This window comes from Microtus pennsylvanicus, chromosome 4 (genome assembly GCF_037038515.1).
Source record: "Microtus pennsylvanicus isolate mMicPen1 chromosome 4, mMicPen1.hap1, whole genome shotgun sequence".
NCBI lineage: Eukaryota > Metazoa > Chordata > Mammalia > Rodentia > Cricetidae > Microtus > Microtus pennsylvanicus.
This window is the reverse complement of record NC_134582.1, coordinates 84,835,234-84,904,549: the sequence shown is the minus strand read 5'-3', so window position 1 is coordinate 84,904,549 and position 69,316 is coordinate 84,835,234. Positions and strand designations below refer to the sequence as shown.

The 69,316-nt window shown below is 47.9% G+C and overlaps 1 protein-coding gene across 2 annotated transcripts; it reads right to left on the bottom strand.

Annotated features, from left to right (window-relative positions):
- Positions 1–20,149: 20,149 nt before the first annotated feature.
- Positions 20,150–67,528, bottom strand: Bicd2 (BICD cargo adaptor 2). Of its 2 annotated transcripts, XM_075969710.1 has the most exons (8): positions 67,180–67,528; positions 37,205–37,417; positions 30,975–31,127; positions 28,205–28,666; positions 26,552–27,574; positions 25,540–25,691; positions 23,557–23,767; positions 20,150–21,864 (listed from the first exon to the last, which is right to left on the bottom strand). In XM_075969710.1, the coding sequence occupies exons 1-8, from the start codon at positions 67,417–67,419 to the stop codon at positions 21,859–21,861; spliced, it is 2,460 nt and encodes an 819-aa protein (XP_075825825.1). In that variant the 5' UTR covers positions 67,420–67,528; the 3' UTR covers positions 20,150–21,858. The 2 variants fall into 2 exon arrangements, with proteins under 2 accessions (XP_075825825.1, XP_075825824.1); XM_075969709.1 differs by lacking the exon at positions 20,150–21,864 and having other exon boundaries at positions 23,318–23,767.
- Between the last annotated feature and the right edge of the window lie 1,788 nt (positions 67,529–69,316).

Sequence of the window (69,316 nt, the reverse complement as noted above, 5' to 3'; positions counted from 1 at the left end):
TTTCTTGGTTTCCCAGGGTATCATGTACGTATTTACTCATTTCTTCAAATTTTTGGTTATACTTATCCATTTCTATAAGGGCATTTTTCACATGTTGTTTAAGGGACTCTACTGCTTTCATAAAATCAATTTTTTCCACTTCTTCTGTGTTAGGGTGTTGGAGACCTTCTGTTGTAGGATCATTGGGTTCTGGTGTTTTCATGTTGTTTTTCAGATTATTGGGTGAATTGTTTCCTTGGCGCCTGCCCATCTCCTCCTATTGATGCTATCTAAGGGGTCTGTTAAAACTGGTTCAGGTTTCCCTGCTGGCCAGGGGCTCCTCTTACAAAATGCCCTTGCTCTGTTTCCTGGTTCCTGCCGGGGGGCCAAGATCCCTCTCACACCTCAGAAGGGTCTTCAGGAATAGGACCCGGCTCCTCCTTTGCCAGGGACCTCCCCAACCAAAAGCCTACCTCTTTGGTTTAATTGTAGTGGGATGATCTATCCTCGGTGTTGCGTGCGGTCCCTGCAGCCTGCTTCTGCTGCTGGGACGGTTCCTGCCGCCAGTAGCCTGTGTCCTCTGCTGCCGCTCCGGTCCCAGCTGGTCCCAGCCAGTCCCAGTCGGTCCCTGCCGGCTGCGCTGGGCATCCTCCGGCTGCCTTCCGCCGCCCAGTGTTCCCCAGCTCAAGTTTAAAAAGGCCAAGAACCTAACGAGACATTTCATCAATGGCTAGCTTAAGATGAAAGGGCGGTCATCAAATACCAGTAGAGAATTACAAGTCATAGCAAAAGCAGGACACCACGGCACATCTCTGAGAAGAGAAAAACAGAATTCCCACCACCACCACCACCATGGCTGCTGGGAATGCCAGAACATGATCTCATTAAACATAAGTCACAGAGTAGTTTCTTACAAATGTAAACAAATGTCAGCCTGCCATATGGTTAACGACTGAACTTCTGGGGGTTTATAAAAATGAGCTGAAACTCCACATCCTCAGCTGGGCGTGGTGGCACACACCTTTAGTCCCAGCACTCAGGAGGCAGAGGCAAGTGGATCTCTGTGAGTTTGAGGCTAGTCTGGTCTACAGAGTGAGTTCCAGGACAGCCAGGGCTATTAAACAGAGAAACCATGCCTTGAAAAACCAAAACCAAAACAAAATAAAACAAAAACAAAGCCGGGCAGTGGTGGCTCATGCCTTTAATCACAGCACTCGGGAGGCAGAGGCAGATAGATCTCTGTGAGTTCAAGACCAGCCTGGTCTACAAGAGCTAGTTCCAGGACAGGCTCCAAAGCTACAGAGAAACCCTGTCTCGAAAAACAAAACAAAAAAAACCAACCCCCAAAAAAACTTAAAAAAAAAACAAAAAAAACCAAACAAACACTGGAGTATAGATATTAGTATCACTTTTGTCCATAACTGCCCAAATATGAAGGCCAGAGTGTCCTTCAGTAGGGTATCTCAGTATCCATACAGAGAACTGTTAGCTAGTGTGAAAAGAATTGAACGTCCCAAGATATGAGATTCAAAGGAATCGGGTCCAGAAACCAGCCCCATAAGACAGCACATTGTGATTCCAGCTCTACCACCTGGAAAAGGTAAAATTCCAAGGGCAGTACAGAGATCAGTGAGTGCCAAGGATTGTGACCAGCAAGAAGGGTGGAGGGCGGGCTGCATGACACTGTAGTGGCCGACACGCATCACTATGCATTTTCCAAACCTGTAGAATACACCACACAGGAATAAGCCCTTCTGAAAGCTGTAGACTCGAGCACTAAGGAAGTGTCACTGTGCAGCCAGCCACCGTGGGAAAATTTGACCTGAGCATGTGGCCTCCAACACCTGGGACTTGGAGGCGTGAAGATCAGAAGTTCAAGATTATCCTCTGATATGCATCAATTTGGGGGACAACCTGGGCTACATGAGACCCTATCTCAACAAACAAATAATACAAGCACAGTATAGTTTATTGGGGGGTTTAGAAAACTTATTTTCTTCTTCTATTAATTAAATTTGTTTCCTGGCATTCTCATACAGGTATACAAGGCATTCTGATTGCTTTTGTCTCTCTAATGTCTATCCCTCCCGCCACTGACAACTCCCTCTCCTTCCTCCAAATTCTTTGCCCACATCCACATCTGTTTCTTCTGTGACTAGTTTAACCAGGGTTGTTTCTGTGAGGTGTTCAGAACTATCTACTGAAGCCTGGTAGAGTCACCAGTGGTATGCGACTTAAAACAAAGACTCCCTGCTCCTGGACTCCTCCCGTAGTAGCTAATAGTTCTGCAGGGCCACACGAACCCATCCCCAACCCATGTCTGACAGTCTGGGAACTGTGACAGTTAGTTTCGTCAACTTGATGCCATCTAAAGGAATAATCTAAAGAGGGATTGTCTAGACCAGGTTGGCCTGTAGGCATGTTGGCGGGTATTGTCTTGACTCTTAATTGGTGTGGGAAGGCCCAGCCTATTGTGGGCCACACCATTTTCCAGGGTTGGGCCCGGACTGTGAAAGAGTGGAGGAAGCTAATGGAGCAAAATTACGCGTGCATTTATTCTCTCTGCTCATGACTATGATACAGTATGACTAGCCTTCCTGACTTCCCCTCAGTGAGACTATCCCTGCAATTGAGTACACTAATTCATTTCTCCCCCTAAGCTGTTTTTCACAAGGGTATTTTGTCAATTGGAAAGTACAGTAGATAAAATTTTCAGTACTTCCTGTTTACACTCAATGCAAACCTTAAGCCTTTCCCTGTCTCTCTGTCTGTGCCCCCACTCCCGAGCGTGCATTCACGCATGCATGTGTGTATGCGTGCATTCTTGCATGCATGTGTGTGTAGTTCCCTGTACAGATAGCTGTGGAGGCCAGGGACAGGCATCAAGTACCATCCTCTACGGTTCTCCACCTTTTATGAAGACGAAGTCTTTCACCGAACTTCTTCCACTTCACCATTGGGCTAGATGAGAGCCCGAGACAGGAGAATCCCCAGAAGCTCCAGGGCCAGCTAGCCTAGAGTACACAGACGCCAACACGAAACGCTGTCTCAAACCAGAAGGAAAGAAAACACACCCAGGTGCTCCTCTGACCTCCTCACACATGCCATGACATCATATGCCTACACTCACACACGAACATGCAAGTACACACATGCACACATATCACACACACACACCGTTAAAATAAATGTTAATCAATAGAAGAAATGGAAGATTACAATGATGCCACCAAACACAACACACAGCAGTTAAAACACATGCATTTGGTACTTACACATGAAGAATCGTAGAACGTAAGGCTGGCAGCAACAAAGAGAAAACACTAGAGAACATTTCCATACTTGTTGATCTTACTCATACTGGCTAACCCTGCAGGTGATCACCATGTCAAGTCTGTGGACATACAGCCAGAAAGAACTTGGGGCCGCATGGGACCACTGATAAATCCTGAATTCACAATGGGGGTACGGGCTTCTAATGTTTTACTTCTCAAATATTAAAATTAGTAAGATCTGGGGGTGTCACTTAGTGGTAGGGAGCTTAAAAAAAGCCCTGGGTTCCACTCCAATGCCACAAACAATAACTACAAATGAACGAGGGGATGGGCGGATGGATGGATGGATGAATGGATGGATGGACGGACGGACAGACTACACTCACTCACTCTGGGGCATGAATGCCATACACATGCACCGCTGTTGTTCAGAAGATGGAAGGGATGAGCTCATGGGTGCATGGTAGAAGATGGACTGATGGATGGATGGATAGAAAGACGGACAGACAGATGGATGGATGGAGGGAGGGAGGGATGGAACGAATTGTTCTTGCTCACTCTGGGGCATGAATGACTGTACACATGCATTGCTGATGTTCAGAGGATGGAAGGGTGGGGCTCATGGGTGGATAGTAGACGATGGACTGATGGATGGACGGACGGATGGATGGAAGGAATGAACTACACTCGCTCACTCTGGGGCATGAATGACTGTACACATGCATTGCTGATGTTCAGAGGATGGGTGGACATGTCCACATGGTCCTTCAGTCCTGGCTAGAGCTGCTAATGGAACATTTGAAAGAGTGGTTCAACAAACAGAAAGTGACACCATGGCAGGAGGAATCCAGGAGGTAGGAGCACTATCTGGCAAGACCAGCAGGGAACAGGGAGGTCAGAGTCTACCAAGAATGGGACTCTGAAAGTCAGAAACAGCCACCTACGCACATGGGTGAGGAAGGGACCCAGCCTTTAGGACAATCAAGGGGAAGACCAGAAATTCCTTGAGTCATTGAGTTATGCAAGCGCTGTAGGCGGGGTGTGTGTGTGTGTGTGTGTGTGTGTGTGTGTGTGTGTGTGTGACAAAGAGCAGGAGTATGCTGTAGGGCAGGCCTGGCCAGCAGCTGCCACACCCCTCTACACCTCAGAGAAACTGCAGGCCTGTGTGAGAGTGGCTGCATACGCAGAGGAATGGCGGAATGGCCGAATGGCGGCACCACACCCCCCAGGCTGCCTAGAGGTAGTTTCCAGACACTGAAAAAAGACGGCAAGTACCCAGAGGCAGGAGGGACAAGCAGGAGCCATTTTAAAGCAAAGGACATAGGGCTATGGGATGCTCTGAGGCCAGAACTAAAGGGACAAGAAGGCAAAGCTACCCAGAGACCAGAATTAAACCAACAGCACCGCCCCCAGCCACATCTGGCTCCAGAAAAACCTCCTTCTGCAGGAGCAAGAGGAGAAACTAAGTCCCTCAGTATGCAAGGCACAGGTGCAGCAGCAGAGAGAGAAGGAGATGGCCACATGCAGGGGACTTCATGAGGATGTCTGGGATCTGGTGAGGCCCCATTCCCGGGAAAAGATGTCCCTTCGCACTGTCCCACTAAACAACTCAGGGCAGACACCGTCCTCAGCCTCTCCCAACATGCAGCGCCAGCAAAGCCACTTACAATGAATGACCACTGATGACTCAGTGGCTTCGTGTCGGCCGGCAGTCAGCAGTCCGCAGCCCCAAACTAATTAGGAGACAGTTAACCCAGTCTGGCCTGGTGACGCATGCCTGCAATCTCAACTCTGGAAGGTGGAGGCAGGCCAGTCTCAGCTAAATATTGAATTCAAGGCACTCTAGACTACAGGACACCCTGCCTCAACAACAAACAGAAGTATCAGCTCACCCTAGGGTGCGACGTAGTTCTGGCGTTTGGTGACTGAAGACCTGATTATGTATCTCTCTGACAAGAAAAAACAAAAGAGCCCAAACAGTTCACAATGGATATTAGTTATGTCTCATCTTCCTGTGACCAAATACCGGACAGAAGGCAAGTTGGGGAGGAAAGGCTGATTTCGCTCACAGTCTGAGGCCTGCACTCCAGCATGGGAGCAGGTGCTTGAGGCCAGACTGCATTTGTAGTCAGGAAGCAGAGAGAATGGCTAGTGCTTGGCACCCCTCTGTTTGGTTCAGTCCTGGGCCCTATCTCATCAAATGGTGCAACCCAGTCGGTGTGTCTCCCCACTTCAGTTAACGTAATCCAGATCACCCGTCACGGGCATGCCGGAGTCCAAATCCTGTCAGGGTGACCAGCGACATAAACCATCACCTGCTGATGACTAAGAAAATAAGTTCTCTCATACGCTGCTACTTTGGTTCACATTGAGACAGGATCCTGCCGAGTAGCCCTGGCCAGCCTGGAACTTTCAGCAATCCTCCTGCCTCTGCTTCCCACTTGCTGGGATTACAGTCATGGACCATCACACCCGGCTCCCTGGACACTGGAAAGACCTAGCTCATTGGGGGCAATCTTTCTGGGAGATGACATGGCAATATTGAAGCAGGACGTGTGAAGGGGCTTGGGAAGTAGTTCAATAGTGGGGCTCTTGCCGTCCTGCTTACTATGACCAAGGCATTGGGTCTGATCCCTACTACCATAAAAATGAACAAACAAAGCAAGTCAGTAAATGCCTTCTCATAGAACTTATCCTGGACATACCTTTGCATCAAGATAAACCCTACTCCATCCCTAGGCCAGATCTCAACAACCCTGACATTTGGGCTGGAGAATTCTGTTGTGGTTTTTGTAGGATGCTGTGAGGGTTATTTTAATGTGTCACCTTGACTAGGCCATTGGGTGCCTATGAGGCCGTTCTGGAGGAGCTAATGTTTAAACTGTGAGCGACTTGCATTATCTGTCCAGGCTGCTGCATTAAACACTACAGATTGGGGAGGGGAGCGGCTTATAAATGAAATTGACTTCTCATAATTCTGGAGGCTGAAGTCTAAGACAGAAGACCTGGTGGGCAGGGCTCCTCAGACACAGTACCTACTGTGTGCCCACGCATGGTCCAGAAGGTGAGTAGGATCCCTCAAGTTCTTCTTAAGGGCACTGTTCCCATTCAGGAGGCTCCCCGCCCATGACCTGATCACTTCTCCAAAGTTCCTATCTCCTAATACCATCATCTGGGGTGGGGAGGGGCGGGGATCAGGATTTGAACGCATACATACACTTAGGAGGTACAAACAGTTCACACTGTCACACCCCATAAAGCAGTAGAGGGCCTCCGGCTTGGGCTGCAGGCCCAAACAGAAACAAGGCCTGAGCAGAGGTTAACACAGCCTCCTGAGCCTCTCTGCCCCAGGGCTCGAACTGAGCAGACTCCCACTGAGCAGAGCCTTTGGACTGGACACACCTTCAGCTGCAGCCCTGCTCCGACCTGTCAGCCCCAACAGCTGTACAACCTACTTCCTGACATGAAGACTCTGATTTCATATATGGAGAAAAGGGAACACATGTAGACGCAGACAGTGAGGGCCAGTGAGTGTCCCAGACGTTCACCCGTAGATGCCAGCAGCCACCTCCGGGCCAGTTGCGACAATTAAAATTGTATACACCTTTCCAGTGGAGAAGATTCGGTTCTCTGAGGTACATAGCAAAGAGCAGATGCACACCGGCCAGAGCAGGAGGTCAAGGAGCGATGATGGGAATGAGGGCTGGAAGAACAGAGGCCCTAAGAAGGCGTCAAGAGAAAGGCCTTTGGGGAGGGAGGAGCAAATGTAAAGGTTTGGGGTAGGGGCAATCGTGCTGTCTGCGCTAAAACAACAGATAGAATGACGAAGGAAAGAGTAAGTGACCTGATCTTTAAGAACAAAACTGACAATCACCATTTGATTTCAACTGTCACAAACCTTAGCAATCAAACAGCATGGATTTGATATATAAGGTCAAATGGTTGTTTGGATTTTGCTGTTGTTCGTTTGTTTCTGAGATGGGGTCCCAAGCTGACCTTAAGCTCAGTACGTAGTCAAGGATGACCTTGAACTTTGAGGTTACCAGTGGAATGCCACAGTCTGGCTTAATCTTTAGACTTATTTAATTTTATGTGTAAGAGTGTTTTACCGGCCTGTATGGATGTACAGCGCCTACATGTCTGGGCAGTGGAGGCCAGAAGAGGGCACTGGGTCCCTGGGACTGGAATTAGACAGTTGTGAATCACCAGTTCCGGAGGGTGCTGAGAACTCAGCCTAGATTCTGCAAGAGCCACAGATGCTCATCACCACTGAGCCATCTTTCCAAGTCCCCCTTTTCCAGTGTCCTACTCTGGCCTTTATGGGCACCTGCATGCATGCATGCACATGTAGATAAGCAAACAAACACACAAACATAAATATTCAGTGGAAGCTGAGCAAGTGGCACACACCTTTAATCTCAGCACTCAGGAGGCAGAGGCAGATGGATCTCTGTATATTTGAGGACAGCCTGGTCTACACAGCAAGTACCAGACCAGTCAATGCTACATCATGAAATCTTGTTTTAAAAAGCCAAAAATACGTTGAGCAGTGGTGGCACCCTTTAATCCCAGAACTCCGGAGGCAGAGGCAGGTGGGTCACTGTGAGTTCGAGGCCAGCCTGCTCTATAGAGTGAATTCCAGGACAGTCAGGTCTACACAGAGAAACCCTGTCTTGAAAAACAAAACAAAACATAATAAATAAGGCAGAAAGAGATTGAAAGATATCCAGTGTCTACCCCTGGCTTCCACGTTCATAAGCACACGACTGCATGTACACAGACACACACTCAAACACAGACATACGCACACATGCACACACTTCCCCTGCATCAGCCCCTTGGTGCTGGGACAGCTTTGTCCTGTTACAGCCATCCCTCTTTCTCTGGCTTTTCTTCAGAGGGTGTAAAGCCAGCTAACAGCCTCTGCAGCTCCTCCTTCCTGGGAAACAAGCTCACTGCCTTTCTTTCTTAGGCTTCTGAAAACCCCAGTGGGGACAAATCAAAGTAGCTGGTGTGGTTGTCTAGCACCATTGGCCCTGTGTCAGACAACACTGCTCCACCATGTTGATCGGCTTTGAGCTGGTAGTATAAGGTGGCAGAGGAAACTATTGGCTGCCTGGCAGTTGGAAGGAGACAAGAGACAGAATCCCAACTCTAGCACTTCAAAGAGATACCCTCAATGGCCTAACTCCCTCCCACTAGGTCCTATATATTTTGTTTGAGACAAGGTTCATGTAGCCAAACTAAACTCAAATTCACTATGTAGTTGAGGACGACCCTGAATTTCTGATTCTCTTGCCACCACCCCCAAGTGCTGAGACATGGTGAGATTACCACCATGTCCAGTGACTTTGTGCTGGGGACTGAACCCAAAGCTCCATGCATGCTAGGCAAGCGAGTCACATGTCTTGGTCCCTGGTCCCACCTTTTAAAGGTTTAATCTCCCAATAAAGGCTACCAAGTTTTTAACATGGGCTTCGAAATGACAAAGCTCAGACTCTTCAAGTGAGGCTTATTCCATCCCCTTCTGCATCCCAAGGCATGCAAGGCAGACCCGGCCAGTCACAGTTCACTCTAGTCACAGTTCACGAGACACAGAATGGCTATGCAACTTTAGGCCTAGACCCTCGTATCGCCATTACCTCTCAATTACTTGTCCTTTTTTTTTCTATTCCTTGTCTTTGAATTATCACGAGTGTCCCTCACAAGGAGGATGCTTCTGTAATGGGCTGAGTCGTCAGGATTCTTCTTGCTGCTTCCTGTGACTTGGAACAGTCCACGTGCTGACACCTGCAGGACTGGTGTCACCACAATAACCATTGGGGACACATCACATGACTCAGAATCCTCTCACGAGACCACAGTTCACAAAGGCTCCACACCTTGGAGACTTTGGGGGAACATACATCAAACCATAGCAGCCATAATTGAACAAGCCCCTCTCGATGCCTAGGCCTTTCTTCTGATGGAGGAAGGTCATTGGCTAATAAAGGAACTGCCTTGGCCCATGTTATTGGTTAGGACATAGGTAGGTGGATAAACAGAACAGAATGCTGGGAGGAAGAGGAAGTGAGGTCAGACCCGACAGCTCTCCTCTCGGGAGCAGACGCCTCAGGAGAGACGCCATGCCCCACTCCCAGGCAGACACACGCGATGAAGCTCCGACCTAGAATCTTCCTGGTAAGACCGGTGCTCACAGATTATTAGAGATGGGTTGATTGGGATATCAGAATTAGCCAGTAAGGGCTAGAGCTAAGGGCCAAGCAGTGTTTAAATGAATACAGTTTGTGTGTAATTATTTCGGGGCATAAGCTAGCCGAGCAGGCAGCTGGGGTGTTGGGGACGCAGCCCCGCCGCTCCTTATTACTACAAATGACGCCCAGACGTGTGGCTAACTGAGTCCACTGAAAGCCTGAGAAAGCTTGGGAAAGAGTAAAGCATGTTTTCTTGATTGTGACAATTTCTCTGGTCTACTCTGCTTGCCAGAGGCAAGCAAGCGCCTCATCTAAGAGAAGCTTCCTGACTCAGCTTTAGCTGCAAAGCCTGCAGCTCATTAAGAGGTCCTGCCACGAAACACTTAAACAGTGTTGACGAAAAGCTGAACACATGCTTTTCGGTTTTCAGCCGTAGCAGGAAAAAAGCTGCGCCGTTTAAAAATGCCGGCTTTCTGGGCCATCCTGCCAGGGCAAACTCTGACTGTTTGAGGCAGGAGGGCCGGCTACTGAGAGAGGATTTGAGTGTTGTCTGTTGTAGCTTGCTGGCTGGCAGGGACCTTGAAACGCCATAGAGTTGTGGCATGTTTAAACATGGCTACAGCCTGTATATCCGCCATGAGGCTGGAAAGCTAAGGAATGGGCTACATCTAGCCGTCAAAGCCACGCCTTTAGTCCTACTGATATTGCTTGGTAATTAAAGACTCATGTGGTCAGAAAAAGAGAGATATACAGTAAAAAGAGAACGTCAAAGACAAAGAAAAATTTTAAATGATTTACAGTGTTAAAATATATGCAGACTAAAAGTTGAAATTCTTAAAGTAAACCTCTGTAACTTCAAGGTGTGGTAGCACACGCCTTTAATCCCAGTGCCTAAAAGGCAGAGACAAACAGATCTCTGTGAGTTCAAGGTGTAGTAGCAAACACCTTTAATCCCAATGCCTGGGAGGCAGAGACAGGCGGATCTCTGAGAGTTCAAAGACAGACTGGCCTACAGAGTTATTCCAGGTCAAAGATATACGCTCAAAAAGCAAAAAGTTAACCTAGGAATGTCACAGCTTAGATTCTTAAGCGTCTAGTGATTTAAAAGCGCAAATCAAAAGTGCTCCTGGATAGTAAAAAATTGCAGATTCACAATAGGACAGATTCAGACCACTAAATGAGTCACACTGTTGGATGAATGTACGTAGGCTTGGGAGAGAGAAGAAAAAGAATATAGAGAATAAAGTTAATGGTTTAAAAAAAAAGGTAAAGTCTTTAAAGAGACAGAGTACAGATAGTTAAGAGATTAAAAGAAATAAAGAAAAATAAGCCACGTAAAATGGAAAATTCACAGAAAGTCTGGATTATGTACATTGTGTTTTCTTTAAAATTTTTGACTGTGAAGGAGCTAAGTACAGAGAGACATTTCATTATATGGGCTGCCAAGTGGAACCAGAACGGATATCATGAGGGTATGACTTCAGAATTTGGGTCTAAGGATAATGATGCTTTGGAGAGAGTCTTCTTTTGTTTTCACAGAGGACCAGACCCTTTGGATTTCTTCTATCCCGATTTGGTATGATAGACTACGACCTCCCGAAAGGTTCCTGTGAACGCCCTCAGAAAATTGCTTCGCTCAACTGCCAACTGAGATGAAACTAGCACACAGGTTATACCATGAAAGACCTAATTAACGACGCCCCCATTCAGCAGGAAGCAGTTTGGAGAGAAAAAAACTGCGCCCATGTTCCCAAATATTGTTTATAAATGTCCTTTTACATTTAAAGGGGGAAATGATATAGGTATGAATAATTTGCATTGATAGAGATATAAGGTCAATTTTGTTATATGTATAAGTGTTTCTGATTTTGATTAAGGTATTGTGATTGTGTAGTTCATTTAAATATGTACTGCATAATTAAGAAATATAGGTTGTTAATGGATAATCATCGATAATAGTAAAGCTTGTAGTCATGTTAGTTAGATTTTCTAGATATATAGAGATATATTTTAGATAGACATTCTTCATGTCTTTCAAAGATTACAGAATAGGACATTTAATGTTTTAATATCTGAGGACTTTTCATGACAATGAGACACTCTGCTCCTGGCAGCACCAATCTACTTCAAGAGGAAGATGGGCATCGAAGAGACACCTTATGGAGTTTGATAGCCATTTGGGCAAGAAACTGCTCTTGCCTGGACTATTGCATAAACTGGACACAGAGAACCCGCAGAGAGAGGACTACTGAATTTGCCTAAGGTGAGATGATCTTTTGGGGTTCCTGATTCATGAAAGAGTCTGCGAGACATTCTGAAGGACACAACAGATAGTGACTGAACTGACTTTGAATTTTCCTGCTTTATGGAAATGTCTGCTGGATACCATGGGCCTGAAGGCTGAAGATGGATGCCCCAACGGTACAGAGGAACTTTGGGTGACTGTCCAGGCAGCAAGATGTCTCTGTCATTTCTTGAGTTTTAAAAGCTGCTCTTTTCTTGTTTGCTTAGGTAGTATTGTATCTTTCTGGAGTCTTTGATGGAGTTAAGAATAGTTAGTTATAGTTATAATTTTCCTTAGTTATGATAAAGATTATTGTAGCTTTTACTTGATAACTGTTCTGTTATATGTAATTTTGCTATGTTAAAGTTAAAGCCTTTTTTTTGTTGTTGTTTAAACCGAAAAAGGGGAAATGATGGAGGAAGGTCATTGGCTAATAAAGGAACTGCCTTGGCCCATGTTATTGGTTAGGACATAGGTAGGTGGAGTAAACAGAACAGAATGCCGGGAGGAAGAGGAAGTGAGGTCAGACCCGACAGCTCTCCTCTCGGGAGCAGACGCCTCAGGAGAGACGCCATGCCCCGCTCCCAGGCAGACACACGCGATGAAGCTCCGACCTAGAATCTTCCTGGTAAGACCGGTGCTCACAGATTATTAGAGATGGGTTGATTGGGATATCAGAATTAGCCAGTAAGGGCTAGAGCTAAGGACCAAGCAGTGTTTAAATGAATACAGTTTGTGTGTAATTATTTCGGGGCATAAGCTAGCCGAGCAGGCGGCTGGGGTATTGGGGACGCAGCTCCGCCGCTCCTTATTACTACAAGCTCAGACTCGTCACAATGCATCATCAGAGAAGCCAGTTTTCAGTGGTCTAAACCAGAAGCACTATAACAGGAATAGAGGAAACCCGGGGTCTCCCCTTAATGTAAAGCCAGCACTGAGTCAAGCTGTGGAAACCAGTCAGCACCCCAGGTCAAAATAAGACCAAGGAGGAAGCCGGATCCTGGGGCTCCTGAGAGAAATGACCATGACCTGGACTGTGAGAAGCAGTGGGCTGCAGCATGGGAGGAAAATGCCCACCCTGACACTCCTTCTCAAAGCCACTGCTGTGGAGGGTCCAATCTGAGGGCCAGGGAGGAGCATCAGCCTGCAGCCAGAGCTGGAGGAGACCTCCATCCTCTCTCCAGCCTCTCAGGCTCCAACTAGCAAGCTTTAGAATGCAGTAACAGGTCTTGAAACCCAATTGGTACAGTGTTTTCTGGGGTCATTTTAGACCTTGAGCATTTCATACAGACACACCACAGCATGCTTCCATGTCCATCAGCTAGCTAATAAGCAAGTGGGTTTTTCTTTTGTGGTTATTATCACCAATGATGGTATAACCATCCATGTCTAAGTCTTTGAGTAGACTCTCTATTGATCCGGGGTAGAATTCTAAGGGTAAGCTAAGCATGGGGATGCACATCTACAATCTCATTATGCAGAATACAGAGGCAGGTGGATGACCATAAGTTCCAGGTCAGCCTGAGCTGTAAATAGAAGATTGTATCTCAAAAAAGAAAAAAGAAAGAAAAGGGCTGGGCGGTGGTGGTACATGCCTTTAATTTACATGCCTTTAAACTCAGGAGGCAGAAGCAGGCAGATCTCTGTGAGTTCAAGGCCAGCCTGGTATACTAGAGCTAGTTCCAGGACAGGTTCCAAAGCTACAGCAAAACCCTGTCTCAAAAACAAAACAAAGAGAGAGAGAGAGAGAGAGAGAGAGAGAGAGAGAGAGAGAGAAAGCCTAGCTAGCCACAACGGCCTGTGCCTAAAATCTCAACACTGGGGAGGATCAGGAGTTCAAGGTCACCTTGGCTACACAGAGTTAGATACCATCAGGAGCTACTTTAGAACCTGTTTCAAAACAAAAAAATTCTAGGCACAGAAATCTGTGTCTTTTTATTGTGTATACTGTGTGTATGCATGACAAATGTATATGGTAGATGGGTGTGTGTGCCACACTGTACCTGGGGGGGGTCCAAAGACAACTTTGTGTATTTATGTGTGTTGTATATATATGTGGATAGTAATGGTACGTGGTGCATGTATGTGGTGTGTATGTGTGTGGTATGGTAATGAACTGTTTGGCTTCGCTAATGAGATGTAGGTGCTTATTAGCCATTCACTCACGCTTTGTTCTCATTTGCATTTCCTTTCTGAAATATCTATTTGAGCATTTCACCCAACTTGAGAGACCTTGATCAACCAAATGGACGAAGTTCAGACAGATGATCTATAAAAATGGAACTTTGACCCCATCCATAATGACCTATACAGGAAGACAAGTCCCTTATCTATATAAACCAGGCAAGGAGGGCAGCCTGCGTGGGCAGACTTGCAGGAAGTCAGATGCTATCTCTAGGGACTCCTGGGAAGCTAAATATTAACTTCTGGAACAATTGGTCCCAAACACCAGGAACCTGATCAATAACTGACAGAGCGTTTGTTCTGCTTCCAACTGAGAACCAACCAAAAGCCAAATATGCTCTCCTCTCTGGTCCTGGAGCTGGCCCCTGCTGGTCAGCCTCCCCAGCAGCCCTCAGAAATGCATCTTCCTCACCTGAAGCTTCCTCCTCTCCTTTTACCTTTGAGTCTTGGTTAAATGCACAGCCCGCTGCACCAGGAGTAGGCTCTGAGCCACATACCTTGGCGGTCTTCGTCCATTTGAACACCTACCATCTTACTGCATCGCTATAAGAGTACTTGGGGGTGGGGCACAAATGCTACGAAGCCCAATGACCTAAGTTGAGTTCCCAGGACCCACACAGGAGAGAACCCCACAATGCACACCGCCCACCCACACACGTTTAGAAGGGAGGAGTGCTTTGGGCTCAGGAGTGCGGCTCAGTAGGTAGAAGGCTTGCAGTACGGAGCCCTGGGTTCAGTCCCCAGCACTACATAAAACAGTGAGATGAAGTATGCCTGTATCCCAGGACTCAGAAGGTGGAGCAGGAGGAGCGGATTCCAGTTCCAGAACACCCCGGGCTACATGAGACTGTCTCGAAAAAGCAAAATAAAGACAGAAATGGTGCTATATATATTGGAATACTACTCATCTATTCAATTATCAGATATACAAAATAATATTTTTTTTAGCAATTGCTTTGTCTTCTCAGTAGTTTCCTTAAAAAAAACTTTTTAAAAATTTTAAATTTACACCAGGCAGTGGTGGTGCACGCCTTTAATCCCAGCACTCAGGAGGCAGAGGCAGGTGGATCTTTGCTGTACAATCCGTGAGCTATAATAATCTAACAGGCCACTGCTATTATTATTTTGGGCACTCTTCAATCCATCGAGAAAGGATTTTCTTTCCCAAACCTTCGTTTAAGGCTGTTGAGGTGGCTGGCAAACCTGGTGGTCTGAGTTTGCTTCTTGAAACAGGAGTTATCCTATGACGTCACAAGCGCCCAGTAACGCGTGCTCTCACACACAAAATAGATGTAAAAAAATCAAGTAAAAGGCAACCTTTTCCTCCTACAGTGCTTCCCTTTCTTTGAAGATTCAAGTTTTAGAGTTATGCCATTTTTATTTTATTTTAAATAACATTTTTGTGGTACTGGGGGCTCAACCCAAGGCCTTCCACACAACAGGTAAACATTCTGCCACTGAGCACTTTATCCCCAACACCAACCCCAAAATTAAAAACCGCATCAAGAAAATCAGTTGATAGAGCCGGAGGGATGGCTCAGTGGTTAAGAGTGCTTGCTCATTACTCTTGTAGAGAACCCAGGTTTGGTTTGCAGCAAGACGGCCATAACTTCAGATCCAGGTGATCCAATATCCTCTCTAGACTCCGACCTGCACACAAGTACACACACACACACACATACACACACACACACACACACACTAAAATAATCAAAAAATAATTAAAAAAATATTTTTAAAGGAGCTGGAGATGGGTCAGTGGTTGACAGCACCAATAGCTCTTGCAGAGGACCCAGGTTCATTTCCCAACAGCGACATGGCAGCTCACAACTGACTATAACTCCAGTTCCAGGGGATCTGATGCCCTCTTCTGGCCTCTGTGGGAACTACATGCATGATTACAGCAGACAAAATGCCCATACAGTTTAAAAAAAAAAGCTATATATATTAAAGAAAAAAATTGATTTAATAGAAGCTTAACTTGTATTGCCCTTGTAACATCTCTTCTTGTGAGAGACTGGGAGACTGTATTCTAGGAATGGGTCCATTTCATCCATTACAGAACTTGCGGGCAGACTGTAGTATTCTCTTGTCCTTTGGATGTCCATGGGAACAGTAATGCCGTCTCCTCTTTCATTTCTAACACCACCACTGTGTATTTTCTTTTTTCTTTCTTTTTTTTTTTTTTTTTTGGTTTTTCAAGACAGGGTTTCTCTGTGGTTTTTGGAGCCTGTCCTGGAACTAGCTCTTGTAGACCAGGCTGGTCTCGAACTCAGAGATCCGCCTGCCTCTGCCTCCCGAGTGCTGGGATTAAAGGCGTGTGCCACCACCGCCCGGCTACTGTGTATTTTCTTACCTGCCTGCCCTTAATTAACTTGATTAGATGCTTCCTTCCTCCCTTTAAAAAGTATTTTCAAAGAACCAGCTCTTTTGGTCATTTTCTGTCCCGGTTTCCTATTTCCTATCCCACTGACCTTTGGCTATTTTTCCCCTTCACGGCTTGCTTTAGCTAAATAACACAAAATGTGTTAAAATGTATTTTCAACTTCATTTAGTTCAATACAGTTTTACATTCTGTGGAGACTTGTTTTGCTCTTGTGCTCTGCGGAAGGGCTGTTTCATCTCCAAATATGGCTGGGCACTTCCCAGCTTTCTTCTGTTAATTATCTCTAGTTTAACTCCTTGTGGACTGAAAACACACACCATATAATTCTCTTCTCACAATCTGAGGTGTACCTTGGGGCCAGGATTGCCTATCTTCGGTGTACATTCCATGTTTCTTCAGAAAATTCAATTTTCTGATGTCAACTACCTCAGGCTGACTGGGGGCGTGGAGCTAAACTACATACATCTGCACTGACTTTCTGCTGAACTCCTGGGCTGTGCTGCATGCGTGTGTGCATGCATGCAGTGGGTCAGATCCAGAGTCCTTGTGCATGCTAGGCAAGTGCTCTGCCTCTAAGCTGCATTCCCCAGCTCCTGAGTTTTCCGAGACAAGGACCTGACATTGGCCTGAAACTCACTGTGTAGCCCGGGGGCCTACAACTCATAATCCTCCTGCCTCTGCCCCCTCTGTGCTGGGATTGCAGATGTGGTCCATGACTGATGCCTGGATCTGGCCATTTCCTGCCGAAGGCTCTCTGTGCCATACGGGATTCATCTATTTTCCCTTGAAAGTTCTAAGAGTTTTTTCAAGTGTTTTTGGTGTTCTATTGTTAAGTAGACAATATGCCAAGGATTGTTATGTCTTCTTGTAGGACTGAAACCACTTTTTGATTTTTGACAGAGTCTCCACTTCAGGCTGATCTTGACTTGCTGAGGGTGTTTTTCCATTAGTGAGAGTTCCACTTTCATGACCTATACCTCCCATTTGCCGTCTCCTACTACCAACACACTGGAAATTAGTACCAACATAGATATTGTAGGGGGATAAGAATGTTTGGACTCTGGCATTCCACTGAACTCAAGTTTATGAGTATCTTACATGCAAAGTCTACTCACTCCACGTTAGGAACCTCCAAACAGTTAGGATATTCCAGTAACAACTCAGAAATCTACAGCCATTAGGTCAGTTCTGCCTCATTCATTCAGCAAACTGTTCTGCGGTTGTGAATCAAACAGGCTGTTTGTTTGCTTTTGTTTTTTCAAGGCAGGGTTTCTCTGTTTAACAGCTCTAGCTATCCTGGAACTCCCTTTGTAGAACAGGCTGGTCTCAAACTCACAGAGATCCACCTGTCTCTGCCTTCCAATTGCTGGGATTTAAAGGAGTGCATCACCACAACCCAGCTCTCAAACAGGTTCTTGCCCCCACAATTATATCTGGGAGGTGAGGCAAGAAAAGATACCTCCCATGATTCCAAATGAAAGGAATGGGGTATGGGCATCACGAGTGGCAGGAACCAGGAAAGTGTGAAACCCAATGGGACTAACAGTAACAGATCCTAACGTTTCAGATCATCTTGGGATGAGCACTCTGCCCTCGAAGCCACAGAGGTGACAGTAGCATCTTCAGGAAGCACTGGGGTTTGGCACAGTGTCCTCACCTTCACAGGAGCACCGTGCCCAAGCCAGCAGTGCAGATTTTCACGGGAATCAGTCAATAGCATCTTTATCAGGCAAGTCCTGGGGCAGCTCCACTCCTGTGGATCGAAGGATGACCTACCCTAGCGCAGTCCTCTTCCTGAGCCTCATGGCTCACAGCAGCATCCCCACAGCTGACCCGTTCTTTCTGAACCATCTCTTCTTCAGTACTGCATTTATCATAAGTAGTCCCAAGGGACCGGCACCACGAATACTTTGATTAAAACAGCAGTGGCCAAATACCCAACTTGATCACCAACTCGGCCAAATACCCAACTTGGTCACCAACTCAGCCAAATCCTCTGCCAGTTCCTGCCAGTGCAGCCCTATTTTTAGTTTCTTTTAAGGTTTATTTTAATCTTACTTGCATATATGTGTGGGTACCTGCAGAGACAAGAAGGGGTGGTCAGGTACCGTGGTACTGGAGTTACTGGCAATTGTGAACCAAACTCGGGCCCTCTGAAAGAGTAATAAGTGCTCTTAACTGCAGAGTTATTTCTCCAGCCCCCTTTCTCTGGGGGCTAATAATACGTTTCTCATTTCCACCTGAGGCTTCTGCATACCGAACTGTCTTTCCAACTTTTGGTGCAGTTGTCTCATATGGGTCTTAAAAACTGTTTTTTGTCCAGTACCTCACCTTTCATCTTGTTGTTGGGATGGAACGACGATTTTTAAGCCCCTTCTGTACCAGACTGCTGGAATATTTCTATTACCAATTCAATTTCTTCTCAGATATCTACTGATCATTTCTTAAAGAGGCAAGCTAAAGCGTGTCAACCTTTTTTAAACTTCTTGCCCTTTCCCCTCTTTTTTCAAAGGATTTTTAGGTCTGTTGATTTTTCCCTTTTAAAATCATACTTATTTATGTGTGTGCACATGAATGCATGCATTCAAATCTCAATGCACCCGTGGAGCCAGACGGCAGCCTGAGTTGGTTCTCTCCTTCTGCAACCTGAACCTAGGTCTTCTGGTGTGTCAGCAAGCACCTTTTACCCATGAAGCCATCTTGCTGGCCTGACTGATTTGTATCATTCTAATCTTTTTCTAAATTGTGTATGTGTGTGTATGTGTGCATGCTTGCATACATGCTCATGGAGACCAGAAGGCCTTGAATTCCTGGAGCTGTATTAAGCTGTTATAAGCTTCTTGATGTAGGTGCTGGGAACTGAACTAGGGTCAAGCACACTATGCCCTCCTAACTTCTAAGCAGTTCTTTCCTTCTTGGTTACCTAGAGGGCTGAAGAATGGAGGCTTCCGAGGGGCAGGGAAATGCTCGCAGTCGGAAGCTTCTGGAGTAGACCCTGAGTAGGTGAGACTGCCAGAAGTGGAGATGACCAGAGAGCACCATGGTATGGTATCTACTGTCCAAGGAGTTAAGACACTGTTCCATGTTCTCACTCCAACACACTTGTTGTATCTCTGTACACGCTCCTACAGCTAAATACAGTATTATATTGACAAATGAATCCCCCTTGTCCCTAGATCTATTTATTCCCAGGTTTCAAGCAAGACTTTAAGCCAGCACAGGTTTCCATGCCTCTGACCCACTGCTTCCTCAACAGGAAATGCAGGTTGCTCATGGGCATGAGTCCTGTAACAGAGCAGTGAGTTCCGGCCACCTTGCTGCTGGTCTTCATACTGACTGATGTGGGCAACCCTGGAGGCACATCCTGTATCCGGAGAATGGAGCCCAGCTTGTTTCTGGCCCCCACCCCCAGTGCCCTCCAACAGGACGGCGGTATGAGGTCCCAGACTCACTGGACACACTGGAAGCAGTCACCTGGCGCAGGAGTAAAAGCAATCACAGAGGGCAAACATGTGCTTCATTTTTTTTATTATTATTCTTTATTGGTCCTACCAATGTGACTCTTTACCCAGGCCCACTTTTCCTATGTGCGCTGGCTGTGGAGACGTTCCTGCCACACAACTGCTAGTTTCTCCCTCCTATGCCTTTTCCTCACTTAGCCTCATTTTCTCAGAAACTGAAGGCATCTGCTTATTATTATTTGCTTTGGGTCTGTGTAAAGGTTCCTTGGCAGGAGAACATGCATATGACTTTTAAAATAAAGACCAACATTCTGACACTAAGGTAACACACAGAAAAAATACAGTACTTAGACATCATTGCAAATAAATACCCCATACAGATGATGTTATCTCAAATGTAACAATATTTGTATGAATCAACACTGTAACAGAAGGCAAAGAGTCCCAACAACTAGGAATAAGAAATGCTCATTCCAGGAAACAGAATTCTTCAATTCCTAACAATTTATATTATTATAATTTGTCCCTTTTTTTGGAGGCCAGAGGACAATTTCTCTTCCTCCACTAGTACCAATTTGACCACACCCTGAATCTCACTTAGCAAGCAGTTTGCTAAGGAGTTTAGCGACTTCTGTTTCCTGAAATTAACAGTGATTAGTTACACCAAGCAAGAGAAGCTAGAATGTCTTGTTTTCACATTTGCAAAGAATACTATGGCTAACCCTCTTCCCTACTCACAGGCCGACTGCGCCGGCTCTCCTGACGCCCTCAGCCCTTCACAAACGTGATGTTTGCACAGCTTGCTTAGCTTGTCCCATGAAGTCCATTTGGTTCCCAAAGCACACTCCAGGTTTTCTGTTTGTTTTGTTTCTAAGCCCCTGAATTTGCATGTGAAGAATTACTGACTAACAGAATTTTGCACAATCACTGTTCTCTTTCCCTCAATGCAGATGCCCAGGTACGAAGTAAGCCAGATACCCCCTCCTACCTGTTGGTCCACACTGGCCTTCAGCATTCCCAACTAGCTCTCCGCTGCCCATTGTAGAGAACTTCCTTGGCTGGGACACCTCCCGTAACTGATGAAGGCACTACTGGCAATGGTTACTAACAAAAAGGTGTTGAAATAGAACACCCTAAAAATCGACAACTGTAGAATTTTCTAAGTGTACCACAATTTGGCACAACAACCAGAATAACAAAACAATTCCAATTTGGAATTTCACTGGTGCAGTTGTATAAAATTCTGTTAGTCAGTCATGCTTCACAATGTCCTAAAACCCAGAAAATTCCGGAATTTGTAGGTAATACTACTCATTCAATAATTTATGCTTTCAAGTGCCTATTACTGTTTTAACCAGAGCAAAGGTCAAGTTTTCTTCTTGTTACGTTGAACTATTCCTAAGAATAATAATAATACAATATGAAAAACCCCAGAATTGGAATACCCTGGATTTCTTAATGAACATGGCATTTAAAATCTGTAACTTCAAACATGAACCACAATGCCGTGTCCTCTACAGGCTGTTGAACCACAGCGTGGATACACTAGCCAGCTCCTTGCCGGGTCGAAGCCTCACCTGCAGTCCAGCTACACATACTATGGAGCACAGCTCTGCCTCGTGTCGACACCAGATCAACACGCCTGAGCTAGGACGGACAGCCACAGGACCACGGCATCGGAGACCATCTCTACGCAAGGAATTAAGGAAGCAAATATAATATCAAAATATCAAAAGTGCACAGGTTGATCGGATAAAAAAGGAGCATGTGTAATAAGGAGCCCCCCATGGCAGGCTGTCCAGCAGGCCCCTAGAGAGCCTGACCGTGGTTGTGGAAGCAGGTTCTTCGGCCGTACACAGGCCTTTCCAAGCAGCAGCTCACAGCATTCTCAACAGTAAAGCTTTTTTTTTTTTTCCCTTAAAACTCCCATTAAAAACTTGGGGAATGCTATTTGAAAAGAATTACAGTGGCATATCCAAACATCTCTAAGTGGACTTTAGGCTGCCCTTCCTTCCTCTGCATAGGCCATGGGAGGGGAGAGGGGAGGGGGCTGCAGTGTGACAGGGCCGGTGGCCACATCCTCCCAGCAGCTACTCTACAGCTGAAAACAGGAGAAAATAAGACAGCATTAGAAACCAGTCACTTGCCACTTCCATAGCACTTAACGCTAAAGCTCTTGTTCTGGGAGTAAGCGAGCAAATTAGTCGGCAGGAGGCCTGCGTGTGTGTTAGGGGATGGGGCTCCAAGTGCCTGCAAAGCCCCAGACGATGGAAGGAAAGCTGTGTCCTGGCCCAAAGAAAAAGAAAGGCAGAAGGTGGGTGGGCATGCGGGCAGCCATTCCCAGGACGGACATGCAAGGGACACATGTGGCCTATTCTACCCTCAGTGCATGACTGTGTGGTGTCTAGAATCTGAAGGAGACTGGAACAACCTAGGCACCACACAGAGAAAAGAAAGAGAAAGCTGTTTGAGAGACCACAGGGTCCCATGCTGGGGACCAATGTTGTGTTCCACAGGTGAAATGCTGTGTCCCAAACTGTGAAAGACACCTGTCCACAGGGTGACAGGCTAGCAGCTGTCACAGAGATGGAAGTCTGGGAGAGAAATACTGAGCAGAGTCCTGCTTCACAGCACACTAAAGCAAACGCTTGATGCCACAGTTCTGCACTGACAGAGCCTCTGGAAAAGGAGCCCCAAATTGCACTGAGAACCACATGACTCTTACCAGCCGGTCCTGAGCACAGCTCCGGGCCCACAGGAAGTCCTTCCAGCACACAGCTGGGCTCTGCTGTGCCAGTGCAACCTGGCAGAGCTCACCAGCATTTCTCCAAACACTGCTTCTTTGGGTCTGACAACTTCCAGGAAAAGACCCGAGCATGGGCTATGGGTCTCCAGGTACCAAAGAACAGGCTGCACCAAGGACCAGGGTCTTGCCAGGCACTTGGAACACTTTTTCATTAAAAAAAGAAAACCTAGGACCTCAGGCCCTGCCAATTTGTCACCTCACAGGGCAGAGCAGCATGCGGATCTCAGAGATGAGACCCTAAGCAGCCAAGCTCTGTCCTCCTGGGCGATGATTATTTGTGTCTGAACTGTGAGGGTCTCATGCAGCCTCTGGGGTCAGTTCCCCCTGGGACTGGAGGAAGTTCTGCACTTCTGTCCTGAATATGGTTCGCAGTGAGATGCTGCAGGAAACACAGGGAACTCTTTCCATGAGACCACGCTGGCCACAGAGAGCTGCCCCGGGCTGCTCCTACCACAGAGGCTCGAGTCTCATAGAACTGCTCTCAAGCTCTGACATTAGAAACATGCGAGGAACATGCAAGTTTCAACTCGGGTTCTGCCCATGTGCCCAGGGAAGGATTCTACCTCGGGTTCTCCTAACGGTGCCTGGGGACCCTGGAAAACACTTCACCTCACTGTTCTACCAAAGGTGAGCAGCTCCACCCAGACCTCTGATACCACCACCCCAAAAGACAGCAACTGATACAGGATACCCTTGAGGGGGCTGCGGGCGAGAAGCAAAACAAAGCTCAAAGTGTCCTGGTGACAGATGTGTCCCAGTGCTGCCGCTCGCCTAGAATGCTGCCCTCCGTGCGTTAGTCACGTTAAGACCGGCCTAGCACTGCTGTCCCACTGCAACTGGGTTAGTTGAGGTGAAGCAGACGTTAGCGGTGTGCAGCGCCCCACAGCCCTAATCACAGTAAATGCTGTGCTTCTCGTTGCAGAACACCTGGTTGGCCAGCCCGGCGCCCTCCGCCCTCTCGCTGGCACAGGCACAGGTGTGACTTACGCTCGGGGTGGCTGGCTTGGCCTTGGGGGTGGCCTTGCTGCGGCCCCTGCGGGTCTGCTCGTGGTCCAGCTCCAGCAGCTCCAGCCGCTGGGTGAGTGCCAGTTTCTGCTGGATGGCCATGCGCAGCAGAGAGTTCAGGGTCTTCTTCTCATCTTCTGCGGCCGCCAGCTGCCGCTGCATCTCATCCAGCTGTGTGATGTACTCATCACATCTGTGGAAACAGCACAGCTGAAAGGCTCAGACAAGGAAAGGCAGGTCCCAAGGACCCCACTCCAGAGTGACTCTCAGATGGAGCTTGAGCCAGGGCTAGGGAGGCTTGTTTGGGTTTCTTTTAGCAAAGGCTCCTTCAGAATAAGGCCATGACCCAAACAGAGTAGCCCTTAACCCTACCCCCAGTTCTGTGTCACTGCGTTTGTTTCTTTTGTATGTGTGTTTGGGGAGTGGGCAGAAGGAGTGCAGTGTACTGGCTAGTTTTTATGCCAACCTGACACCAGCTATAGTTATCTGGGAAGAGGGAACCTCAACTGAGAAAATGCCTTCATCATAATGGCCTGTGTGCAAGCCTGTGATGCACTTTCTTAATTAGTGATTGATGTGGGAAGGCCAAGTTCACCATGGGTGGTGCCATCCCTGGGCTGGTGGTCCTAGGAGCTTTAAGAAAGCAGGCTGAGCATGTCAATAAGAGCTCTCCTCCACGGCCTCTGCCTCGAGTTCCTGCTCTAACTTCCCCAGGTGATCAACTACAGACTATGAGATAAAATAAGCACTTTCCTCCCTGCTGTTTTATTACAGCAATAGAAACCCTCTCTAAACCAGGCATGGAGAACACACCTTTAATCTCAACACTTGAGGAGACAGAGGCAGACAGTTCTGTGAGTTCAAGGACAGCCTGGTTTACATAGTGAGTTCTAGGCCATCCAGGGCTACATAGTGAGACCCTGTCTCAAAAATAAATAAATAAATAAATTTAAAAAAAATAAAAAAAATTCTAAGGCCCAGTGGAGAAAACTTCCAGAGAAATCCTGGAACTCTTCTTGTCTTTGCTGCCCTGGCAGGGGCCTGCCGGGAGGGATGCTAAGACACTGGGAGCACCCAGGTAGAGGAAAGGTGCAGAACCCTGGCCCATCCTGTCATCCCAACTTAGACCAGCTGGTGGCAGCACCTGACTCTGAAGGGTGATAGGCAAAGAGGCCTTCCAGCCCTAAGACTGTTCTTTCCCTGCTAGGAAGCCTAGACAACCCTTAAGGGGTTCCCAGGCCACAGAGATCCCTCATGGGAGAGGAAGGAAAGCTGCACACCTACCAAGCCTAAAGCTCCCTTGGCCCTCCCCTGATAGAAAGGCGGGAAGTGGATGGCAAACAGCTGAGTTGAAACCCCTGACAGTCCTGTCCTAGGAAGAGGAGCTAACAAACTGGTCTGGGCCTTCGTCACCACTGGAACAAAGTTGGAACCAAGAGTGCTATCCCCTATCTCCAAAGCTCACTCCTCTAGGCCCTTTGCTTCTAAGTCTCCTACGCTCAAAGCAACACAAATTGAGCATTCAGGTTCATTAACTGTGAAATCTGAGCCAAGTTTCTGGGGGCCAGAGGAACAGGGAAACAGATGCCTACCTCTGCTGAACGTCTACCTAAGTGGTATCTACCAGGCCTGGCCCAGACCTGGACACCTGTCTACATGACGCACAGAAGGCTGAGGTGCAGCCAGCCGAGGACCCTGGTGGTCACAGTCTTTCCATCTCTTTGCTTTCCCTTGTTACCAACTTGAGCCAGGCAAGGAGGGCAGCCCCGCATGTGTGATGGGCTGGGCCAGGGGCTGTAATTACCAAACGCTGAGCTGTATGTATGAGGTGCCTGATGGTGCTAGACCCGAACCAGCAGGCCTACAGGCTTCAGGAAGAAGACTGAAACCTGTGAGTAAGGGCACCAGGTAGCTCCAGCAGGGGAGAAGCTGCAGGAGAGAGAAGCCCACTAGTAGTGGAGTTACCTGGTGGCAAACATGGCACGCAGGGAGGAGAAGGTGGCTGCATCTTCCTTGAGGGCCTTGAGCTCGTTCCGTAGCTTCATCATGGTCTCGGTCACCATGGCCTTCTCATTCTCATACTTGCTCTTCAGGTTGGCGAGGGCCACCTCAGCTGTCTGGGGACAAAGAGGTATAAGGTGGTAGGTGGGGTGAAGCTGCTCAAGGGAAGTTCTGAGCTTACAATGGGAACCCTGGGTCCACGGTGGGGCTGCTGCCCGTGAAAAATTTTCTGCATGCAGAGAATTCTTATATGCAGTCTTGGGGACAAAATGATAGCCATGCTTACTGGGGGTCCTACCCTCTGATTCTAATTAGCAGGGAAGAATGATGAACCAAAGAGCCTGTCCTGGAGAAGTCACAAAGTCCTGCACCATGCCCCTTGGGGCTCGGGCCATCGCCTTGTTCCTTCAGCATCAGAAACTCTGTAAGGTGCTCAGGAGCAGCTCTGATTAGAGAGCCCTCTAATGCCAACAGTCACTCCACCTTGTCTGGGAGCTCTGAGGAAGGGGACAGCAGGAGACTAAACACAATGACACAGGCCTGTGAGCCCTGCAACAAGTGGAGGAGGCAGCCTCCCAGTGGGCTCTGGTGCTCCACCTGATGTGGGAGTCCTCCCTGTGTGCTGTGATTACCATTAATGAATAAAGAAACTGCCTTGGCCTGCTGATAGGGCAGAACTTAGGTAGGCAGGGAAAACTGGACTGAATGCTGGGAGAAGAAGGCAGAGTCAGAGGGACGCCATGGAGCTGCCACCAGAGTAAGACATGCCAAAACTTTACTGGTAAGCCACTGCCATGTGGCAATACATAGATTAATAGAGATGGATTAAATTAATATGTAAGAATTAGCCAATAAGAAGCTAGAGCTAATGGGCCAAGCAGTGTTTAATTAATACAGTTTCTGTGTGGTTATTTCAGTTCTGGGTGGCTGGGACTGAACAAGTGGCCTGCTACTACACCCACCCACTTTATCTCACCTGCTTGTTGGCCTTGAGCACTGTGCGAAGGGTGGTGATCTGCTCCCGTTTGGTACTCAGCAGTGACTTCAGCTTGAGGATCTCCTCCATGAGAGCCTCCTTGTCCTTGTCCATGGCAGGACCCAGTTCCTGTGAGGCAATTCGCTGCCGGGACAACTCAGTTGTACGGTCTACTGCTGCCTGTAGGTGCTTGATCTGGTCTCGGATGATGGCAATCAGATTGTAGATGTTCATAGGTTCCCGGCGGGGGTCACTCAATGGCGATGGCAGAGAAGAGCTGGGTGAGGGGCTGCTGTCTCCAGTCCCATCCGCTCGGCCCACCTCTGTGGCCAACAGCCCCTTGGGCAAAAGGACAGGCGAACGACGCCCGCGACCCTCAGGGCTGGTACGGCCAGCTTTGCCCTGGCCTTCGCGGTAGTAATCCAGCATGACACGGTTCGGCGTCTCGTTGTTGCACATACACACATGGTGGTAGAGGTTGGCCAGCTCCTCACTGAAGGTTACCAGCTCATCCTGAGCCACATTCAGGCTGCCCTGGGTTTCACCAGCCACATCGCTCACCTTCTTCAGCTCCTTCTCCAGATGGGCCAATAGCTCTCGGTCCTGATGGTTAGCCTTTTCTAGCAGAGAGACCTTCTCTGTGAGTGCCTGGCCCTCAGCCTCATAGCGGCCCTTCTCTTCAGCGTGTTGGGCCTCGCGAGCTTCGTGTGTACTGCGCAATGCCTTGAGCTGCTCCCGGAGTTCACCAGCCTCAGCCACAGCCACATGGTACTTGCAGGCCAGGATCTCAGGCCCATTGATGTCCACCTCATAGTAGTCACCATCTTCATGGCTATCACGGTCCTTCTCATTATCCAAGGAAGTCTGCCGCTCCTTGCCAGCCTGAAGGCGCCGCAGGGCACTAAGGTTCTCTGTGAGACGATTCACCTTCTCATGTTGCTCAGAGAGGGCCCCCCGAGCCTGCTCCAGCTGCTTCTGTGTGTCCTGCAGTGTTGCCAGTAGACCCACCTTCTCCCGCTCCATCTGCAAAGGGAGACATGGCAGTAAAGAGGGTCAACAGGCTTAAAGGACTCCAGGATGGCTCAGCCAGGTCTCAGGCTATGCCACATGGGCCATGGTCATGCCACTGCTGACAGCAGACTGGACAGAATTCACCACAAAGACCAAAAAAGTGATCGCTCATAAAGGTTCACTCTGTATGTGCTGGAGGGAAGCGGGGCTTCAAATGTGCAAGTCCAGGGCAAACTGGCAGGATCCCTAGTGTCCCAACTCTCCACCACTTTCCTTTCTTGTGTTGTGGGGAACACACTGTAAACTTTCAAATGTGCCAATGTATGGCTCTGCTGAGACTCTAGTTTGTGGCCTGTGGGTAGGAGTTACACGAGGAGCCATGTCACCCCACCCAGACATGATATGGGTAGCAAAGGGAGCAGCATGGGCACCATGGTAGTAAACTTTACACAATAATCAGGAACCTACTTCTCTGGGACAGAGTTTCATCTGTGGTAAAGATATACGATTTAAAGCCAGCATGAGTAAATTAAAGGCAGCCACATGTCACAAAAGCACTGCTTACACAGAACATGCAGTCCTGCCAGCACTGCAGAAGGCATGGGGACAGAGAAGGATGGACATGAGGCCCTGCCTATTCACCTGCACCAGCTGCTGCTTCAGCTTCTGGATCTCAGATATGTGGAGCTCACTGAGCAGGTCAGAAACGAGGCTTGGAGAGGGTGGAGCCAGGCCATCCTTCCTAGGTGTGGATGTCTTGTTGTCCAGCGAGGATTTGACCAAGCCACTATGCTCAAAGCCATTGACCAGGGCTTCAGCATCGTTGTTGGGCTCAGCAGTGACAGCATCATCACTGAACTTGAGGCCATCTAAGGAGACCTGCAGGTGGCTGGTGTAGAAGGAGTCATTGATGCTCATGTAGTGCGACAGCTCCTTGCGCAGGTTGTTCTTCTGCTCCCGCTCTGTCTTGAGCGTCTCCAGAGCCTCCTCCAACTGCCGTTCAGAGATCTCCTTAAGCCGGATGGCATCCTCCAGTTGGCTGTTGAGGTACTCGGTCTCCTCCTCCAGGCGCTTGATTTCATGCTTGAGGCCCTCAAATTCCACCTAGGGAATACAAATACTCCGGTGTCAAGGGATGTGGTGGCTCCACTCAGGTTGACAAATCAGGACAGTGCCAGAAGACCACCTCCCAACCACAAAGGACAAGGAGACCCACAGAATGAAATGCCACCCTGTAGGAGAGGGCAGTGGCCGCAGCCAAGGCCACTTCCCACATCAGGTGACACGGATGCCATTCTACTTCTGAAAATTAGTACTAGTGTGCACTGATTTAAAATTCCATAAAATTACTCAGTTAACACTAACAGCTAAGCAAATCTCTCTCTTTTAAATGTGTGTGCATCTGCATGGTGCATGATGTGTGTGTGTGGGTGCACATGCAACTGTGCAATGTGGAGATTCTCTCCTTCTATCTTTATGTGAGTTCTGGGAACTGGGCTCAGGTCATAAGGTTTGCATGGGAAACATGCTTACCCACTGAGCCACCTCACCAGCCCTAACCACATATTATTATTATTTATGTTTTTCAAGAAAGGGTTTCTCTGTAGTTTTCGAACCTGTCCTGGAACTAGCTCTTGAAGATCAGGCTGGCCTCAAACTCACAGAGATCCACCTGCCTCTGCCTCCCAAGTGCTGGGATTAAAGGTGTGCCACCACCGCCTGGCCCTAATCACATTATTTTAAAGCATGCCTTGTGGTGTGCTATGACCATTATTTTGAATCATATTTTAAAACAAAGGAACTGGACTTCCCCTCAAGGCTGAATGCCTCAGCACCAGTTCCTCAGAATGCAAGCTTGGAGGAGCTGGAAGAGAGTGGGAAGGCATAACTGGCCTTATTAACATGACACAGTTTGAATGAGCAGAGTAGATGGGAGCTGATGCTTATGTGAGGCTCATATTAAAACATCTCTGTGATATTAAGGAAGCAATGAGGGACTCTCTGGGTTTGGTGGAGGAAGGGAAACCCTGTACAACATTCTAAGTGCACCCACATCCCAGTGCCCCAAGTGAGGGGGAGGAACCTCAGAGTAGATGTAGCTCCACTGGGTGCAGGGTTTCCTTCAGCTTTGGCTTTTCTTCTGCTCAGAGCACTGTAGGCAGCAGTACCGATCAATGCCCAGTGGCATCTCACGCTTATGAGCTACAGGATGGAGCCCTGCCCCTGTGGTTGCCCAGCACCAGACTCTATCCCCTGCCTGCTTTTGCAAACACAGAAGCTTCTACACAGGCACATGGGTTTCCTCCTGCAGGACATAAACACTGGGTCCACTGACGAGGAGGCCTTAGCTATAAGATGATGTGGGACTCTAATGAAAGCAACACAGCATCCATGGCATTTGGGGGTAAGGTCTGGGATTTCCTGAGAGAAAAGGCCCTGTTGGCTACAGCTTAGAGAATGGGAAGCGTGTTCAGGTACTGGGTGGTTTTTACCCTCACCCATTCGAGAGGACCTCCTAATCTTTGCCATAGGCAGAGGGGATGTCTCTCACCCCTACAACAGGCAGAATCATGGCAGTGTTCCTCCAGAGGTTTTAGTACATCTTCTTCATCTGAGTTCCCCCATACCTTGGTGATGTGGAACACTGTCCTCCGGACATGACATGGCCCTTGCTGTCTCGAAATCAGAGCAGCCATGATTACCCAGCTTGGAGACCCTCACAAGATCAGGCCTATAAACATTCTCTCATAGAAGGAAAGGGTAAAGCACTGTTAGACCCTCACCCAAGAGTCCAGCCATTCCCTTCCTCCTGTGTCCTGACCCCAGCGACACCTAATCCTCTTACAGCTATCTCAGAGGTTGCTAGAATAGACAGGAAGCAGAAGGTTAAATGATAAAAAGAAGTCCATCTAGCAACTGCTGGAGGTTTCACCCACACTCCTGGTAATCCCTTGCCCAAGCTCCTATGAGTTCTCCCCACCCATGCCCCTGGAACCCCTCACCCATGCCTCTGGAACCCCTCACTCACACCCCTGAAATCCCTTACCCACACCTTGGAACCCCCCACCCATGCTACTATGAGTTCTCCTCACCCATGCTCCTGTAAATAAGCTCACCATTATCAATGGTTCACCAAGGTGGACTTTCTGGTGTGTTATCGGTACCCTATCTGTGCTAAACAGAAATTGACTCCCAGCAAGAATCATGCTACACTTGGCTTGGGAAATTGTTATAATAAAGTCACAGGCCTTGTTCTGTGCTCTGGGAGCACTAGGTGTTGTAAGCCATATTCCTGTCTCCACTGTGGAGGTACTACTGGCCCTGGCCTCAGATATGTGGAACAAGACACAGGAAAGAAGATGGGTGGATGAAAGGACTGAGTGCTCAGGGTGACCCTAGGGTGGAGACTCGCCTGGTTCTGCCTGAGCACAGACACTTGTTTCTGCAGGCTGATGTTCTCCTCCTCCAGCTCTGAGTAGTCCTGAAGTAGACGGGCTTCCCGGAACTTGTACTCCTTGATGTCATCCCGCAGGCGGCCACGCTGGATCTCCACATTCTGGTTGATCTGCAGGGGCAGAGGAAAAAGCTGTGTGCGCTGTTTCTATAGCTGGCTCTACCATGTGTGCTTCCAAGTGGCATAAGGGGGCCCAGTACTACCAGGCATGTGTGAGCACTCTTGACAACAGTGTGGCTGCTTGGAGGGGAGAAGCCCAGGCCAGTGGGGTTTGTGCAGATGTGGACTGCATGGCGACCACTGCTGCTTGACAAAGTTCCAGCATTTCAACATCGCAGACCACACTTCTCCAGAACCTTTTTACTGTCATTTTTAATGATTCTCAATATTAATGGCTTTCCCATAGGGAAATTTTGTGTGGGCTTTGGTAAAGGATAAAAATGTGTACAATTTAAATAAAATACAAAAAAATTGTGTACAATCTAAACAAAATAATTCTTTAGGAAAAAAAAAATCACTGCCACTGTGGAACCAGGAATTCCACTGTGCCCTCCTAATTACACCAAGAACAGGAAAGTTAGAGATTTGCTAGACACACCTGATCCCAAGGATGAAATGCCTACAATTCAGATCCAGAGGATAGGGCCATTAAAGGCAAGAGGTCTCCCATTTAATCCTATGTGCAACCACAGAGTATAAAAGGTGCAGTCTACTTTCTTTTTTTGTTTTGTTTTTCAAGACAGGTTTCTCTGTGTAGTTTTGGAGCCTGTCCTGAAACTTGCTCTGTAGACCATATAGGCCTCAAATTCACAGAGATCCGCCTGCCTTTGCCTACCAAGTGCTGGGATTAAAGGCATGTGTCACCACCTCCAGGCTGTAGTCTTTTTTCAATTAAATGCTGCTGGCAGCCATCCTGATTCACCCTCAGATCTTGTTCATCTCCTCCTTTCTCCACCCCCACCCCACACATCCTCTTTAGAACCTGAATACCACCACACCACTCCCCACCGAAGCAGGTCTCTGGCACAGATCCCTCCTACTTCTCTAAAGGGTGGAACTTCAGACAAGTGACTCAACCTGCTCTAACCCTGCTGAGCTCTGCAGACTCCAGGAACCGACCTACTTGGGGTAGTGAGGGAATGAAAAAATGACAAATGCAGAAACAGAAAGGCTGGCGTGGAGTGATCTGCACTCTGATGGAGAAGTCACAGCATCTTAAAAGCTAGGCATGTTTATTATACACGGCTGAAATGCTGAACTTCACAACTGAAGGAGGCGGGATTAGCTAATCTAGGCAGGAGCAATCTGTGTAGGGCAGCAGTCTTATCCAGAGAGAAACATTTTCTGCACACACCACCAGCATTCACACTTGGACTAGCGGAAGAGTTTGCCATTCTCGCGGATCTGAGTGAGGCGCTGGTGAATCTGACGTGGATGTGCCCATGTCAAACAATGCAAGAACTTCACTTACTAACACTGACCCTTTTTCTCCATCTGCAAGATGGGGTCATCTGACTGGTGAACTGCTAAGTGGGGCAGCACTGTGGCATATCTACAGATGTTCAGACAGTTAAACAGAGTGTCTGTACCAGAGAAATGAAACACATCCACACAGAACCCTGCACATCAGTGTTCCCAGTGTTCAAGGTGGATACAACCCAAGTATCCATTAGCCAGTGAATGGATAAACAAAACATGTTCTATCTATACAATGCAGTATTATTCAACCACATTAAAGAATGACGTCTTGACACTTGCCACAACACGAATGAAGCATGAAGACATTCTGCTAAGTCAAAGAAGTCAGTCACAAGAGGCCATGCATTGTATGACTCATTTGTAAGAAAGGTCTAGAACAAGCAATCCACAGCCATAGAAAGCAGACTAGAGGGGCTAAAGAGGGGTGTGGGAGTAACAGGCTTCATTTTGGAATGATGAAATACTCTGAAATTAACTGAAAGACTGAAGTGTGTATTGGGCAGAGGGTTTGCCTGGCACTGAATACAAGGCCCTGGGTTCGATCCCCAGCACCACAAGGAGAATAATAACTGTAGGATGGTCCACGTACCTACACCTATGTAGATGCTGTCAATGCTGAGGGGACAATGCTTGTGTGGACAGAGCTGGGGCCTGGGCTTCTTACTTAGGGCACTGGAGCACATGCGTTGCTGGTCTGGGAGGCCATCTGAGCATTAGGAACAGGGATTGCAGGCGAGCATGAAGCACACTTTTAAGTGAGCTGTATAGGACGTATACCACCTAAATAAATCTGCTGAAAGTTGGCTACTGTCTCCAAGACAAGTATGAGGAGCTGGGAAAACTGTCACAGGGAAAGGATAGTGCAGGGCCAAGAGGAGAACAATAAAACCCACTGTGTTAACTCTCAACCTGCACTGCCCACACTACACAGGGGCATAGGAGCCTCATTCCTACACTTTCAGAGCCACACCATTCTTTGCTGTGGGTGCTATCCTGTATGCTGTAGGTTGTTTAACGATTTCTTGACTTCTGCCCACCAACTGCAGCCCTCTCTTACCCTGTGACAAGACGACTTCACACCAATGTCCCCTGGGAGCAAAATCCCCTAACAACCCCTGCTTCCTGCTTCTAATCCCTGTTCCTAATGCTCAGATGGCCCCTCCGACCAACAACACACCTGTTCCAGAGCCCTGAACCAGGAGTCCAGGTCCATGGCTCTGTCCTCTTAGCATCTACAGGAATTGCTCCGATCACATTTCTGTGTTCATCTGAGGGGCATATGCCTCATAAGATGCCATGCAGGGAGATAAGCAATAATGTTGGATTAGTGAAATGAAATATCCTAAAAAATGGAGAGATGGAAAACACAACAGAAAGTGGAAAAGAGTCACACAGCAAGCACTACTGACAAATTTAGCACTTAAAACTAAGACTAAGTTCACAATCTATGAACATAGACACAGCCCCCTCATTAAGTGACTGAAAGAGGCAACAGAACTGACAACAGAAGAAACAAATGACACAGGAAGAGAAAGAGAAGACCAAAAGATAACAGAGCATCACAAGAGCAGAGATGGTGAGGGCAATACATGCTGAGAGGAGAGAAACAGCCCCTAGCACAGCTACAAAGAAGGTAGGAGGTAGGACCACAAACAGACCTCTAGAAAGCCTGGGGCTCTATGCAGATGGAAACACATCCAGGCTCTTTTCACCCCACCTAAAGCACAAAGGGTATGAGAGTAACTACTAATGTTCTCTTTCTGCCAGAAATGACCCCAATTCCTGCTCTCTCTCAGCCAACTCAAAAGTGCTCGCTATGCAGAAAGTATTCCAGCATATACAAAGAGAGACCATGTGGACAAAGCCCTCAGGTAGACTGGTAACTGAGGGTAAGGGCTGAGTTTCCTCGGTATCCTAGGCTATTCAGCAGAAATCAGAGACCTAGAAGGCAGGGGTTAAGAGACACATTGGTAGTTTCCACATGGCTAGAATGGAGAATGCAGCTTATACAATTGGAGATGGACGCAGAAGGCCAGGATGAAGCCTGAGAGAACCAGGCCCAGAGCCATACAAGGAGTGCTATGACCCTACAACAGTACCCGTATGTTCTGTGAGTCCTTAGTGCCGCACTATAAACCTGGCCCTCACAAGACTCTCTAGGAGTTCTGCTCTTACGCCACTGCTAGGACCAGAATCCTGGGTACTAGCCAAGAAGTGTTTCCCTTTGGTGGAGTGTGTGGGCCTGCATGGGCCTGTGAATGAGTGTCCTTGTGGAAAGACAAGCACAGAGAAATGTGCAGACACGTAAGTCACATGCTGCAAGGTAACATCACACGACAGGTTAACTGCCCCTTCTCTGCTGACAGAGCAGGAATCAAACACATACACTATCTTTCTAGGGAGATGGCTTCCAACCTCAGCTGCCAGGCTTACCAGAGAGGTTCAGCTGGCCTGCTGTCTGGCACCTCCACCCATCTCATGCCCAACTTCTGAGAGCTCCAGCAGGCTCCAACTAGCCACAAGGGTTTAGTTTTCCCTCAGAAAAGTACCTCCTCCCAGGCTGAGTGTCTGCTGTCAGGGTACAGGCTCTGCTCTATGCAGATGACCAGCCTACATGGAAACAGTGGGCATATGGGCTCGGGGCCAACCATTTAAGATCCTAGCCACCAGCTCTCCTTCGCCTGGATCCCCTGACCAGCAAGAAGTGTGTGACAACTGCCTGCTTCAAGAGGCCACTGTGTTGGGGGACTGTCAGTTCTCTTTGCTGGCCTCTTGAGCTCCCAGCCCTTTCCACACAGGGCTTGACCGTTTATCACCTAGAGGAGAACTCTTATCTTTTATTGGGACTAGTGGGCCTTAAGTTATCCATCTGAGAAACAGTGTCATGTCTGCAACAAGCCTTTTCTCAAGTGATCATCTACCTTCTAGGAATAATGTCAGCAAGAAAAAACTTGACCAAACTGCCCATTGCTGGTCCTACATGCAGTACAACAACCACAAGTTAAATCTCCAGAGATGCTTTTCCCCAGCAACCTCAGTGTCTTCATGTCTGACAGAATACCAAGAGTCATTAGGATGACTGGGTCCAAGACATTAGAACTATCTGACAGGGACAAAACTGTTTGGTACTGTAAAGTTAACACTGGCTTTAGCCCTCTCTTAGACAACAGACTTGGACAAAGCCTTGTCTTCAGTCTCTGAGACCCTGGGTAGGAGACACCCGGTCCCTTCACTGCACATCCTCCAAGCTCTCTGGGCCCCATTCCAGCTATGGAAGCCGACCCTCCGCAGTAGATGTTCTCTCGGAAGTCAGCAGAGCACAGGTCATCAGCGTGTGCTGTAGTCAGGGCCCTGGAGGGAACTGCATCCCAAGCAGGAAGTCACAGGAGAGGAAAAACAGGAGTTGCTATTAGGGACAGAGGTAGTAGGACAGAGGTCATAAGGAATCACCAAATGCCAGCAAAACCAAATCTAACCCATAGGGGCCAATGCTGGGCAATGAGGGGACCATTATGCTAAGCTAGGAGCAACAGCAGAGGAGAGACCAATGCTAAAAGTGGGTGGAGACAGTTGTGAGAACAGAACCTCTACCCCAGACAGGTGTGCAGGTGAAGGCTGAAGGGCAGCCTATGACTTGGCTGCAGAGGGCCTCCACAGACCTGTGGACAGAGAAAGGGACACTCAAAAAAAAAAAAGAAAAGGCGGCTAAGGGGTGTGTAGGGAGCCTCAGGATTTCCTCCTAAATCATAAACAGGAACAACAGGAATCTCTCCCCCACCCCAGACCTGCCTGTCTTCAATTCACTGAGCTCATTTCCGGCCCAGGACAGACATCCAGCCTTCTTGGCTGCCTAGGGGCTGAATGTGAGAGAAAGCCCTGCACTGGACTTTCAGGAAGGAGGGGTAGACAGACAGATTGTCACCAGAGCTGCTTCTCTTCCTCAGTGACAGCCCCTCCTCCACTCTCACCAGAGCCATACTTGTGGGAGGAAATGAGATCATGCACTGGGCTCCAGAAGTAGAGGCTGCCTTCCCCCAACCCCTTATTCAGACTGAGTTCCTCAAGACCTCAGAGACCCCACACCCAGGGGAAGTGACTGCTCCCTGCTATTGATGGCCCTAGGGTCAGAGTCCCTGGACCTACTGTGCACAGCCCTGACTACAGCACACGCTGATGACCTGTGCTCTGCTGACTTCCCTGAGAGAACATCTACTGCGGAGGGTCGGCTTCCATAGCTGGAATGGGGCCCAGAGAGCTTGGAGGATGTGCAGTGAAGGGACCGGGTGTCTCCTACCCAGGGTCTCAGAGACTGAAGACAAGGCTTTGTCTGGTCTCTAGTCCAAGTGAGGGCTAAGCCTGTAGAAAGATCTTGAGGTTAACCATCAAGACCATGGACCCCGACCAGGACTGTAGCTCACATGGAGACTTTTAGCGATGGGTCCTCAACCACCTCAGAGTGCCATAGACTCCCTATGGCTCTTGGCTGATCTCTGTCCCTGTGACACCAAATCACAAGCTGGGTCATTCATCGTTCAGGCTGCGGTGCTCTACTTTGATATTCCTCCCTGCTGGTCAGGGCCTGCTCAGGATACGCATGACAGCAGTGAGATGGGCATAACTCAGGCATAGAACTGTTGAGAGACCACAGGAGCAAGATGTAGCCACACAGCCCACTGTCACAGTGACAGGCGTCACCCCCAGCCACTCACCTCTTTTAGCTCCTGGGCCACGGACGTGAGGCGCTCATTCTCAGACTGAGTGTTGGTGAGGACATTGCGCAGCTGCTTCAGCTCTGTCTGCAGCTCCAGCACCTTCCGCACATAGTACTGCTCCTTGGAGGCTGACTCCTGAATCAGGCTCTCCTCCCGGCTCTCACCATCAGCAGCCACCTTCTTGTGGTTTGTATGTGCCTGGCCAAATGCCTGCACGGAGAGAAAAGACATTCATGAGACAGGTGTCCTGGGGCCACAAAGCAATGGATACCCAAGATCACAAGAAACACAAAGGCCTTGACCTGTGCAGCAGTTCTGTGTTGTCATGTGTTAAAACACACACTGAGAGGCACATGGCAGGCACATGTTTCACCACAGTGGAACCAAACTAGTCTTCGGAGCACCATTATGTGGAAGGACAGAAAGGAAAACGAAGAATACAGGGCCACAAACATAGGTGGAACTTCCCACAGAAGGGACAAAGTCTGAGGCCTGGTGATGTATACCAGCTGCAAAGTTCCCAGGACCAGGAAATAAGTGGTTTAGATTGTGGGCCTGGACAAGCTAGTGGGAAACAACCCTAGAGCAGCACACCCAACATACATTCCAGGTTTACAAAATCGTGCCAGCCATTACACGCAAAGGGTGAGGAGCCGCTCCATCCTCTACCTGATGTCAAATCATCCTTCGTTTCTTCTGGGACAAACCAGGGCTGGGCAACTAGAGTTCCTAGTCCTAAGAACAGGGCACAGTAACAACTAGCTAGAGTGGCCACCTCAGGTGCATAGGCCCAGAGATGCGTGTATCTGCATGTTTCAGACACTGGTGTTAGGCCCTAGGACCTAGGACACCACCAGGTCAGTCACCCACTGAGGCCAACAGCTGTGCGGAATCCATACCCTACCTAGCCTTGCCCAGCCTGGCCTCTGTTACAGTCCACTGAGGGACTGTGCGTCTACTCTGCCTTCCTCTCCTGACTCTTCGTAGGACCCGTGGCTCATGGCAAGATCGTTAGAGAAGAGTTACTGAAGAACAATAAAATAACGGTTTTCAGTCATTTTAAAAGAGAAAAGATTGGGAGGCAGAGGCTGGCGGATCTCTGTGAGTTCGAGGTCAGCCTGGTCTACAAGAGCTAGTTCCAGGACAGGCTCCAAAACCACAGAGAAACCCTGTCTTGAAAAACCAAAAAAAAAAAAAAAAGAGAGAGAGAGAAAAGAACTATTTTCTTTCATTTCTTACTTCACAAGTCTAGGAACTCAATCCAAGAAAACAATGAGCAAAACATACAAAGCCACATTGTACACGGAAGTTACTATGTTGAGCAGTTTCTAATATTAACATATAAAAATGCAGAAAGCAATTAATTTTCACCCTGATAGGGAACTGGCAGATTGGAGCAGGGTCTAATCTGAAGTATATGCTGTGTCCAAGATACTGTAGGAAGGCCTCACAATGGGCCAGAGGACACACAGCCCAGTAAACCAGGGCTGGCACTGACGTGTGTATGGAGGGGTAGCCTGGGGCTCACAGTGTAACACTCCTGCAGTAGACTGTGGATTCCCTCTCAAGGTAGCTAAGCCTTACCCATATACTCTCGGTCCTCCAACACAGCATCCATTCTACACAAATCAAAGTAGCTCAACTTTGTGGTTTCTAGTCTGTTTGCCTCCACCCTGATCCTAGGAAAGGATCAAGCCACACACTGCTACCTACACAGCACCTGACCCATGCTGCCTGTCCACCAAGGGAACCAAACACCAAGTCGGCCCCCAACTTGAGGCTCTGGGACTGAACTGAAGAGTCCAGCTCCTGTGGCTGCCTGGGATACACTTGTCAACTTGGGAGCTGGGGCAAGGAGTTTTCCCCAAAGTGTGATGGCTAAGCACTGTGATACAATATTCAAGCCCAGGCCTGCCAACCTGGGCCCCAACTTTTCCTCCACCCAAGCTACCAGCCTAGGGCACAGGAGCAGCCCTGGGCAGCTTTTCAAACACACTGTGATGGAGACATCTACCTTCAGCTGAGAAGACACACTGTCACAGGGACAGGCATGAGGAGAAAATGTCTGGGGCCTGGCAGAATCAGCCTGGATTACACGCTGATTAGCATAGCAGAACGAAGCGTAAAGACAGACCATGAAAGGATTAATCCATTTCCAAGCCACTATATCCTAGAACAAAGCTCAGAACATATTAAGGGAAACAAACACATCCAGATGCCAACAGGTGAGCTCCACAGTGAAGACCTAATGAAGAAAGGATCAGTAGACAGCACACAGCCCTGAGCGGCCCAGAAGAGTGGAGAAGCCGAGAGTCAAGTACCAGAACCAAATCCACAGAAGACATAAAAGATGCCAACAACCTTCTGGAGAAGGCAGGGTCAACAGCAGACACATTGTGCATCTGAAGGATTAACCAGCTCTAAAAGGCAGCCAAAGGAAGAGCCCAAATGAAACAAACTAACAAATAAGAAAGCATAGCCTAACAAACCCGAGAGCAACTGTTTCAAGGAGCGTATCTATCAACTCACAATGCCAAAGGTCCAGCAGCTTTTGGCAGAAAACTGACCAGTTCATTCTAAAACTCACACAGCAATTCAAAGGACCTAGAACGGACTAAATGACTTTGAAAGAGCAGGACTATCCCCACCTGCTCCCATGACCCAAAGGCAATTCACTGCATAAACAGAGACAGATTAGCTGACCTGACCAAGCTTTATGTGCGCTCTCTCTCTCTCTCTCTCTCTCTCTCTCTCTCTCTCTCTCTCTCTCATACACACACACACATACATACACACGGGGGGGGGGGGGAGAATCACACACACACTCATACACACACGGGGGGGGGGGATCTCAGATCTGAGCATGGCAGTCAACAGCGAATGCATGTAAACCCATCTACCAGGAGGCTGAGGCAGGAAGATGGAACAGTATGTGCAATGATCCCATCTTGGGAAAAAGAACACCCACATGGGGCTGGGGAGATGGCTCAGTAGGTACAATACTGGTCATGTAATAATACAGACATGAGTTTGAATTGCTCAAAGCTACATAAAGGCCAGATGTGGTAGTGTATCCATCTGTAATCCCAGCTTTCCATTATTTTAAAGTACAGGGCCTTGAGAGATGGCTCAGTAAGTAAAAGCATTTGCCATTCAAGTCTGATAACCTGAGTCCAGTCCCCAGAATCCACATAAAGGTGGAAGGAGAAAGTCAGTTCTACAAAGTTGAACACACAAATACAATAGATTTAACAATTTTAAATAAATATGGTACATCCATATAATGAAGTTACTACTCCCAATAAAAAAGAATTGATACATCAACAAAGATATACCTCAAAATCACTCAGAGAAAAAAGATAGACTGTTCAATTCCCTTTATGTAAAGGTCTAGAAATGCAAACCAACAGAGGTTCAGTGGTCGGGTGGAGGACTACAGAGGACACAGGACAAATTCATTACCTTGATTCTGCTGATGATCTCATGAACATATGCTCACACGAAAATTTATACTGAATACCCTAACATGCATGAAGCTCACTAAAGTTGCCTAAGGAAACAGCAGGGTTGTTTCTGAAGTGCTGTGCCCTCACCTGGAGAGTGTGAACCTACCAGACATAGCCCATCCCTGTAGCCACCATCTCCAGCTGGGAGGATGAGGGTTAGAGAGGTGGCTGTGTCAGTCTTATCGCATTGCTTTTGACCCTTTCAGACCACACTGCATCCAATCTTAGGCAACCTTTCAAATCCACTCAAATCCTGTTGCACCCAGAATCATCCTCCCATCCTATTGGTTGTGCAGGGTCCCTTCCATCCTTCCTGGAGGAAATGCTCCTGGAAAGGAGTTCCTGTCTGACCTGAAGACTAGTGGGGAACAGCCATTGAAGTTTTTGTAGATTTCCTGCCTCATCTTGTGGACCTTCTTAGGAGAGAGCCTTTGTCTACCACCCTGGTGTCAGGATCCTCCCCTGGACCACAGGTACAGCTTCTAACCTGCCCCTTCTACAAACTTCCCTAGCTGCTCCAAGGAAGGAAGACAGGGAAATAGAAGATCAGCTCTTCGCCAGTCTTAACCACAGGATGGTGGATGATCTGTGCTATGAGGAGCAGCAGTGATGTTGCTTATGGGCTATTCAGGCAGATTCAGTTCTCAACACAGGCTCTTGGCCCACATCCTGCCTGCTGCTCTGGAGCTGTCCAGGTTCAGCAAGACCCAACAAGGCCGAGAGAGATGAAGCATGAGGTCATGGCTAGTCAGGTGCCTTTAAGAGAAACACAACCCATGTTTGCTTCTGTCCAACAGCAGCCCCCTGAGACGCTGGCTTCAAGGTCAGCCACACCCATGTAGCCCTGATGCAGTCATCTATGCCTACAAGAAACCAGGCCAATCATGACTTCAGCAGCAGGACCATCCTCAGAGATACGACTTTACAGGATGCAGGACCCCAGTGGGCCTGTCAAATGTGGCTGGGATGGGAAAAGAGAAGCTCTGGGTAGAAGAAAAAAATTACAGCAGCCCTAGCAAACTTCCAAATTGAGCACAGTGGGAATAGCGGCCTCGGGTGAAGAAACAGCATGAGCTGTGATGGGGTAGAGGGTAAGGAGGACAAAAGGCTTGGGCAGTAGAAACTATACCCATGGAAGGAGGTCAGGGCAAGTGCAGCAGCAAGGCACAGGCTGGGGTTTATGCCAGGGCTCAATACCTGCTATCCTTAGAATCTGCCAGATGACTGCAGCCATAAAACAGGCATGCCCACTGAGTGGTGGTGGTGCACACCTTTAATTTCAGCACTTGGGAGGCAGAGACAGGTGGAACTCTGCTAGTTCCAGAACAGCCTGGTCTACAGAATGAGTTTCAGGACAGCCAAGGCTATACAAAGAAACTGTCTTGAAAAGCCAAACGAAAGAGACATGCCCTAAGCATTAGACTATTTCATGGCGCCATGGTGTAGGAGGGCCGCATAAAGCAGCCACTCTGCACATAAAAACTGAGGCAAAATAGGTTGAAGCATTTTGCCACAGGTGTTTGGTCTGGTTACACTACGGGGTGGTATAACACTGATAGAGAGCTGACAGGACAGGGCTTTGGAGTCACATCCAAGAAATGTGTCTTTATCCCTCCACTTCTGGAAACCAAGCATCACAGCAAGGGAGGACAGACTCTGGATGCATGTGGGAGCATCCAAGCCCACCTGTGCCCAGCGTCTTAGGAAAGGACAACTAACATCATATGCTGCTTAGTTGATCCACCTCTGAAATAGGACACAATAGTGCAGATGGGGGTCATGTTGAGAGTAGATTACAGTGTCCCTCAATTTCCTCACTGATAACTTGGGTTAATGTCTCCAGCCTGAGCTCGCTGCTGAGAAGATTTAGGGTCAATAATTGTCTCATTAGAGACTGAGCAGCCTCTCAACTCCCTGAGCCCCACCCAGTCCCCAATAACAGAGCCTTCAAACACAACTTCAGGGAGTCATTCTCTGTTCTCGTCTCCTTCTTCTGGTGGCCCAGATGCAAGCATTATGTTTGACTCCAGACAGAGCAAGGGACTCATCTCTGGAACAGTGTCAGCATGCTGAGTGCTACCCTGCTCCCAACCCCAAGGATCTAGAATGAGGACAGCACAATGTAGGCCACCAGCCCTCAGAATGGGCCCTTGCCCACAACAGATGCTCAAGTCCTGAACACAAAAAAACAGAGGTTGAGAGTCAGCATCAGAAGCAGCACAGATATGGCCTGGCAGACACTTCCTATGATTTTGAAATCAGGATCTCAGTGGCCCTAACTCCTGAAGGCTATCTAATAAGCTGGTCCCAATAAAGTTTTATTGCAACATCGTGTTGTTTCCCCAGAAAGGGGTTTGCTGAGACCCAGTCTAGGCAGCAGTCCCATCCCCTCCCATGAGCAGAACACCTGCAAAGCTCCCTACTGTCACCTGGGGGGGTGGTCCAACAACCCTGAACAACTCTCAAGTGTAAGTGTCCTTCCCTTGATCTGTTGAAGAAAACCTAAGTTCACTCTGGCAAGGCTGCATCAATCCTGTGCCTGACAGAGAGTGGGAAACAAGCATCTGGACAGAACTTAGGAGGGTAGAGAAGTATGCCAGGTAGAGGAGGAAGTGAACCAAAGCACAAAAGGTAGGACTTGGTGGGGTTAGGAGACCCAGCTCCCCATGCCGGTGCCTGGCATCAGACAAGTATCCCCATCCCTTCCTACTTAGCCATGTCTTACAGCCTTGTCCACAGACCAGCTGGGCAGAAGGCACTATTCCCTTAGCACTTCCTGGCTGCAGAGGAGGAGAGTGAGCAGAGTGAGCAGGTGTGTATACATCAGGAACTAGGCTGCCTGGGCCCATCTCCCATGAACTGACAGCCAGATTCAGTGGGGGCACTCCTTGCTGAAACTGAAAACTGGGCTACAAGACTAAGTTCCCAAGGCTGGGTGTGAAGAAGGCCAGGACTGCATTGAGAGAACATGGTACCAAGCCAGTGTTATCCACAACCAGCCCACTAACTAAAAGGATGCGATGAGGACTTGAAGACCAGTCCAGATCAGTGCCTACCCCACCCCTTTCTACCTTTCCACACATTTGGCCAAGTCCTACAGATCCCACAAGGTTCCTACTCTAGAGTGTGCCAGAAGGGCTGCTTGGCTCCCTGCCAATGTCTACTAAAAGTTTCCTCACCTACAAAGGAAAGAAAGTCCCAACCACTTACCCGAGAGTAATGTGGACATCTCACAATGAGAGCTACTCTTCTGTACCAGCAGGACAGACTGACCCTTCAATCTGGAGAATACATTGGGGGCCTGGGAACAGGTGTAATCAGGACTGAGCACAAACCCTCTGCCACCCTACACACTATCCATGGGGGTCTGGCTCCCTGGAGAAGGCCTACACCAACAAGCCAGGGAATGGGTATCCCAAAGAATTCTTCTCCCTAAACCAGTTTGATCATTTGATGCAGCAGGCATAAGACTTGCCAAACCAGGGTAGCCAGCCTCTGCAATCTAATGAGACAAGGCTTGTTCCAGGAAACAGACTCCACAACAAAGCCAGGAGCCTCCAATCCTTTGTCTGGGCTGATTCAGTACCGCCTACCCACAGACTGTGGGTTCCACACTTATTCCGAAAGGGACACCACGCCTGCATCAGGCTGGGCCTGGAATCCCAGGAATCCCTAAGCTGTACCAGCTGCCCATCCTGGCACGCCTGCTGGGAAGGGCTCTCCTACCACCTGCTAAAATGGAGATGCTATTTGGTTCCTGGCAAGGGCTGGGGAAGCAGAGAGGTTTGCTCTCATCCGATCCCCACATCCTCACCCTGAAGAGAATGGGGACGTGAGAATAGTCCCATCACAGCACCTCTCTGTCCAGGCTTGTTAGAAATGCCTAGAGGCTGGCACACGCATCCTGTCAATCTTTACCAGTGGCATTTAGTCATACTTACTGCATTCCTGGCCTCTGATGGGCACCAGTAGCATAAATATTGTGCAGTGTCAGGATCCCCAGGACCCAGCCATTCAAAAGACACTGACTGACTGGTGGATTCACCACCCATTCACATTTGCAAGCCACTAGGCTACCACAAAGGGGAATCCAATGTCTTGAAGGCCTGGAAAAGAGCTGAGGTGACTAGAAAGAAAAACATGGGCCTGGGAGGCACTGTTCAAATGGGTCTGAGAGCCTTGTTCCATCCTGGGCAGCTCATGAAAATGCTCAGTGTCCTGCATTACCAGGATTCCAGGACACCAAATGGCATCAAATCTTATTAAATTCAAGATGGTGATCTGGATATTAAGCTGATATAAATGCAAGCTCAACACCATTCATTTAGAGATAAAGAACTTAAAGTATTAAGAGATTAAATCTATAATCAAAGTTTGATTAAACCTATGCTGCCTGGGAAAGGCTAGTATACAAATTAACAAGTAGGTAGAGGGATCAGTCAGGGACCTCCTCAATGACAATCAGGACTGTCAGAGACAGAAGTCTTCACAGCAGGACAGATACAATCTTCTTCCCAAACAGAGCTGTGTGCAAGAAAAACTATCAGAAGGAACTGTAAATGATGTAAGAGTGATCTAAAATAGGAAGAAACTGCTAGCATGTCTGTGTGCCACAGAGAACAAAATGTATTTTTCATGTTTGTATTATAATCTAAAACTGTTCTGAAAAAAATGCAACAGAAAACTAAGCCAGCATATACCCAAACACACAAAAATTTAAAAAATAATCTCTTAATTACGTCTGTATCAAGAAAGAACTAAACAACAGGAAACAGAGTAAACAAAAATAGAAACATCTTATGAACACTCAGGATAGTCTAGCTGGACTACGCAAGGGAAAGGCAGCCACTAAAAATAAACATGAATGATAAAAAGAGCTGTTCCTTGACTCTAAACAAAGTAGCAAGCCAAAGCCTCCACATAGCAGAGATGGACACAGAAAACAAAAGGCAAAGCAACTATGTTAGTGAGTCTTTTTACCCAGTTACAACTACTAAGGCTGACAAATGTGCAGCTACCTCCCTAGACTGAGGAGCTAAACACTGACAGCTTGATTCCAGCAGACATGTGAGAGCTGAGCTCCCACATCCATGGCACCATCTCCCTTCCTTGGGCAAGCCACGGAGGAGAACTCGAACCCAGGAGTCCAGGATCAGAGTCCCTGGCTACTACCACATCCATTCAAATGGAGGCATTGACAGGATCTCAGCAAATCTTCCCTTCCAAATGGCAGGTGCTTAGAGACCAATCCTATGCTGATACAGAACTGAAAACTCAGCAAACCCAATAAACAGAACCTGTTTTATGAATTATTCAGTCATCAGAAGACCATGCCCGGAACTCAAATGTGAGATAAGCCAGTTCAGTTTTTAAAGTATGCATTCAGCATGTATTAAGAAACAAAACAGGCTGAGAAGCATAAGTAAACCACAATGTCAGGAGAAGAACTATCAACTGCCACACATAAACTGTTGAAAGGAACTGAGAAAAGGAATCTCTCCAAAAACATGAGTTAAAAGTAAAATAAACAAATAAGAAATCTCCAAAGTAAATTGTTCAGTTAGGAACACAAAATTTAAAAAATTATACTTATAACCTTTACCTCAAAGCACATACTCCGCAGACATCAGTTTCAGTAAAAACACTTGTTCAAGGAGGATTATAAACAAGAAAGGCTAAATATTAGTAAAGTAATTTAATCTCTCAATGTCAGGCAAAGTTCTTTTAATATGGGCACCACAACTAGAGAATTTTGGATCCTTCGATGACTTCTTCATGCTGTGGAGAATTTAGAAAATTTTGCTAACAAAAATTCTCCCCTTTCATTAAAAATATCTTTTTGTATATGTTTTTATATATGTTTGCATATGTTTTTGTTTAATTGAGACAGGGTCTCCTGTATCCCAGGCTGGCCTCGAACTTGCTAAGTAGCCAACTAGGACTTTAAGTTTCCTGATCCTCCTTTTTCCATCTCCTAGGACCTGGGTTACATACTACCCCCGACTGATGTGGTACTGCAGATGGAACCTAGGGCTTTGTGCACGTGGACAAGCATCTACCAACAGAGCTACAGCCTCAGGAGCCATGCAACCCAGATTTTAAAGATAATAGCCCATTTATGAACACCCATCTTTTGAATTCAGGGAGGTTGAATCCAGTGTTTATAACTGTGAGAAAACTATCATTAACTATACACTAACACCCCTCTTCAGAGAGAAACCCTGTCTCCATTAGCAATAACTCCAGCTCTGCTTCCCCAAAGTCAGGCAACCAACAATCTATCTTCTATTCTTATAAATTTGTCTATTTCTGGACATTTCATGTAACTCATACAATACTGGTCTTATGTGGATTTTTTCCCCCACTTAGCACATTTTTCAGGTCCATGCATGTTACAATTTTTATTAGTACTCTTTTTCTTTTTATGGCTGTATGTTCCTATGGCACATGCAGATCACATGTTTACCTACTGATCATGTGATGACCATTTGTGTTGTTTTCCCTTTGAGGCTATTATTAAGAATAACAGTACTATAGTCATTCATTTAAAAGTCTTCAGAGCGGGCGGATCTCTGTGAGTTCGAGGCCAGCCTGGTCTACAAGAGCTAGCTCCAGGGTAGACTCCAAAACTACAGAGAAACCTTGTCTCAAAAAACCAAAAAAAAAAAAAAAAAAGTGTAAAAGTCTTCAGAGGATTTTTGTTTTCGTTTATTTGACATTTTTGCCTTTTAATATTTTGAGACAGGGTCTCTCTATGTAGGCCAGGCTGGCCTGAAGTCACTACGTAGCCCAGGCTGGTCTCCAACTGGCAATTCTGCTGCCCATCTCTTGAGTGTAGCAATTACAGGCATATGAGCCACCATATGTCAGGTGCTTACCTAAAAATTTTTGTGTGGATGTATAATAAGTCTCTTGGTTCTCTGTCATGGTTTGAGTGTGACCTGCTCCCCACAGGTTCGTGTGTCCTTAGCTGTTTGATGCTATTCGGGGAGGCTGTGGAACTTGTTAGAAGGCGGCCCATAACTGAAAGAAGAGGATCACTGGTGGTGTAGGAGGTCCTTCTGTCTCTGTGTTGCTTTCATTGGTTAATAAAGAACTGCTTTGAGCCTATGGCAGGGAAGAACAGAACTAGGTGTGTGTGGGAGGAGCTAGGCTGTATGCTGGGAGGAAAAAGGGCAGAATGGGAGAAGCCATGGATCCTCCGCCTGAGACGCAGGTAAACCAGTCATGTGGTGATACACAGATTAATGGAGATGGGTTGAATTGGGATATAGGAATTAGCTGATGGGAAGTTGGAGCTAATGGGCCAAGCAGTGATTTGATTAATACAGTTTCTGTATGGTTATTTCAGGGATAAACTAGCCGGGTGGCCGGGATGAACAAGCGGCCCCCTACCTCCTACACACTGGGGCACAGGGCTTAGTGATAACTCACCTTTGCTTCAGGTCAGAGATCTCTCTGCTTCTCAATCTGCTAAAATGTGACCAGCTTGTGCTAGAAGCTCCTGCCACCAAGTGTGAAGACACAGCTATCATGCCTTTCTATCCTGTTGGAACCATGGGCCAAAAAATAAATTCCTTCTCTCCTAAACTGTCTAGTCAGTCATTCCACCAAGTAGACAAAAAAAGGAACTAACGCACCACATGCCTGGAAGGGAATTCGAGGCCACACTGTAGTTCCGGGATGACTTTCTTTTCTTTCCTTTTTGGTTATTTTTGAGATGGGGTTTCTCTGTGTAGCCTTGGCTGTTCTGGAACTTGCTCTGTAGGCAGACTAGCCTCAAACTCACAGAGATCTGCCTGCCTCTATCTCCGAGTTCTGGGATTAAAGGCATGTGCCACCACTGTCCAGCTCAGGATGGCTTTCTTCAAGGAACCAAACTGTTTCCCAAGGGCTACTCCACAGTACACTCCCTTCTAGTCTGTCCGCATACTTGCCACCTTTGTTGTCTGTCTATGACAACCACCATAGTGGTCTGAGGTCTCTTTTCATTTGTTAGTAACAACGGCGGCTACCAATGTGTAGGTCTCCTACGGTACAATACTGCTCTTAATCCCTGCCTCAAGATTCTAAGAACTCATGTTCCCATTTTAGGGATGAAGAAATCCAGGTTCCCAGTGGTCAAGACTGTGACAGGGAGGAAGAACAATTAGACCAGAGCTGTCCCACTCCCAACTGCTGTCCCCTTCCTCAGCACTGATGAGGAAGGATGTACACACACCTTGATTCCCAGGAATAAGGAAGATGCTCAGAGAGACACCCAGTGAAGGTCCTAACAGCTTTTTACAGCCTTCATTTGTCAGAATCATGAAAACCATCCATGGAAAAGGCAAACTGATAAGAACAGCTGCATGTAAAGCCAGCAGTAATGCCAGGGGCCCACAGTGAGGAAAGTGAGGACAGTACTCTGCACACTGCTGTGCTATCAGGTGGGCTTCCACCCACTGTCCAGCCATTGCACCCAAAAGAAAAGAGCACTTGCCATCCACTAAGCACTCCAAAGCCCCATGGTGGAAATGACCCAAATAAGGTCAATCTGACACTGGGCGAGGAAGGTATAATAGACCCCAGGCGATCACCATGCGGCAAGAAGTGTGAACAACCTAAGGCTCTACAATGAGGATCAACCTGACAATGTAAATACCGTGAGCACACCCAAAACAGGCAATATGTGGCTCCATGGGAAACACTAAAAGTGAGCAAGATCAGCCCAGGGTGTCAGCAACTCATGAAGGCCCAGAGAGCAGACACAGGCTTTCTCATTGGTTACATTCACTGCAATGAATAACAGAGCCATATAATTACAATCTGGGTATTTTCAGTAAGTCTTACACACCAACGAACACTGAATTTAACTTTAAAAATGAACACAGGGTAGGAAGTGGAGAGATGGCTCAGGAGTTAAGAACACTTGTTCGTGAGAGGACCTGGGTAAAGTTCCCAGCACCCACATGACAACTAACAACCAACTATAAATACAGTTCCAGAGTATCTGGCACTCTCAGCTGAGCAGTGGTGGTGCACACCTTTAATCCCAGCACTCAGGAGGCAGAGGCAGGTGGATCTCTGTGAGTTCAAGGACAGCCTGGTGTACAGAGCAAGTTCCTGTACAGGCTTCAAAGCTACAGAGAAACTGTCTCAAAATAAAAAAAAAAAATAACCTGGGACAGTGAGATGATTCGGTAAGGCTACCTGTCACCAAACTTGATGACCTGAGTTTGATCCCCAGAACCCACACGACAGAAGGAGACCAGCTCAAGTTATTGTCCTCCTACCTCCACACACATGTATATACATTGTGTACATTATATATACACATATATAAATGTAAAAAGATTTTTTTAAATAAAAAGACTAACCCAACCATAGGGACTGGATATCTAAAGTGTTCCCAGAACACACACTAGGCACACTAGAGCATGGAGCATAGAGCTGCGGACACTCCAGCTCCTGAAGAGGAAAAAGAAAGGGAGCAGAATTGCAGGTGACCAGCGACAGTGCATAGAATGCCTGTGCACTATGTAATTATAGTTTAAAGGTTAATAAAACACCAAGCCAAACAAACTTAAAGTTTGCATCCACTCCACGGAGTTCAATTACCTATGATTAATGAAACAGATGGCATCACAGACAAGATGAAAGATCCCATTTCCATGAATGCACTTTCAACAAAAACCTGATATAAGAACACAGAAACAGCTCGGTGTAGTGGTGCAGGACTTTAATCCCAGCACTCAGGAGGCAGAGACATGAAGATCTCTGAGAGTTTGGGACCAGCCTGGTCAATAAAGCAAATTCTAGGCCAGCCAGAACTAACAGTGACACCCTATTTCAAAAACAGCTCAGAACTGCTGGGTGGTGGTGGTGCACGTCTTTAATTCCAGCACTCAGGCGGCAGAGGCAGGTTAATCTCTGAGTTCAAGGCGAGCCTAATCTACAGAGCATTCCAGAACAGCTCCAAAGCTGCACAGAGAAACCCGGTTCAAAAAACAAAAAAACAGCACAGAACCAGGCATGGGAGGCAGGAATAGAAGGGTTTTAAGTTTGAATTCAACTAATGAGAGACGCCATCTCAAAAAAAAAAAAAAATCAAAAAACAGACTGGACAGGTAATGGTGCCAAAAAATGGACTGCAGGGTTACGGTACACAATGTGCACAAACTCGCCCCATAACAGACGCACAGACAGCTACAAACCATCAGCAGAAAGAACCTCAGATTGAACTACACACAGATCAGGATGCAACATAGAGTTAGAGGGCAGAGCTCCTCCCTAGTCCATCCCAGTACAACCTGGAAGGCCTAAGGCTGGACTCAGGTGGGCAGAAAGTACAGTGGAAGGTGGGACTCTAAACACATCAAGAGCAGATTCTGAGGCATCTTTACTGGCTTTGCTAAATTGAGGTGTTCCTTCCCAACCTTCAGTCACATCAACTCCACCAGTCTTGGGTTGCTACATATGAAGACAACTCAGGCTATAAGCGCAGCTTGTTCCAGCTCTGGTGAAGGTCCAGACCATAAGAGTGGTCCCAAAGAAGAAAAGCAATAATCTTCAGGGTCACTGCACTTTACAGCTTGCCCTGACAGAAGTTGGCTAGCTTCCCACAGGAATACTAGCCCCTTCTAGACCTGAGAAAACAACTTTGACAACACTTGTCTCCAAACAAGTTTCCCCAAGAGAGGCTGAGAGAAAGAACAGAAAGTCTGAGACTTGTGAGGCAGAAGGCACAGAGCCTGACCAACTCCAGCTTGTTTCACAGAATCCTTTGGGGAATAGGAAATGTCTATTCCCAGAGCAGGCACACCTGTGGTGTGGCCTGGATCCTGGGAAGCTTTGACTTGGCTGCAGGAGGGCCAGTTTCAGATGAAGCAAAACAAGCCCCGAGGGTCCTGAGCTTCAGCCTACTTCCCACAGAAAAATCACTTCCCTTTTGACACCTAGCCCTGCCTCCCTAGACAAAAGGTAAAGGGCAACAGCAGGAAGCGAAGGCACCTCCTCACCGGAAGCTGTCCATGCACGGGTGGAGGGGAAAGGAGCTGTGGCATCCCCTAAGCCTGCAGCTCATGCCCAACACACACCACCACGGGGGCTGAGAAGAACCACACTTTGAGTAGTCCTCTGGTCACGGTAGCACAGCAGAGCAGAAAGTACTGGGTGTGACCCCTCACAAGAGTGAGCTACTACTGTGTGTACCACTGTGTGTCTCAACTTTTAAAACGAGAACTAGGGCTGGAGAGATGGCTTGATGCGTGTACTGCTCTTGCAAAGAACCTGAGTTCTGTTCCCAGCACCACATCAGGCAGTTCACAACTGCCTGTAAGTCCAGCTCAGCTCTTCTTGTTACTCTAGGCAACCATGCTCACATACACATACCAAAACATCACGGGGGCGGGGGGGGGCAGAGAGAGAGAGAGAGACAGATAGACAAAGTCAGAGACAGAATTTTTTGAGAAAGGGTTTCTCTGTGTAGCCTTGGCTGTTCTGGAACTCACTCTACAGACTAGGCTGGCCTTGAACTCACAGATCCACCTGCCACTGCCTCCCAAGCACCTAGATTAAAGGTATGTACCTCCACTGTTTGGTCAGATACATATAATTAAAAAATAAAATCTTTTTAAATTTGTATTTATTTAGTTGATGTACATGGGTGCTTTCTCTGTATGTATATCTGTGTACCACATGTATACCTGGCACCCCCAGAGGCCAGAAAAGGGCATCAGAACCTCTGGGACTGGAGTTACAGACAGTTGTGAGCTTCCATGTGGGTGCTAGAAACTAAAACAGGGTCCTCTAGAAGAGCAGGCAGTGCTCTTAATCATGAAGCTTCTCTTCAACACCAATAAATGAACCTTTAAAACAATGAAGGCTAACAGGCATCTGAATAGCAGTCTACCATCAACAGACATCCTCTGGGGTCAATGGCAGCCCTAAAAACAGTCTGGTTTAAAACCGGTTCTCCCTCACACTCACTCCAACAGTGAGCAGCAGGTCTCCTAACAGCCTCTAAGGAAGGCCTTCCAAGATCATATATGAATAAGAACTTTCTGGATAGTTGGAAAGAGCCCTACAACTTCCCTCCTGCATTTCAATCAGGCCATACCTCTGAACCAGGGTGCCAACTGAGGTCCAAAAGGGACATGATACAACTCCTGCCAAGAGCAGCGGCCACTGTCTTACCAGAATGGAGAGTCAGGCAGTTCTATAAAGAAGCACTTAGCCTCAGAGCCTCCTCCATGAAGTGGTCCTGCATGTTGGAGTCCCTTTCAAACCCCCTGCACACTTCTGGAAGCAGCACCGCCCTCCACCTTCCTCCTGGGAACCTGTATGTAAGGAGCTTCTGAGCATAGTTCAGGCCATAGGATTGGCCAGGGTCAGCAGGGAGGGCTAGATCTGCTTAGGCAGTGACGCAAAGTGCAGCAGCAATCCCAAACAGCAGAATGCCCTCTAAGCCCACACTACCCTCAACCAGTGCAGAAACTGAGCCAGGATCATCCCGACAAAACACAGTGAGGCAATAATGCACTATAATGTGAGAAGTTTGTACCTACCCTCAGCAGGTACAGAAATGGAGGGGGATGCCTATCGCAACAGGTTAAAAAACTCAGGAAAGATACAGGTAACAAATGGGTGACAGGTATGAGGAGGACACAGCTGTGTGACAGACCCCACACTCAGTGGCAGGTGGAGATGGGAAGTCCCAGATGATGGAGATGCGGGGTGGGCTGGGTAGGCTGGCCTTGAAAGAAGGGCATCTCCTCTTTCCTACCCTATCACTAAACGTTCACCCTAGTGACTGAGCAGCAGGAGGAGCTCCCAAACTAGGACTCTTCTAGGTCTCTCTTTTCCACCAGGCACGTCCCGGGCTCATGCACATTCCTAGACAGCCCTTGGTATCCACAGGCCAAATCACAATCAATGAATAATGTTGGCAAGTTTCAGATACCTAGCGATTGAATTCCCGCTTAGATCCCTAGGATTAGTTTAAAAGCATCAATACTACTGATGATTTAATCACCCTAGGTGTAGTCTGAGTTTTGGAAAATTTAAGTCCCATGTGATCTATGTGTAGGCAGTTTTGAGCAAACAGACCTGCGAAATCCCATCAAGGGACCACAGAAACATCATGGGAGACTCTACCATACCCCTGCCCCACTCCAGCCAGCTGTTCACCCCAACTCCTACTGTGTGAGAAAGTTCTAAGGAGGCCTGATCAATTCCTTCCACCATTGTTTAATGACTTCCTGAGCAGGCGTGGGCAATGCAGGGCACAAGGGCTCCAGAGACAGCACGGAGCAGGGGTTCATCAGGTGCCTTGCACAAGAGAACCTTACCTCCCATCTCACAGGCAAGCAAACTAGGGCTCGGAAGGCCAGACAGTTCACCTCAGAGCATCACCAGGGGTGTTTTTACTATCAAAACCCACCTCTGTCTTTGCAGCAAAGTCCCTATAAGAAAGAATAAAGGCCGCCTTTAATCCCAGCACTCGGGAGGCAGAGGCAGGTGGATCTCTGTGAGTTCGAGACCAGCCTGGTCTACAGAGCTAGTTCCAGGACAGGCTCCTGAGCCACAGAGAAACCCTGTCTCGAAAAACAAAAACAAAACAAACAAAAAAAAAAGAATAAAGGCTTCCAGGAAGTCAGGAGCAGTGTGGGCACAATAACCACCCACAGAGCTCTGCCTAACCCCACAGTCTAGCAGGCCTCAATCATCTATCACATGGCAGGCGTTCAGGAGGCCCACCAAACCCAGGTCTCTCCAAAAATACATCAGACTGCCCACAGCAAGAAGCTGAGGCGGCCACCAAATGGGAGCCCCATGCTTATGACTGTGAGGATCATTAGGGCCAGAACCCTGGAGGTACCCCAAAACAGCATAGAGCTGCAGTGCTTGTCTCTGGGCCTTGTCTGTGTTGGACCCCCTCCACTCCCCCTGAGGTCTGTGTCAATCCCCAGGGGCCATTCCATTGCCAACTGAGAACCCCAGCTGCCCTGGGCAGCGTCCAAATGTTAAGCTGCTTTTAGAAAAGTGGGGATTCATCCCTGGGCAGAAGGGATTTAGCCAGAATTGGGCACCATTTAGAGAAGATTACACCCTAATTGCCCTAGTGTCAGCAGGCAGCCTCCTGCCAGCTGAGCCCTGGGACTGGCAGAAGTCCCTAGAGACCCTGGCTTCCCTATCTAAGGACACAGAGTCCAGCACTGGGGCCTGGGGACCAGCCGTCATCTTCCACAGCAGCTGGCTCAACACAGGACTTCCATTTGGCGGCTTGTGGTCAGGATAGAGGGAGGGGCCTAGAGGTCCGATGGGCAACTTCCAGCTCACATCTGTTCTGGGCTAGAGGAAGACAACTTAACAGGCAGGCAGAGCAGCCTGGACCAGGCCAGGCTACAGACCACAGGTACATGTAGCAGCAGCTTACTTTTCTTACTGTCTCTGCCCTCACCACATTCCTTCACCTCTCTAGCCTGTTTTAGCAAGAGAAATCAGAGAGGCTCATGGTCAGAAAATGAGAAGAGAATCTCAAGTATAGGCCATCTCCACCCAAACCCTAGAGGGTTTTTCACCACAGGACCAATAACAAGAAAAGAGCCCAAGGAGAGTTGAGAGACATCACAAGCTGTAAAGACAGATGTGCTTAGCTTTCCGTTCTGAAGGTTCTAGATGGTGGTTAACCCTGTGGACAACACTGCAGCACTATAGTACTGTCCCTGGGTGCACATCCAACCCTGGTCCTCTATGGGCAGGTCCCTGCCATGAGGGACTTGCATATCCTGAAGTGATATCATTAGGCTCAGACTAATGCTGGGACTATGTGTCCTGAAAGTTAGACTGCCCACAGCTGTCTGATCTCCCATCCCAGCTTGGAGACTTGGCTTTGTCATGCCTTGGTCTTGTCAAGTCACCCTGGGGAGCCTTCCATTCCTATTCCATTTCTATTCATGCTGTCATATGACCCTCACACACTGTCATCCTGGACATCCTCTTTTGGAGATCACCACGGGCTATGTCATTGTCTCCTTTAGCTTAACTAGCTTGTACCCCATAATACAGCACTGCCGGGAGGCAGGGTCTAATGGGAGATTTAATGGTCACAAGAGGGAGCCTTCATGAATGATGACTGACTTCTTGTGCAGCCACACACACCTGTTTCCCTCTGCTTTCCACCAGAAGTTGAGCAGCGTAAGTCCCTCAGCAGAGGACCAGCAAGTGCAGGTGCCACACTCTTGGACATCTCAGCCTCCAGAACCATATGCTCAAATAGCCCTTTCCTTTAGATATTCTCTTATAGCAATAGAAAGAGGACTAAGATAGAAGTCCAACTATAATAATAAAACCTTGGCTGCAGATGCAGCCATAATACAACCACAGCTGATGTCAGGGGTCATCCTTACAACCCTTCAACAAGAATTTAAAGTATGGGGCTATACGTAGGGTACTTAAAGGAGGGGAGACCCTAAGGAAGGTGCAGACAAGCTCAAGTCACTCCAAGATGACTTCTTGGAGGAGTGGGAGAGAGGCCTCAAACCCTCACTCACCCGTGGCCTATCTGAGAGCAGGGTGGTGTTTCAGATTCCAGCTAAGAGGTGGGGAGAAAGGTAACCCATGGTGAAAACTGAGACACAGTCAGAGGATGAGGAGAAAGGCAGGATGGCCAAGAGCAGCTGTGCAAGAAGGCTCAGGCATGGGACAGGACACCATGTCACAGGAAACCTGGGATGATCTGGTCTGGAGTTCACAGTGCCGCCCAAATAACGAAAGATCCTTATGCAAGCGCACATATAACTGCCCCAATGTAAAGAGGGGCAGATACAGAAGGAGAAGCCAATTGTCTCAGAGTGGCTGGGACCTAGGACTTCAATGAGGATGAGATAAGGAGCCAGGCAAGGGGCAAGGAAGAAGTCCCAGAGGAAGGTGGTGACAGCAGACACCAGCAGGCACTCAAAGATGGGGTTGACGCTGAAATTCTAAGAGAAGCATCTGACTCAAATGCATAGTAATCTGACACCCTTGAGGAGGGACCAGCATCCCCTCCCTTAATGGCTGTCTTGATCAAAATACACATGGCTCAGACAATAGGCTGCTTACAGGAGTGAGGGCCATCCTGGACTGGGCTTAGGCAGAAAGAAAATGACACAGAAACATCTTGTGGACAGATATAGAAGCAAGAGTATGGGGACACGCTAGAAGAGAAATATAACACTCATTGCCTATGAAAAAAACCTATTCATCATCTGAGGGAAATTCTATTAGTTTTTCTCAAGATTAAAAACCAAACAAGACTATCCTTAATTAGCAGTGACCAAGGGTAACCCCACCATTCCAGGGACTGGCAAGCCTCAGTTAGGAAGGCAGGGAAGAGGCTGGCCTTGGTCTTCATTACACAGGTGTTCCTAAAATTCATTACACTGCACATAAAGAAAAACTAGAGGACTAAAGCAGAAGACGGATTGAGACATACCATAAAACAAAAGAAAAATCACACAGTTCAATGGAACAGAACAGGGAATCCAGAAAGAGAGCCACACAAATAGTACTAACTGATGTCTGACAAGGAGCAAAGTCAACTAGCCATGCCAAACCAACTGGTCGCCAGTACTCACACACAGCACCAAACTCTTCATAAAAGTTCATTCAAAAGAGACCAGAGATTCATATGAAAACTATAGAACTATGAAGGTAACTAAAAGAAAAGAATCATCTATACGACCTCGGGTTTGGTTATAAAGTTCGAAACACTAGAAATACTATCCACACACGCCAAGAACAGCATAAAACAGAAAAAAGCCTGTCTATCAAAGATACTACTAAGATAATGAAAAGACCAGTATGGTCTGGGACTTACATTCAAAACAGCTAAGTGCTTGCTATAATATTAAGCTTGGGGTGCCACTCCAGCCCTCTAACACCCCTATATCCAAGAAGTCTGGGATGACTGGAAGCCCCTGGCCTGGCAGTTGCCCTGGCTTGGACTCCAACTCCCAGCGTGCCACACGGTAACCCCTCCCCAGGGAGGGTCAGGACCACTCCCCCCAGGCTATTTAGGCTTGTGCCTGAAAGAATACTTGGTTTTTGGGTTTGTGTGGATCCCCTCTGTCTCTCTCTCCCTTGCCATGCTCTCCCAGCCACCTGAGAGTGCAACATTTATTAAACATGGGCATTTTAATTTGGCTTATCTGGTTTGATTGGATTTCTGTGTGCTGGCAGAGCAGCTCGTCTTAGGAAATATTTCTAACACTTGCTATGGCTACACATATAAGATCACTTACAATTGAAATATAAGAAAGCTAGCAACTGGATTAAAAATGACTAAAACACCAGGAAAGATATCAAATCATACTGATGGCAAAGGAGCATATGAAAAATGCCCTGGGTTCCAACCTCAACATGGCAAAATAATAATGATGAAATAAAAGGGCAAAGAGGCCTGGAGCCATGCATCCTCAGAGAACTGCAAATTTAACAGGAGTCACATTCCACAACACATGTATTAATACAGCCAATATCCAACAACAGCAGGGAAAGCTACCAAGAATGGGGGCAGCAGGAGCTCAGTTACTGCTGATGGAAATACCAAATGGGCAACCAGGCTGGAAGACAGTTTTGCTTTTTACACAGCTAAACAGTTTAAACCTCACTCACATATTTACCCAAATGATTTGAAAACATGTCTGCAGTAGCTTTATTCATGGTTTTAAAAAGTAAAGCAACCAAAATACCCTTCAAAGGGTGAATATTGATCAAACATATGGAAAGATGAAGACAGATGAATCTTACATGGTTCAAATTGTATGACATTCTGATAAAAAGAATGTACAGATGTTAAAAAGATCAGTGATTGGCAGGAACTTGGCAGAGGTGAAAGTGAACTGCAAAGGATATGTTTTTAAGGTAGTAAGTCATACTGTATGACACTGGAAAGATACACACACAATACTAAGAATCTGGTCAAAGCCAGAATACACACACACACACACACACACACATGCGCGCGCACACGCGTGTCTGAGGCAATGTCTCATGTACCAATGAATAAATCCGAATATATGCAAATATTTTTAAAAATTATATTGGGGATCCCAGGATGGAATGCAGAATGGGGCTAAATAATCTAAATTGTAAATGAGAAATATCACGATGGGGTAAGTAACTGTGGGAAAAAGTGAAATCTGTAAAATTAAAGGCAAAAGTTGATGAAGTAGCCTAGTGGGGCACAAATGAACCATCTGGACACAGTGAACTAGGATCAGTATACAGTGTGACAGATGGTGGGTGCCAGGTGTCTCACTGCTGGAGTAGGAGGTCAGATAAGCAGGTGGTGAGAGAATGACCCACGTGCTGACAGATGACGCTGGCTGCAGTCGTATGAGCTCACACTGCAGACGTGTGTACATGACTTAGGAGACACACTGCTTGCTCTGCACTAGCCATACAGTGAGCAGTTAGATCTTTGTTTCTAGTACCTCTCTCATCTAAAGCAACTAGAGATCTGTGGGAGAAATGCTGGTTCCAGGACTACACATAACTTTACAAAGGGCTAGAGAGATGGCTCAGTCGGTAAGGTTCCTGCTGAGTGAGGTCAAAGCAAAGGCACCTGTATAAAAGGCACCAGCACTAGGGAGGCAGAGACAGGAGGATGGTGGGGAGGGCCCTGCTAGTCAGTCAGGAGAGAAAAATCCTGTTCCAAAAACTATGGTGGGGAGCAACTGAAGAAAACATCCAACATGACCTCTGGCCTTTACACATATGTGCACCTGCATACACAAAATGCTTAATAACAAAAAAAAAGTCACAATAGAGTATGTCAGGATCATAGGAGGAAAAGCTAAAGAAATTTTTATCAGTCAAATTAAGTGTTATCACAATCCAGAGAATAAAGTAAAAGGCCAACATATCTTATACACACAAAATAATAAAAGAGTGAGAGCAAAGGAGAAGTCTATGTAAAACTACCCAAACATTCTGCTGACTCCCAAAGAACACTGGAAAAGAGGGACAGGAGCAACTTTAATGCAGAGAAACCTATCAGGAGTAATACATGATTCACTGCCTCAAAATCTCACGTTGGTTTGTTTGTGGTTTTTTGGTCCACATTACCTGGTTTTGACAAGTGCATAAAATCATTTTAATACCCATCCAGTGTCACACAGAATCATTTCACCATCTTGAAAAACAGTCCCTTGAACTTCACTCCCTGCCCACCCGAGTCTCCACCAGGTGATTACTGTCAACAACAGCCATGAAGAAGCAGACATGACATGCTGACGAGACTGTTCTCCTATGAACCCGTAATTCAAACCTACTCAAAAAAAAAAAAACAGTCAAATAACAAATGTCACCAGTGACTTTCTACAAAACATCTGACCAATCTTCCTTAAAACTGTCAAAGTCATCAAAATTAAGGAAAGTCTGACAAACTGTCACACCTTCAAGTAGCCTGAGACTAAACGGTGACCAAACGTAATCTGATATCCCAGATGAGACCCTGGGTTAGAAGTAGGACACCAGGTAAAAGAAAGACAGCCTAGCTGCAGTGCAGGCTTTACAGCAGCTGAGATTGGTTCATCAACTTTAACAAATGTATCACAATGTACTACATGAATGAGAGGGACCAAAACTTTCTGTACTACCTGCAATTTTTCTATAAATCTAGAATGATCCTAAAGTAAATTTGTTTTTGTTTTGTTATTTGAGAGGGTTTCTCTGTGTAGCCCTGGCTGTCCTGGAACTCACTCTGTAGACCAGGCTGGCCTTGAATTCAGAGATAGGCCTGCCTCCACCTCATGAGTGCTGGGATTAAAGGCGTGCGCCACCAGAGCCTAGTCGGTGATTTATTTTTTAATTAATGATAAAAAGGCAGCACACAGTTTGACAGAGCCAATGGTTACCACACAGAAACTCGGACACAGGACACTGGTTTTAACAAGGGATGAGGGCTGGTGTGATGTGGCATCATAGACTGGCAGCTCTGGAGCCTCTGTCAGGTGGTGAGAGCCAGGAAGTGTCCAATCAGATGTGCAAGTGTGTTCTCATATGGCTTAGGTCTCACAGGTGCCCAGAGCTCTGTGTTCACTAGTGTTATTTCAGACAGGTCTGGCCCTGACCTTGCGTCTGGAGATAACTTTGATCTTTTGATCTTCAGGCCTCCACTTCACAAAAGCTGGGACTACAGGTACGCACCATCTCACACCCTGTTTATCTGGCACTGAGGATCAAACCCGGGGACTCAGGCATGCTAGCCAAGCACTCTACCAACTTAGCTGTATCTCTAACTCCTTCTGTGTTTTTCCACAAATGAAATTACATACAGGCAAAGGCAAAATTCCCATTATCCTCATAATTTTCTCCACATGCCAACTACTTTGGAACAAATAACTCTAGAAATCTCAATTGAGCCAAGGTAGAAAAAAATGAAGTGCTGCTCAGACAGACATTTAGGAATTATTAGGTTTCAGGTGTGAAAACCCTGTAGGAAAATACTCCTTATTTTCTCAACAGAGCCACTGCTTCAGAAGTAACAGAGCAAGATGAACTGAGGCAGAGAAGCGAGACTGGGCGCAGCCAGACACTGCATGTGCAGCAGGAGCAGGGATGAGTCGGCCCACTGCATCCTTCACCTTACTTTTGTTTTGCTTAAAACTAACTCTGCAGCCTGGCATGGTGGCACACACCTTTAATCCCAGCAAGAAGGGAGGAAGGGAGGGAGGGAGGGAGGGAGGGAGGGAGGGAGGGAGGGAGGGAGACTGTGACACACGCACCATGGTGCCCCCAGACCAGTGTCTGTCACGCACTCATGGGAGGAGGAACCAGCAAGGAGAAACAGCCACTGCTCCCTCAGCGCTCAGGTTCTATAACAGACCACGGCTCTCTGCTCTATATTCTGAAGCTCCTAAAACACAATTTTAAACCAGTGATTTCTAAATAGTGAAGCAGCCCTCCACACCTGCTCTCTTCAATGCCACTGTCCACTTGAGCAAGGGGACACATGGCTTCAGGGAAGTTGAGGAGCCCTGGCCCTGAGCCTCCACCTCTGTGCACCTCCAGGCTTGGTCTAGAGAGGAAGGAAAGGAGCCACACTACCTTCTGTTTCAAGAGGGGGCTTGAGGAACAGCTTTGAACACTAAACCAGAAGGGGCCTGGAGCCCAAACCTCACCTATCTGAGCTTCCATGATCATGAGTCTCTCTCACATGCTGCCATCACAACAAGGCAGAGAATGCCAAGAAGAAATGAAATCATTCTTTACCCTACATGCAGAACAGCCTGTCAACAAGTCCACATATGGGGGTGGGGGTGGGGGGACTGAATAATGGGAGTGCTGCCCCTATTGGCAAGAATAGTCAAATAAAGACCTAGGTCCCTAAGTAGACCCAACAGGAATGCCACATGAACCTGAGCCAGGGCTCTTGCTGAGGTGACTGCTCAGACCTAATGGAAAGACAGTAACCATCCAAGTGTTCCTAATGCGCCAGACTGTAGTGATAGGCACCATCATTAAGTCACTACGGCCTAGACAAAGGAGTGGCTCATTTAAGGCCATACAGTTCCTGAGAGCCCAGGCAGGGTCACAAAACACCCCTCCAGCATCACAGGACTAGGCACCACAAGTAACTAGCCTCCTCTCTTGCTCAGGCTTCTCTGAGACCTACTGACTCTTCTGAGAGCTGTAGACTACCAGCGCTGGGCCTGGGCCTCCCTTTGGCCCCACCTGCTAAGCCTCAAAGTATGCTTGGCATCTCTGAAGACAGGCCTGCTCCATCACAGCTGTGCCAGCCCTGTGCCCAGTGGAAGGTAGCCAAGGCCACACCTGCACATGCTGGCAGGGGTGGCCTGGAGCAGCCATTCACATGCCTGGGGCAGATTCTCTGCCAGGTACAGGTATCTAATTCCCGTGCCCCTAAGAACAGCAGGCAGGATCTGATGTGGCAGTTAAAGACACTGTTAAAAGTAGAAGAGCCCGCTAGGCAGTGGTGGCACACACCTTTAATCCCAGCACTCGGGAGGCAAAGACAGAAGGATCTCTGTGAGTTCAAGGCCAGCCTAGTCTACAGATCAAGTTCCAGGGCAGGCTCCAAAGTTACAGAGAAACCCTATCTCGAAAAAACAAACAAACAAAAAAGTAGAAGAGTCCTATCAAATTCCTTCATGACCCCCTGCCCAACATTTGGAGTTAGAAAGGCAGGCCCAGGGGCTGGAGAGATGGCTTGGCGGTTAAGAGCACTGACTGCTCTTCCAGAGGACCTGGGTTCAATTCCCAGCACCCACATGGCAGCTCACAACTGTCTGAAAATGCAGTTCCATGAGATCTGACACCTTCACACCAATGTGTATAAAATAAAGTTAAATAAATCATTAAAAAAAATTAAAAATTTATAAAAAAGGGGCTGGAGAGATGGCTCAGCGGTTAAGAGCATTGCCTGCTCTTCCAAAGGTCCTGAGTTCAATTCCCGGCAACCACATGGTGGCTCACAACCATCTGTAATGAGGCCTGAAGGAAGAATACTGTATACATAATAAATAAATATTTTTTTAAAAAATTTATAAGAAAAAAAAAGAAAGGCAGGCCCAGAAGAAGGGAGGTCACCGGAAGAAGCGGGACCACAAGGCCACTGTCCAGATGCCTGTAGTTGCCTCTCTTCAACTGCCTCAAGGATTTGCAGGACTCTCAAGTCAATCGCCTTCACACAAACAGTAGATTTACTGACACCCTACCTGGCCCCACAAAACACATTTGTGGCTCCTGTGCCTGCCCCTAATATCTGTCTGCTCAAGAAATGGATAAAATGACAGTGTGAGGAAGTCAAGGAACAGGGGAGCGCCTTACTCATTTAAAATGCAATCAGGACTTTCCCGGCTCTGGAAGCAAACACTTCAGGAGGCTGGGCCTCATTTTGGTAGGGCACCAATCTATACACCTTGAAGTGCATCATTCGTCACTCCTGCCTCAAGTGGGCAAGCCCAGAGTCAAAGGACCTGCCAGAAAGTGTCTAAGCTTGAGAGGAGAATGGGACTTCCAAGAAGAAGGGAGAAGAAGCAGGGTGGTCCCACAAACTGGTAAGGCTTGACGTACAGGACTACCCTTAGAGGTGGCAAAGGGAGACATTCGAGCAAAGACAAACAGACACACGGAGAACCTACATGTACCACAGTGAGGAGTTCGGGCCTGAATGAGGTGGAGCTAGGCTGACAAAGCATTTACTGGGTGCCAGGTACTGTGCCCAGCCTGGCGCTGGATTCCACCCACATGGGCATGATGATGCATAGAACTTAGCACCGCCAGAAGTGACAAGGGACAGCAGTGAGGGTGTGTCCAGGCCTGTTCTTGGGCCAAGCCCAGTGGAGCAGAAACTGCTTCTGGAGCTCTCATGACAGAGATGGGGAACCTGAACTCAGCCATTCACCTACAGTGACTACCCTCGCTGCCACTCCAACATACCTGTATACCCACAGCTACAGCTAAGGGCACAGCGGGCTGTTTCACGGCCACTCAGGACCATGAATACCAGGGGCTGGACAATTCTCTATCCTACCATGATGAATAAGGAAAGAAGGCACAACATGACTTGGGACAGATGTGACGCTTACTGATTCATACGCACACACACACACACACACCAAGCAGCAAAATGGACCATGGAACATCCACTCTACTTTCTGCCTCGGTCAACACCCAGGCCATGGCTGTCAGCAGGACCTAACCATTCACCCAAAAATAAAGACAGCAGGGCCAACACTGAGTCGGCTCACCTACCATAAGCCTCTCCTTAGCTCTGGTCATAAATCCTTTCACCAGGGTCAGCCAGCTTCCTCACCTCGAAGACTTTCATCATCGTTAAATGCAGGCAACAAGTACAAGCAACAGGTACAAGCAACTCAACCATGGCATGACTTGTTAGTAACTAAACCTACCACAGCTAGAGGAACAAGCAATTAAAATGGTTCACCTCTCTATGGGAGAAAACTTCCCCCACTGTCTCCTTAAATCTTTTTTTTTTTTTTTTTTTTTTGGATTTTCGAGACAGGGTTTCTCCGTAGCTTTTTTGGTTCCTGTCCTGGAACTAGCTCTTGTAGACCAGGCTGGCCTCGAACTCACAGAGATCCGCCTGCCTCTGCCTCCCGAGTGCTGGGATTAAAGGCATGCACCACCACCGCCCTGCTCCTTAAATCTTTTTTTTTAATATTTATTTATTTATTATATTATGTGTATAGCATTCCTTCCATGTGTGCCTGCAAGCCAGAAGGGGGCGCCAGGTCTCATTTTAGATGGCTGTAAGCCACCATGTGGTTGTTGGGAATTGAACTCAGGACCTCTGGAAGAGCAGTCAGTGCTCTTAACCTCTGAGCCATCTCTCCAGCCCTTAAATCTTGATTTGTTTTTTAAATAGTAGTTAGTATCTTCAAATACAATACTGACCAAAATTAAGGAGTTTGACAAGGGCCTGCTCTGGCATGGGTGTGAGGAACAGACACAATGTTGACAGGAGGCAAATTGGCACAAACTTCTTGCTAACGCCCTCTAAAGCTGAGGCACTCTTCTAGACTCTACTAGGAACTTCTGGAAGAAACCTTATGCCACCTCACGAAAGGGAGAGGAGCAGTCTGCCCAAGCCTATATAGCCCAGGTGGGGATGAGCCAAAGGGTGGCATTACGCTAAACAGATACCTGAAGATCACTAGAGTACAGATCACACCCCCTTCCTCATCTCCTAAAGGCTTTCTTTCCCTCAGATAAAGCTGTATGCATGTCACGGTTCTTCACTGACTGTGCAAGGAGCTGACAGATGGAAGTCACCGAGGTGGGGACCGGATAGGCCACCAACAGCCTGTTTTCACAGCAAATACTACTGAAGGAAAGCTGTTCATTCAGAAGAGGATAGTGGGCTCCCAGGAAGGGCATTCCACCAGAAGTGGGAAGGCAACCCAGGCATCTGCGCAAAGGGAGTGGCACTATAATTAACAGTTGCTACCTGCCTGGAGGTCCACGAAGGGGGAGGGGAGCCCCAGACAGAAGACCAGATGTGGGATGAGAGCACACCCACTCCATGTTTCCACAGTGCCATCCTTCATCTGTCACACTCGACCCCAAGGGAAGGGCGCCAGTTCTATTACTCTTGTCAGTCCACTGCCTGTAGAGCCTGGACTAGGAAAGTTACTGAAGTTCTCTGACAGACGGTGGATTCGAAGTTCTGTGTGAGGACCCAATTCCTGCCCACCCAAAGAAGCAGTCGCTTCCGGTACTCACCCAGCCCTGCTCTACCCAGATCTTAAAGACTCCCCAGAAGAGTAAGAGAAGCTCTGTAGCTCTGGAGTTCAGGGCTATCCAAGGCTGGCTGGGAGCAGAAGTACCAGAGGAGACGAGCCTGTGACCAATATTCAAGGCCAGAACTGAGTCTGATAGGGAAAGAAGCGGTTCAGATAAACCAACAAGCTACCTGCTTGACCCAATGCCAGCCCTTTCCTAATACTGAATACTAAGAGCAATACTTCTGGGTTGGGAAAACTGCACCTCTATTTTGCAGAGGTGGAAGCTAAGACTTAGGGAGAGCTTGTGCCCATGGCCTCATCATAAGCAGCAGGGAATGGTTGGTCCAAACTCAAGTGCATCCTTCTCCCAAAAAGCATTTCTCCAGTCTTCAGAACAAGTCAAGAGGATGGGAGACACTAACACTTAAATCATCCCTTAATAAAGCCTCCTCAGGTCCCTCTGACACCCTTTCCCAAGCCCTTGGCCGGCTTGGGGGGTCTAATCTGTCTCCCCACAGTGGGATGACACAAAGCATGTTTCCTACAGAAGGAGCACAGAGCACGGTGCCAGGCAGTACCCAAGAGGCAGAGCAAGCCTGGAAGTGGTCGATGAAAGCCGTGTATCCCAGCGGTGGGAGCACCATTAATGAGATGAGAAAAATAGCTGAGCCAGCGCTAAGTCACAGATGGGATGGATACCTGGAAATCCAGCCTGTCAAGGGCCACAGGCAACCAGGAGCCACGACTCACTCAGCCCTGTATCCGTCCCTTCACAGCCGCAGGCAGTCAAGAAAGTAGATGAAATGTAGAGGGGAAGTGATTTGCTTGAAGGTGACAAACAGTGGCCAATCAGACCCAGGCCCAGGCTCAGCCTTTCCCAGAGGGTCAACCTTGCATCGATAGCCTCAGCTGTAAGCACATCATCTGCACGCCCCCCACCTACACAGACACACCCAAGGCAACAACGACCACGGCAGAACGTCAGACGTTAACGAAAGGGCCACCAAGGCCTGCAGAGAAAACTAGCGGGTGCGTGGGGCTGCAGGGAGTCTGGACCCCTCAGTCGGGCATTGACAGCCGGAGGAGGCCGAGCTCGTTCACTCTCCCCCCCCCTCCCCACTGCCCTGGGCCGCAACTCTGGGTTCCCTGCCCCACCCCTGGTACCTCCCACTGCTGGGCAGGGTGACCTTAGCGCCCCAGGCGGGGGTCGCAGCCGGCCACTTACTTCTTTGAGCTGCTCCATCTCGCTGCGGATGGCCTCATAATCCACCTCGAGCTCCTCGAACTGCAGCTTGAGCTGGTGCTTCTCCTCGAGTACTGCCAGCCCATACTCGGCCGCCTGGATCTTCTCACGCGTGGTCTCGGCCAGTTCGTGGGACAGCCGCTTCACCTCGGCGCGCAGCCACTCGGGCTGTGCCTCCATCACGAGATGTGCGTACTCCTCCTCCTCCGACGGCGCGGACATGGTGGCCGCGCGCCGAGGCCGGCTCCCACCTTGGCTCCCACAAGCCGGGCCCTCTCAGCTGCCGCCGCCGCCGCCCAGCCCCGACGGCCGCCCGCGCCGCCGCACTGCTCCTCCCTGACGCGCGGGGAACACTGGGGGCTGCAGTCCCACTGCGCATGGACTACACAACCCGTAGTCCCTTACACCGCCTGCTCTGCGGCTGTGATTGGTCTAAATATCAAGGGGGCGGGGTTCTAGCAAGATGCAAGCCTACGTCTCTTTAGCATTGTGGGAGACGTAGTCCTGCTTCGCCCTCACGCCTTGGCCCGTTGTGCGCCGCGCCCGGTTGGCTCCAGTCGGTGATTGGCCGGCGCCGCTGACGTGACAGAAGAAGGGGTGTCAACGACCCGAGCCCAGGGACCCTGCAGCTACCCGGCGAACCTCCAGCCTCGCCCTCCCTGCCTTTGTAGAATAAGGCGAGCCGAGCTGTGGATACCACGAGTAAGCGTGACCTACAACGTCAGAGCATCGCTTGTGAGACTGTGGCGCGCACTCTGTGCGGGATTTGAATGACTTGTGGCGCGCTACGGCCACTGCCAAAACAACCCGACGCTAGGGAGTCAGGGGGAGCCCAAACCCGGACACTACTTCCTCTTGTCCCACAGTCCGTTAGGGTATTCTTTCATGAAACCGCAGGCACTTCTGTGAGCACAGCGTCATACATGTGTTTAAAAGTTGCCTATTTCCGGTTTTCAGCGTGACAAATTATTTCAAGTATAGCTGTACTCTTCACTATAAGTCTAAATAACATAGTGGTGTTTGTATATAATACGCTTGTTCTCTCTCACTGCCCCCGCCCCGCAAATACCACACCCTACAGCTGCCTACCACCATAAAACACATAGAGGTCAGCGGGAGAGATGGCTCAGAGGATAAAGCGCTTGCTGAGCAAGCGCAAGGATCTAATTTTGCATTCCCAGAGCCCACATAAAGCAAAGTCTATAATCCCAATGTTCCCCAGGCAAGATGGGAGGTGGAGGCTGGAGAACCCCCTGAAGCTAGCCTGGCATATGAAAAGAAATAAAACAAAGATAACCCTGTCTCAAACAAGATGGAAGGCAAAAACTGACAACTGAATGTTATCTTCTGACTCGAATCTGCGTGTGGGGCCCATGTGCACACACAAGAACACGAATCCACTTCACACACACACACACAAAGATTAAAAGAAAACCTAGGCTCAACGCAAGAGTTGTCTAGTAAATAGATTAGACAGGGTGGGACACACCTTTAATCTCAACACTTAGGCAGTTTTAGGAGGATCTCTGTAAATTTAAGGCCAACCTAGTCTACACAGCAAATTCCAGGACAGTCAGGGCTGCATAGGAGAGACCCTGTTTCAAAGACAAAAAGAGTTTGTAAATAAAATCTGTCATTCCCCCTTTTCTTTAGCCAACCACCTGGTTGTCTGGGACAGTCTTGGATCTACATTGAAAGGCTCACCACCTATCAGGTCCCTGTAAGCTGTTCACATGAGGAACTAGAAAGAACAGACCTTGCTCCAACAAGCACGGAGCTCTACAGTAGCTGTGCCTACCGGGGCTGACCTGACTGGGAACCTCCCCAACCCCGACCCACATCTGTCTATGAGGCAAGTGTGAGGAGGAGTGGGAGAGCCAGGAGCCTCTGGTGCAGAAACTTTGAACTTGAAGACAAGGTGATGACAGAGTTGTTGAGATACAGAGGGTGGGTCGCAACCATGATAGGCTTCCTTCCTGAAGCAGGGACAATGCTGACCAGCAAGGTTAGGGCAAAGAGGAAGTATCTAGGATCCAGTTTGCCACTGGTAGGGGTGGGGAAAGCAGGAAATACTTCCCTAAAGGAGATAGCAGCAGGGAGAGATTCAGAGGAGTTAGGG

Excerpts from the sequence above, each read along its gene's own strand:
- Bicd2 (XM_075969709.1), bottom strand. The coding sequence starts at position 67,419 with ATGTCCGCGCCGTCGGAGGAGGAGGAGTACGCACATCTCGTGATGGAG. Across the intron at positions 31,128-37,204 it reads TGGCCCAGGAGCTAAAAGAG|ATCAACCAGAATGTGGAGAT; the intron begins GTGAGTGGCTGG and ends CTGCCCCTGCAG. Across the intron at positions 23,768-25,539 it reads CGTGCCATGTTTGCCACCAG|ATGTGATGAGTACATCACAC; the intron begins GTAACTCCACTA and ends CTGTTTCCACAG.